Source organism: Hyperolius riggenbachi, chromosome 1, assembly GCF_040937935.1.
Source record: "Hyperolius riggenbachi isolate aHypRig1 chromosome 1, aHypRig1.pri, whole genome shotgun sequence".
NCBI lineage: Eukaryota > Metazoa > Chordata > Amphibia > Anura > Hyperoliidae > Hyperolius > Hyperolius riggenbachi.
The window spans coordinates 594,800,455-594,872,543 of record NC_090646.1 but is presented as its reverse complement, the minus strand read 5'-3'; the positions used below and the strand labels follow the sequence as shown (position 1 = coordinate 594,872,543).

Genomic DNA, 72,089 nt, shown 5'->3' with positions numbered 1-72,089 from the left:
ACCGGGAGTCCCCTAAACAGAAGTGACCATAAAATGTATAGGCTAAACAGTGTCACAGAGTGCAGACTATATATGTTGAAACGCCAAGTTTGCCTCGTCTCCATACCATGTAGGCCCAAGGAGGGTAAGTATTATACATCGATCGTTGTCAATTGAGGTGAGTTGAGTCTTTGATGTACCTCAATTGACAATGATCGATGTATAATACTTACCCTCCTTGGGCACTCTGTGACACTGTTTAGCCTATATATTTTATGGTCACTTCTGTTTAGGGGACTCCCGGTTGGGGTATTGGTGCCCCTTTCAATGAGACTTTATGTCTCTTTTTACTTATTGGTATGTTCCCCTTTAAGAGGTGACCATTCTTCTATTGCGATGCTTAGCTATGCTTTGGATTGACCATCAGCGTCAAATAGTGACAGAGTCTGTTATCCATATATATGTGGTTGCACATATGTGCGTTATGGGGATGCTTTTTAGACTCCCTTTTTTTATGGGGCTGTGAAATACATAGCATTTGGGGACTCCACTATAGCCATAGACGAGGTGTAACATATTTGGTGTGCACCATCAAGGTGTTATTTGCATAGGGAACGCCCCCCACCATTCCCAATTGGCCTGTGTTCAGTGTCATGTCTGATGTAGACTCGTGCGTTCCGGCTTGGTTACATACAAGCCGAGCACTTCCTGGTGCCCAGCCAGCCTTCCTCCAATTGGTTCGCATGGGCGGAAGTCCTCGCCTACAACTTCCGGTTTGCGCTCCAGCGTGGTTACGAGCACACGCTGGACGCATAGTACCGGGCTGGTTGCGTCCTCTGAGGCTGCCAATTGCTATTGGCTGCTTGATTTCCTGTCATGCGCCCTGGTGCTCCAGGGACGCTGAGTAGTTGTATTTAAGTGGCTTAGTCGCCATTACACAGCTGCACTCCTGTCTATAGCTGCCTGGTGATCTTTACACCTGCCATCAGGATTGTAAGTATCTATGCATATATGTATTGGTCTCATATTTTGTAGATCCCTTTCTTTATTATATGCTGGGACTCTTATGTGTATATAGACTTGGTCTATTTTTATAGGAATCAATTTGTTTTGGTGCAGTGACAGGACTATATGTTAGTGATGTTGGGTACTATATGTAGCATCATATCGACTTATGTGTTAGTCATGTGGACCCTTCACTGTTTCTAGTACTGCAACACATTCAACACATTATGGTCAGGCTTTATAGAGACTTTCACCAGTTGCCATCTCATTGTACCTATAATTGATGTAGTTTATGCAATATAGTGATGCTGTTGGTCATATTCATTGTGCAGTGTCTCTGAGTGCGGACTGTTCCTCTATATATATTTATACTCTTTATATCTTTTTTGCCAGGTGTGATATGTGTCTGCTTGGTCAGACCTAGTTTCTGTCATACCCTTTGCTCCTGCCATGTATTGCCTACATGATATATAGGTTGGTGTACATGTATATTATTGATTTCTTTATACTTTTAGGTGCCTTTTTCTTTATATTCATAGGTGCCTCTTTCTCTTTTAGTACAGCAACGGGGGGCAAAATTTACAGGCCCCATGTGGTTGTTGCTATTTTTTATGGTGTGGGCCCCATTTGCTCTTGACTATACTATATACTCTACATTTCATCCTTGACAGTGTGGCTATTGAGCCGATATTTACTGCCTCATGTTGTTCTTGCCACACTGTTCTCTACACCTGAAATGATGTCTTTATATGTCTACCCTTCTATGATCTTCCTTTGGGATTGGACACTATATTTTCTTGGACGTAGTGTGGAGGACCCTGTTTTGGGCCTTGTGTAGAACACACTCCGCCTTCACCTTTTGTTTGGAATCTTTTCTGTAGGGTGTCGGTACTCGTTTATTCAATACATTATATTAATGTTTCTTAATGGGAATTTTTTTATCTCTTTTGTAGAAAGTGCTTATACAGTGGCCTGATGAAGGGCATTATATGCCCGAAACGAGCGTGTCGTTGCCAATTGATTTCTTGCTGAAAGCCTTTTTTACAAATTACTGAAATTTCCTGTGATTATTCATGCAAATGAGGAGCATCCTGCAGAGACCTCCTTTTTAAGAATTTTGTAACTGTGTCAATAAAGATTTTGGATATTTTTGTACCACAAGACCTACAAGATTTTGTGCTTTATGTCTATACCATAGTCCTTTCTACAAATAAAGTGAGTTGTTTTGAAGTGAGGTGGATCACATCAAAAAGGACAAAAGGTTTTTCAGTCTTTCTCCTACAAAAAAAGACATCATCCCAATTATAATATTACAGGTACATTACTTACACAGCCCATTGGGACAACCTGGTGACCGCTGGCAAGCAGGGAGTACGTGGCTGTGCAGCGGACCTAGTGACACCTCCATGGCTTGCAGGCAGGCTTGCTGCCACCTTCTCTCCTCCTGCTGTATCCTCTTCGCTGTCGTCATCCTCCTCCTTCTTGACTGAGTGGCAGTTCAACTCTACTGGTGCTGTGATCTCCTCTCCAGCTACACAGCCCCAGCTCCCCAGGGCCTATGCTGCATGCCAGGTACGACAGTGTCACACCATCTTAGACATGTCTTGCCTCAAAGAGGAGAGTCACACTGGAGCAGCTCTCCTGGCTGCTCTGAACAAACAGGTGGATAAGTGGCTGACCCCGAACCAACTGGAGATCGGCAACGTGGTGTGTGACAACAGCAGCAATCTCATTTCAGTTTTGAATTTGGGAAAGTTGACACATGTACCCAGCATGGCACATGTGCTCAATCTTGTAATTCAGAGATTTGTGTCAAAGTGCCCAGGCTTAAAAGACGTCCTAAAGCAGTCCAGGAAGGTGTGTGGGCATTTCAGGCGGTCTTACATGGCCATGGCATGCTTTGCTGATATGCAGCGGAGAAACAACATGCCGGTGAGACGCTTGATTTGCGACAGCTCGACTCGCTGGAATTCGACCCTCCTGATGTTTGACCGCCTGCTACAACAGGAGAAAGCTGTCAAACAGTATCTGTACAACTACAGTCAAAGGACACAGTCTGGGGAGATGGGGATGTTCTGGCCGAAGTACTGGACACTGATGCGAAATGCCTGCAGGCTCATGCGGCTGTTTGAGGAGGTGACAAACCTGGTGAGTTGCAGTGAAGGTGCCATCAGCCATCAATTGTGGGATCAGTTCTCAGCAGAAGTAGATCATCCTCACAGGGGGGGGGGGGAGGAAGAGTCACGTGGGGAAGAGGAGAAAATGAGTCAGATGATGAGAAAGGTGTTGTGTTGGAGGAGGAGGAGGAGCCGAAAGAACAACCGCAGCAGGTGTTGCAGGGGGCTTGTGCTGCTCAACTTTCCCGTGGTATGGTTCATGGCTGGGGTAGGAGGAGAACTTAGCTGACATCACTGAGGAAGAGCAAGAGGAGATGGATAGTACGTCTGCATCCAACTTTCTGCAGATGGCGTCTTTAATGCTGTCCAACCTGTTGAGGGACCCCCGTATAAAAAACTCAAGGGGAATGAGCTGTACTGGGTGGCCACGCTACTAGACTCTCGGTATAGGCACAAAGTGGCCGAGATGTTTCCAAATCACCAGAAGGCAGAAAGGATGCAGCACTTGCAGAACAAGCTGGCAACTATGCTTTACAATGTGTTTAAGGGTAAAGTCACAGCACAACGGAATAAAGGTACCACTGCCAGTAATCCTCCTCCCATGTCCACGCAGGCAAGGACAGGACGCTCCAGCGATCTCATGGTGATGTCGGACATGCGGACATTCTTTAATCCAACGCCTCGCCTTAGTGCTTCCGGATTCACCCTCCACCAACGCCTGGACCGTCAGGTAGCCGACTACCTGGCCTTAAGTGTGGATGTAGACACTGTGAGCAGCAATGAACCCTTGGACTACTGGGTGCGCAGGCTTGACCTGTGGCCAGAGCTGTCCCAATTTGCCATCCAACTTCTGTCTTGCCCTGCCTCAAGTGTCCTGTCAGAAAAGACCTTCAGCGCAGCTGGAGGCATTGTCACTGAGAAGAGAACTCGCCTAAGTCAAAAAAGTGTTCAGTACCTCACCTTTATCAAAATGAATGAGGCATGGATCCCAGAGGGCTACTGCCCGCCCGAAGACTAAGTCACTCCCCGCACACAGCATCTCTGCCTGCACGCCGTGTGACTGCCTGCCCCATGGCTAAGCCGGTCCCCTCACAGCATCTCTACCTGCAGGCTGCTTGACTGCCTTCTCGGCCACCACCAACAGGGTCCAGGACTCCAGGCGGATTCCCGAATTTTTAAGCAGTGGCCGCTATAGTAATTTTTCTGGTGCGTGTACATGCCTGCCTAATTTTTCTGGCTGCACTGCAGTAGCAACAACAAAACAAAAGGCATGTACATGTGTCAATTCCCCTTCATGATCATTACCTTGCCACGGTGAAGGGGCTTGCGTATCACAATGAAGCAATGACCGACGGCTATATGAGCGTCTCGAAGGGGGGGTCACACCAAAGGTCGTTGCTTCATTGTGGACAGACCAAATTCGATCAGCTGGACAGTCAAAGTTGTTCTGTCATCGAGCTACCTCAGCCTGGCTACCATATGGGCTTGAAAACCGTTATCGCCTGCACTCTTGGCATGGTGCGCACCAGTCCAGCACGGCCATCACAACACAAACAGCTGTTTGCGATGTGTTACACAGTGAGCTTGGTCTGTCAGTGTGAAGCAGTGACAGACCATATAATTACACTCCCTGATTGATGTATACACATGCAAGATGTTTTAAAGCACTTTAAGCCTCCAATTTAGTACACAATGTGATTTCTGCCCTTAAAACGCTGCATTGCGTCAAATCCAGATTTTTCCCCGGGACTTCTGGCGTGTATCCCACTCCCCCATGCAAAAACTCAGATGTTAGACCCTTGAACAGTGGTGCTCAGCAAGATTTCGGATATCCGAGTTACCCAGATAATCCGAACTTTGGGCCCAAATCCGGATAGCAATCTGCGGATAGTTGTCAGGCAATCTGGATATCCGTGGATATCCGCGGATATCCGAGGATATCCGACTATTGAGATACTGTAACTAAGAAGATGACGTCCATGATGTTATTGAGCCAATCAGAGGGCTCCCAGAGGCTCCCAGCAGAAACCCCAGCACCCAATCACAGAAAGGAACCCTGGTCAGGCCCCCCTGTATAATGAGGAGGGGTGCCATGATGAGAAATATCGTCCTTGTTTGTCACTGCTCAATGAGAGACATGCTTCACTGCTGCTGGCCTAGCAAGTGCTTTATACAGTGATAAACCTAAAGCTGTTCAATGATTAACACCTTCACTATCACTACACTATTGTTATATTGTTTATTAGGTAGCTAGCTTGATTTCATTCAGTGACAGTCAGAGTGTGTGCTGCAGGCCTGCAGCAGCTGCTATGTGTCTGTGTGTGCTGTGCACAGACCAGGCCAGCTGCTGGCCTGCTATTAGCCTTAGCTACAGTATAGGTTAGGTTATGGAATGGGATTACTGTGTTATTGTGTAGTTAGTACTGTAGTACTGCAGTCAGTGCTAGTTAGTTGTTAGAGTAGTAGTACTACTGTGTTAGCTTACTACAGAACTGCTGTGCTGCTGAACAGTACCAGTGTGACAGTTAGTGTGAACTAGTGTCTTCTCCTCTGCTGTCTGACTGTCACTCAGCACGTGGCACTTGGCACGTGGCACTTGGCACTTGGCAGGTGGCACTTAGCACGTGGCACGTGACACGTGCCAAGTGCCACGTGCCAGGTTCCAAGTGCCACGTGCCAAGTGCCCATCTCCTCCTGCCGCTCCTCTCCACCGGAGCCCCCCCCCCATACCATGGACCATGTGGGCTGTTATAGCTCAGGGTATGAAGCCTTAGTCGGATGGGACTCCACATTCTGGCTATCCCAGCCTGCATGGGGGACAAGGGGTTAAATACTGTAGTGGCTGGAGCCACCATTAAAGTTTACAGAGGCTTTAGTATCCTATGTTGACAGAGAGCACCCCTCACAATCTCTCTCTCTCTCTCTCTCTCTCTCTCACTCACACACACACACACACACACACACACACACACACACACACACACACACACACACACACACATAAAACACTCTCACACACACAAAATACCCCCCCCACACACACACACACACACACACACACACACACAACCACACGCACACTGTACACACAGACACACACACTGTACACACAGACACAGACACTGTATACACACAGACACACACATTTACACACACCATTAGGAAAAGCACAGGCAGATTAAAAACAAAGCAAAAACCAAAGTAATATATGGTACTCACACACATACACATACACGATGATCCAGGAAGCACCACTCCTTCTGCAGGCAGCCTGTGAGAGCCCTCTGTCTCTGTCTTTCCTCTAAACTCAGGCACAGGCAGGCACGCTGTGATACACTGGTGATCTTCTTCCTTCCCAGGACAGGACCACCTCATGCATGAGGGGGCGGGGGAGTGAATTCAGAAAACACTGCCGAAGGATTGGATGCACGCTGTGTCCTAGTAAGTTACATTTACTGCTGCCCGATTGCATGTTAATCTACACGGGCAGGTGGCCCATCCACCCAGGCACCCCACGTGATCCCCTCCACCCGGGCCCACCTGCCATTGCGCGGACTGCAGGTCCAATTGTTACGCCACTGACCCTACCATAAACAGTGTAAGAATTGCTGCAGTTTACATTGTCCCAATATAATATTTGGGTTTTTGGGCTCTGCCCACTTTTTCTTACATTGGCACACTGTCACTCAGTGGCCAAGTTTGTTTTGGGGTCCTTGTCATTAATAATGTGAGAATGGAAGCAGTTTATCAAGCAAAAAAAAAAAAATACAATTTGCTGTTTTTGGCTCCGCCCCTTCTTTTGTGAATTTGAACCCCAGTCAACTAATGGCTGACTGAGGAGGTTTGAGGCATCTGCCATTAACAGTGTAAAAATGGCAGCTATTTAAATATTCCACTTAAAAATCAATAGGGGAATTTTGATTGGCTTTTGTAGGCCCCATCCACTTTCCTGAATATGAATGCCAGTCACCCAGTAGAGACTGACTGTGCCAAGTTTGAGAACCATGCATTTAAAAGTTTGAGAATGGCTGCCGGTTACAAGTTCCCAGTTAAAGTAAATGGCTGAAATTTGATTTGCTGTTTTATGTTCTGCCTACTTTTCCTGAATTTGTAACCTCGGTCACCAAGTGACCAACTGTGCCAAGTTTGGGGACTTTAGGCTTATTACTGTGAATTACTTTTGCCATTGACGTGAATGGGTGAAATCAGGTTGGCTGTTGTGGTTCCGCCCAGGTGTGCCTAAGGGAATGTAAGACCCCCATAACATACCTTCCCTGGTAGTAAAGGATCGGTATACCAAGTTTCATTGAAATCGGTCAAGGCGTTTTTGAGTGATGGTGGTGGTGCGCACACACACACACACATAAACACACACACACACGTTTACACAGGGGCGTAGCATTAGAGGGGCCCTGTAAGGCCACCCTTCAACCACAGTATTAGCTCTCTATTGGTCCTGTGCTCATAATAGTAACTTCTATAGATGCTTTGAATAGTGGTAATCATTAACAAACTGTTCCCCATCTGTAACGATTGGTGTCAGCAAGAACAGATTTTCTGATTATTGGTGATCTGCAGTATCACCAATAATACAGATGCTATACCTGATTATGTAGTGATCTGCAGAATCACCAATAATGTGAGTATAGCGAGACACAGGACAACCAGATGTAAAGATAGGTGTTTGGTGCAACAGTAATACAGATAGAGATACCAACTTCCCAGAGGAGCTAGTAAAGGGAGATATCTCTATAGAACACAGGGATCAGCATTCCAGCAAGCCGGAGATGCAGATGAACTAGTAATCAGTTCACCCGAGGAGCGGGTGGTGCACAGTAAGACAACGTATACTGATCACCCATGGAGCGGGTGATTCAGACTGCACTGCAGCCGATGATCACCTGAGGGGCAGGAGATCAACACTGTACTGCAGCTCCTAATCGCCTGAGGAGCAGGTGATTAAGACTGTACTGCAGCTACTGGTCACCTGAGGAGCAGGTGACTAAGACTGTACTGCAGCTACTGGTCACCTGAGGAGCAGGTGATTCAAACTGTACTGCAGCTACTGGTCACCTGAGGAGCAGGTGATTAAGCTGTACAGAGAATCCCTCACCAGGGACTAGGCTCACTGGTGAGGGCAGGATAGTCAGACAAGCAGATTCAGCAACAAACGGACAGATACGGTACAAAGACAGAAGGCTAAATCAGAGTAGTGTTCAGGCAAGAGGATCAGATAGGTAGAAGAACAGAATCAGTAGGCAGAAGAGTAGTCAAGGCTAGCAGAAGGTCATAACAAATAATACAATTCAATTAGTACTTTAGCTATCAACAGAATCTGACTACGTGTGGATCCCCAGCTCCTGCTGGTTCTAGAACACTTTGGGATCTGACTAAGGTCTGAGTGCTAACATGTAGCATTTGCAACAGCAGAGGAGGAGCTACTGACAGGCAGGTCCTATATATACTGGGAGCGTCCCACAGTGCCACCCCAGTCACTCAGCCAATCAGGAGCACTGCTGGAGTCAGCTGACCGGCCGATCAGCTGACTCCCCTTCTATTTGCATAAAGGTCCTGTCGCCTGGCGCGTGCGCGCGTAGCCCTCAGTCTATGTGCAACTGAAGGACCAGGCAAAACTCCACCATGTAATTGCGCGGCGGAGACAGCCGCCATGCCGCTCACCGCTGCGGCGGCATCTCCGCTATCTATTACACCATCCCCTTCTTGCACCTCTGACACTCTAGTTGCCATTGGCAGGTTTAGGAGCGCCATATCAATTGTTATGTATAGAGTGCTTGGGGGGCCCCAATGTAAAACTTGCATCAGGGCCCACAGCTCCTTAGCTATGCCACTGTGTTTACACACTGTCTCCTCTCACTCTCCTATGGCTTCACATGGTACACTAATAATTAAGATGTTATTGATAACTTGAGAGGAATATGTAGACACCCATTTGCTATTTTGTATAAATTGCTACTTAGTAAGCTAATAGATCAATTTGCTCAGGGTTGTAACTACAAATTCCGGGGTCCCTGAGAAAAACTTTGATGTGGCCTCCCTCTATTTACCCCTTCCCCACAATATTTACCACAGCCAAACACCAAGATATCCCCAGCCTTCTTTGCCACCTCAGTATTTAATCTTGGAACCATAGTGACAAAGTATGTCTACAGGCAGTACTGAAGGCCACTGTCTCTAAATAGAGATGGGCCAAACGGTTCGCCCGCGAACGGTTCCAGGCGAACTTTTGCGGCAGTTCGGTTCGCCCCCATAATGCTCCATTAGCCCCACCCCCCCTTATAAAAGGCAAGGTTCTCCAGCCGTTTTACTCATTCGTCTGCCTACAGTAATTAGTTAAAGTGAACATCCAGACTAAAAATCTATTCAGCAGAACTGAAAAGCCTTGGTGATTCTTTAACAGTTTCACAGCATCAGAACTTTGTTTTTCTTACCAAAGCATCATTTTTAGCTGCATTTTTACCTAAACTCCACCCATCAAAGAAAAAAAGCCCGGGCTTTTTTCCCCTGATGCTGTGCAGAGCATGATGGGATTTCCTATGTTGTTATTCACATTGCCTAGCAACTGGGAAAAGTTCTCAGGACACAGGACAGTTGGAACTGTGTCTCATGCTCCCTGTCACCTCCTTTCAACCAAAAAGATGGCTGCCATCATGAAATCAAACATTTGCCTGTTCTTTTAAAACAGTGTGGGTAAGAGATTATATTACCTATCTATTTTAATTAACATAACTAATGTAACTTAATGACAGTATGTTTGTTTAGGCTGGAGTTCCTCTTTAAGGGACAGCTGCTGACAGACTCTGCTAGGGAAAGCTTAGTTAGGCTGTTGTAGGCTTATTAGCTTGCTCCTTGTTATTCCCTATATAGCACCCCACAACAGCTCCTCTCTCCCTCTCTCCTGCGGAGGAGGATCTTGTCTTCCAGGGATTTGTAGGATGTCAAAAGCACACTCACATGCATTGGCCACTGGCCAGGAATCAAACCCAGGTAAACTGCTTGGAAGGCAGCTATGCTCCCCACTATACTACCAACACTACAGGCTGAAGCCAGGCTAGTGCATTTGGTTGTTAACCGAAAGGTTGGTGGTTCAAGCCCACCCAGGGATGCCTTTGTGTTTTGTGAAGGGAACTAATGTACCCTTCTTAAACTTGAAGATTGTATACAAATGTAAGCAGATTGCAGAGTTGTGCAGTGGAAGTGTGCTGGGCCCATAACCCAGAGGTTGATGGATTGAAGCCATCTTCTGCTATGCATGATTTCATTTTTGCACCTCGCTTTATTGCATGGGCAATTCGGTTTCCACAGCCCTGTAAGAGAAAGTGTAATAAGGGCCCTGCCTTAACATAGATATTACGGTAGCTAAGACTACTCCTGGGCCTTTCTTGTAGTTGAAGAGATGAGTGAACTGTGACACCACACTTAAAAAAACAAACAAACAAAAAAAACATCAAACAGAGAAGCTTTCCCATATTGGAGCATTGGATTTGGTAAAGGCTTAAGCCAATGTGTTGTAAGACACAAGTAGTAAGCTTTAGGTTAGCAGGAATAGTTGCATGGCCACCTAGCTTTTCATCCTTCCCAGGCCAGCTAGGCTGGCTTCAGCCTGTAGTGTTGGTAGTATAGTGGTGAGCACAGCTGCCCTCCAAGCAGTTGACCTGGGTTCGATTCCTGGCCAAGGTATGTGAGTGTGCTTTTGACATCCTACAAATCCCTGGAAGACAAGATCCTCCTCCGGAGTAAGAAGGTAGGGAGGATTACACTCCCTGATTGATGTATACACATATAGTAGTGTAGGCCTGCAATATAGCATTGAATGGGATTTCTGCCCATAAAACACAGCTTTGTGTGAAAACTAAAATTTAGACACCCTGCTAAGGCCCAAAAGTTGCATCCTACATACATTGTGATGGGAAAGTTTGGGCAACCTTGTAAATCGTCATGATTTTCCTGTATAAATCGTTGATTGTTATGATAAAACATGTCAGTTAAATATATCATATAGGAGACACACACAGTGATATTTGAGAAGTGAAATGAAGTTTATTGGATTAACAAAAAGTGTGCAATAATTGTTTAAACAAAATTAGCAGGTGCATAAATGTGGGCACCACAAAAAAGAAATGAAATTAATATTTAGTAGATCCTCCTTTTGCAGAAATCACAGCCTCTAAATGCTTCCTGTAGGTTCCAATAAAAGTCGGGATTCTGGTCGAAAGTATTTTTGACCATTCCTCTTTACAAAACATTTCTAGTTCATTCAGGTTTGATGGCTTCCAAGCATGGAAAGCTCTCTTTAACTCACACCACAAATTTTCAATTATATTCAGGTCTGGGGACTGAGATGGCCATTCCAGAACGTTGTACTTGTTCCTCAGCATGAATGCCTTAGTGGATTTTGAGCAGTGTTTAGGGTCGTTGTCTTGTTGAAAGATCCAGCCCCGCTGCAGCTTCAGCGTCACTGATTCCTGGACATTGGTCTCCAGAATCTGCTGATATTGAGTGAAATCCATGCGTCCTCAACTTTGACAAGATTCCCAGTTCCTGCACTGGTCACACAGTCCCACAGCATGATGGAAACACCACCATATTTTAATGTAGGTAGCAGGTGTTTTTCTTGGAATGCTGTGTTTATTCCTCCATGCATAACGCCCCTTGTTATGCCCAAATGACTCAATTTTAGTATCCAAAATGAAGCTGGCTTGTCCCAATGTGCTTAGCATACCTCAAGTGGCTCCAATACACTTCATTTCACTTCTCAAATATCACTGTGTGTGTCTCCTATATGATATATTTAACTGACATTTTTATTGAAACAACCAACTGGGAGAACACTTGTCTGCCCGTTTTGTGTGTGCGCTTTTCTGCATGTGTTTTTTACACACCATGTGTGTATATGCGGGAAAAAACAGGCTTTTTTTTTACAGAAGCTACTGAAAATCCCCACTGTGCTTCACTGCTGTCAGGTTTTTTTTTTCTGTACAGGAAAAACACCTTGAAGCGTGCACTGGCCTGCCATTGATTTAAGACAAGACAAATAACATTTACATATATAACACTTTTCTCCTGGCGGACTCAAAGCGCCAGAGCTGCAGCCACTAGGACACGCTCTATAGACAGTAGCAGTGTTAGGGAGACTTGCCTAAGGTCTCCTACTGAATAGATGCTGGCTTACTGAACAGGCAGAGCCGAGATTTGAACTCTGGTCTCCTGTTTCAGAGGCAGAGCCTCTGAAACAGGAGAGAGTTCTGTTCTGAGAGAGTTCTGTTTGTGATGTTCACAATTGGTTCCTGTTATTGCCGAGCTAATTAGCCTTCGTTTTATCACCCGAGTTATACCTGAGCGTGGCCACAGCCATGCTCAGATGTGAATCCTGTTAGTTTGACATGTTCTGGTATTACCCAGCAGCAAAAAAGATGCAATTTGCAAAGTGTGAGCACTGGGGAGTAGATCAGTAAAGTGTCTATTACCTCCCCAGGTTCCCGCGCCGCATCTTTGGTGCAGATTCTCCTCAGTGCTTCTTAGTGTCTGTCCATGGCAACAGCTAGGGGTTCTTATCATGTGACCCACCTTTGAGACACTGGTTTGGAGAGATTTGGATCTGGTTACCTCTACTGAGGGGGGGGGGGGGGGGAATTGTCTGGCTACCAATACTGAGGGAGTATCTGGCTACCAATACTGTGGAAATAGTGGGCTGCCTGGGTTGGGGGACATCTGGCTACCTATACTGGGGGTTGACAGCTGGCTACATATACTTCGGGGGGGGGGGGGGGGGGGCATTTGGCTTTCTATAGTGGGGGGGGGGTCACTTTGCTACCTATACTGGGGGAACATCTGGCCCCGCCTTCCCTCTCAAAGTTTTGCAGGGGGGGGGAGTGATTTCTAGTTACATCCCTGGGTAGTATTCTCAAACTGAGCACAGTTGGTCATGGGTGACTGGGATTAATATTTAGAAAAGTGGGTGGAGCCTACAACAGCCAATCAATATGCATGTATTGATTTACAAGGGGAATATTTAAATTGCTGACATTCTTAATTTCACTGTTAATGGCAGAGTAGAGGCCTCAAACTTGCTACAGTCGGTCATTGGGTTACTGGGGTTCAAAGTCCAAAAAGGGGGGGTGCCACAAACAGCCAATCAGGTTTGTTTATTTTCAATGGGAAAATTTAAATTATTGATGACAAGCGCCCCAAGCCTCATATACTTGGTCATTATACTTGGTTATATATTTTGATATATTAACTGACAAGCGTGTCCTTATCAGTTGCTATGCACTGTAGCTCTTTTTTTTCCTCTCTCTTGCTTTAGAACATCCTGGGTAATCCTGGCATCTCTAAAGATCAGCATGACTCAGGCTAGTTATTATCTCTCATCTGATATACGCCTGAAGTTTCCAGTGAGAGGTGTGAAATAAACAACCATGCAACCAACACATGAACCTTTTTCCACACAAATCGAGATTATTATCTTACATAGCATGTCAAGACGTTTAAAACATTGCAAACATTTAGGTGCCTATTTGTAAAACAGCAAACAGCCTGTTTACGATAAAAAGGACCACATATAATGACAATTTGCAGATTGCTACAGGTATAAAAGTGTTAAAGGCCATCTATGGCAAAAAATTGTGAAATTTAAAATACATACCGTACATATAAAATGTAGATTTCTCCCAGAGCAAAATTCAATATAAATAATTGTCTTCCTATGTTGCTGTCATTTATGCTAGGGACATACAATGCGTTTTTTCGGTCAATTTTCCGTTCAATTGATTTTAAATTTGTTTTTCCGCTCAATTTCCCGCTTGATTCTGTTATCTTTTCTTATCAGTTTCTATTCAGTTCTATGAGAAATCGAACGGTAAAATGATTGAAAGTAATATCGGACATGATGGAAATGACCTATTGAACGCATCTATGAAACGTAAAAACGTATTGTGTGTACCTAGCAGTACAGTAAGTAGTGAACATCTGACAGATCTGTCAAATTTTGGACTAGTACATCTACTCAAGGGAGATTCTCAGGTATTTCTTTATTTACAAATGCACTTACTAAACAACTGTAGCTTAGTCCAAATGCCAGAATAGTGTGCGGGGATTATGGAGGCTGGACGGCATTTTTATATAGATTCTTTCCAGGGAGTGCTTTTGGAAAGAATAACAGTAATACTGAGCAACCCCTATGAGATAGACATCACTTTACACTGCAGCCGCCTGCTGCTATTCAGCTCCAGGTCCTCCGCTCTGTGTGGCCTCATTACTTCAGTATTGGTCCTGTACTGTAACACCATGTAGCGAAACAGATTGACAGATTATTGGGTGGGACTGGGGAAGACCCGGCTGTCATGGTACACATTGGTACCAATTACAAAATTAGTGGGCGATGGAAGGTCCTTAAAAATTATTTTCAGGTACCAGGAGATTAACTTCAAGTGAAGCTCCGGACTAAAAGAAGAACTGAAAAGGCTTGGTGTTTCTTTAACAGTTTCACAGCATCAGAACTTTGTTTTTCTTACCAAAGCATCATTTTAAGCTGCATTTTTATTTTAGCTCCACCTATCAAAGAAAAAAAGCCTGGGCTTTTTTTCCCTGATGCTGTGCAGAGCATGATGGGATTTCCTATGTTGTTGTTCACGTTGCCTAGCAACTGGGAGAGGTGCTCAGGACACAGGACAGTTGGAACTGTGTCTCATGCTCCCTGTCACCTCCTTTCAACTAAAAAGATAGCTGCCATCATGAAATCAAACATTTGCCTGTTCTTTTAAAACAGTGTGGGTAAGAGATTATATTACCTATCTATTTTAATTGACATAACTAAGGTAACTTAATGACAGTATGTTTGTTTAGGCTGGAGTTCTTCTTTAAAGCAAGGGCCTCCAAGGTGGTGTTTTCTAAAATGCTGCCAGTGCCACGCGCTAGTGCTGCTCATCCAGATTCCGGATATCCGGGTTACCCGGATATCCGACCTTTTTTCAGCTATCCGACCAGATTCGGATTCCAGATAGTTGGGCCCAAATCCGGATAGCTATCTGCGGATAGTTGGCCGCATAACCCAGATATCCGCAGATATTTTAGCAGATATTTAGATCCAAAATACTGTAACTAAGGTGATGACATCCTGGAGCCAATCAGAGGGCTCCCAGCAGAAGCTCTAGCAACCAATCATAGAGGGTACCTTGGCCAGCCCCAACTGACCTCATTGAGCCAATCAGAGGGCTCCAAGCCTAAGCCATGGCACCCAATGACAGAAAGGAACACTGGCCAGCCCCCCTGTATAATAAGGATGGCTGCCATGATGAGACATATCGTCCTAGCTTGGGAAATGCTCACTGAGAGACATGCTCCAGTGCTGCAGGGCTAGCAAGGGCTGCAAACAGAAATAAACCTGAAGCTGTTCACTGATTAACCCCTTCACTATCACTACACTATTGTTAAATCGTTAATTAGCTTGATTGATTTCATTGTCTGACAGTCAGCATGTGACAGACAGTCAAAGTGTGTGTTCCAGGGCTGCTGGCCTACCAAGTGTGTACACAGTGATAAGCTGTTCAGTGATTAACCCCTTCACTATCACTACACTATTGTTAAATTGTTAATTACCTTGATTTCATTGTGTGACAGACAGTCAGAGTGTGAGCTCCAGTGCTGCTGCAGCTGCTATGTGTCTGTGTGTGTGTTGTGCACAGACCAGGCTAGCTGCTGCCTGCTGGCCAGCTATTAGCCTTAGCTAGCTACAGGTTAGGTTAGGTTATGGATTAGGGAATAGCATTACTGTGTAATTGTGTAGTTACTAGTTAGTTAGTACTGTTGTACAGCAGTCAGTGCTAGTAGTTGTTAGAGTAATAGTACTACTGTGTCAGCTTACTACAGAACTGCTGTGCTGCTGAGCAGTGCCAGTGTGACAGTTAGTGTCCTCTTCTCTGCTGTCTAACTGTCACTCGGCATGTGGCACTTGCCGAGTGCAAAGTGCCACGTGCCACTTGCAAACACGTGCAAAGTGCAACGCCATGTGCAAACTGCCAAGTGCAGAGTGCAAAGTGCCACGTGCAAACACGTGCAAAGTGCCACGTGCAAACACGTGAAAAGTGCCACGTGCAAACATGTGCAAAGTGCAAAGTGCCACGTGCAAACTGCCACGTGCAAAGTGCAAAGTGCAAAGTGCCACGTCACATGCAAAGTGCAAAGTGCCATGTGCAAAGTGCAAAGTCACGTGCAAAGTGCCACATCACGTGGCACTTTGCACGTGACGTGGCACTTTGCACTTTGCACGTGACTTTGCACTTTGCACTTTGCATGTGGCACTTTGCACTTTGCATGTGACTTTGCACTTTGCATGTGGCATTTTGCACTTTGCACTTTGCACGTGACTTCGCACTTTGCACATGGCACTTTGCACGTGTCACTTTGCACATGACTTTGCACGTGGCACTTTGCACTTTGCACGTGACTTTGCACTTTGCACGTGGCACTTTGCACGTGGCACTTTGCACGTGGCAATTTGCACGTGGCAATTTGCACGTGTCAGGTGTCAGGTGGCACGTGCAAAGTGCCAAATGCAAAGTGCTAAGTGCCAAATGCCAAGTGCCACTTGCCAAGTGTCACATGCCAAGTGCCAAATGCCAAGTGCCACATGCCAAGTGCAATGTGCCAAGTTGCAAATGCCAAGTGCCAAGTGCCACATGCCAAGTGCCACGTGCCAAGTGCCACGTGCCACATGCCAAGTGCCACGTGCCACGTCCGGCATGCTCCTGGCAGATGTTACACCTGCTCCTGCTGCCTTTGCTGCTCCCACCACCAGGGTGCCACAGGCCACTGCTGCTGTGCTGATACCACCTATATTTAACCCAAAACACAATTGCTGCATAATTTTTTGGAGGTGTCTGGGCTGAAAATTGCCATGTCCCAGTTGTGCGGTTGGACTTTGGACACAATGTGGGCTGCACGAACGCTGTCTGGAACCTAGTCCTGATGTTAATTGACGGCCATTTTTTTTTGGGGGGGGGATTTAAAGTCTCCACATCATCAATTAGTGTTTCCCTTTACAAAATAATGATGCTACATGCCTCATTTACCTTAAAAATGGTTTTAAAGCAATTTATAGGGCTCTTCCGGTTTTTCTATCCAGATTTCCGAATCCGGCTGGATACCCCGGATACTGAGGTCGGATATCCGATTCGGATCCAGATTAAAAATTTTGAACTCGGATATCCGACCCGGAACGGATATCTGGGTATCCGGATCCTGATCCAATCCGGATTTTGAAAAGAGGTACCCGAGCAGCACTGCACGCTACATCTGAGAGGCAGAGGGAGATTAGGGAGTTAAAATACTGGCCGAGAAATTGGCACAGGAAGGAGGTGTTTGGGTTCTTGGAGAACTGGGAAGACTTTTCAGTCAGCTACAGTAGGGATGGGCTCCACCTAATTCAGGAGAGTGCAGCCGCATTGAGGGAGAAAATGATTAACCAGTTGGAGGAGATTGTAAACCAGGACCTTGGGGGAGGCAGCATGTTAAAGTCTCAATATGTGATAAAATCTGGATAAATAGAAAGTGGGACACTAGCATTATAGGGGATGAAAATGGGGGTGGGGACAGTCTAAAGATTAAGGAGGGAGTTAAACCTTCATGTAGCCCATTAAATATAACCACATTTGGAAAATGTGGGATACACATGTGTTTAGGAAGGATAGAGCAGGGAGAAAAGGTAGAGGCGTTTGTCTTTGTTAAAAAATATTTTACAGGCCATGAACTTCAAGCTGGATGAAGATTGTAAAGATGTGAAGTCTGTTTGGGTAAATATTCATGGTGTAAATAACTGATGCCAGGCGCCAGTTGCTTATTGGGTATGCTACAGGCTGCCACATACATTATGCTGCAGAATTGCAACTACTACAGCAGATCCAGAAAGCTGCAAGTAAAAGTGAGGTTATAGTTATGGGTGATTTCAATTATCCAGACATTGATTGGGACATTGAAACTTGTTCTGGTAAAAGTGGCAAATTTCTAGCAACACTACAGGACAGTTACTTGACTCAAATGGTAACTGAACCAACACCAACTAGGGGGAATGCTCTACTGGATTTGGTTGTTTCAAATATACCAGATAATGTATAAAATGTGCAGGTTCAAGAACATTTGGGTAATAGTGATCACATGGTAACATTTGATCTGGTGATTTATAGGTTGTGGAGCAGTGGAACAACTAAAACTATGAATTTTAGAAAAACAAGGGTCAGTCAACTCAGGCATGCACTAAGCTCAGGGACTTAAGCCCCATCTACACCATGCAATTCCGCGATCAGTAGTGTGGTTGATTTTGCATTGCATTAACTATGCAAAATCGATCACACTACCGATTGAATCCCGATTGGACATGTCGGATTTAATCGATCCAATTGAATTCAATCCAATCGAGTTTGATCGATCGCACGCAGAATTGCATGGTCTAGAGGGGGCTTTAGATTGTGTACTACAAGGTAAGGACACTGAAGGGAAATGGAAAACTTTTAAAATGATTCTCAATGAATATTGTAGTAAATATATCCCATATGGAAGCAAAACATCTCTATGGATGAATAGAAAGATTAAAGATAAAATGAAGTGAAAAAGGAATGTCTATAAACAGGAGGGGACAGAGGCTGCACTAAGCAGCCAATTATAAGGAGTGCAATAAAAGTTGTAAGAAAAGAAATTAGGTTGGCAAAGATTATAGCTAAAAATCAAATCACCAGGCATATCAAATCTAATCCAAAGAGGTTTTACAAGTATATCAACTCTAGAAAAAAAAAGAAAGGTGGGTTGTATTTGACTGTCTTGGTGTGGAAGGGGATTCAGTGGTGGACGACCAAAGTGGGGCTGAGCTATAGAATGCGTGCTTTGCTCCTGTGTTCGCAAGATAAATATTATTATTGTAAATTACAGATCCAGAAGTGTCCTAATCTTCCAATTTTAATATGAAATACTCAAAGCAGGAAGGCATTAAGACAAGACTAAAATCAAAACTGATAAGGCACCTGACACAGATGGCTTACATCCTTGGGTGCTAAGGGAATTGAGCTCAGTTATAGATAAAACCCTTTATCCTATCTTGTGTGACTCTCTTTCAAGTTGGATAGGACCCAAAGACTGGCGTACAGCCCACATTTCCCCTTTATTTAAGAAGGGCAAAAATCAGATCCTGGAAATTATAGACCTTTAAGTTTAACATTAGTTGTGTGCAAACTATTTGAGGGGTTCTTAGGAGATACTATACAAGACTTCCTAGCAGAGTATAATATTATTTCTTAGCAAAGAGCATGAGTTTACTCAGGACAAGTCTTGATTGATTTAGCTTTTATAAGGCGGTGAATGCTAGTGTGGATATTGGGAATACCGTAGATGTTATATACTTTGCAAAGGCCTTCAACACTGTTCCCCACAACAGTCAGGCAAAAATTGAGGAGTGGAGGATTTCAATATGATCCATTCACCCCAACTTTTTGCTTCCTGTTTATTAGCCAGTTCCCTGTCCATGCACAAAGACCCTTACCCAGTACTGCAAGAACTCGTCAGTGCCAGAATTTGCTTCAAATCTGTAAATGCAGTTCCACATAGATGCCATCAGTGATCACCTCATCCCACTCAAAGTGTCACTCACCAGATTGTGAGACAGCAAAGGTCAGACATAATTTATGTTTTAATCCAAAGCTTTTTTGGTCAATAGTGCCTTAGAGACTTTGCTGTGAAAAGCTGGTGCTCCGTAGAAATCATGCAAAGATATGCTCAAATAGTGCATTAGCCTTAGTGTAAAATACAATTTTTTTGGAGGATGAAAGGGAGTGTTTTATTAAATATTACACAAATAAAAAAAAATACCATGCTAACTTAAATTCATTCTCTCCAGTCTTTAATTAATCAGGAAATATGCAAGCATTGAAAGTCCTCTTTTTATTGACCACCTGGCAGAAAATGTCTTCTTGCTTTATATCTCATTCCCTGCCTTTAAAAAATCAATACAGTTTTACACCGTTTTTAATGCTAACCAGACTGATCATTTATTTATTATTTTTTAATTATTATTATTAATAATAATTAAAACATTATAATTAAAACATTAACATTAAACGTCAACATTTTATGCAGCACTGTACAGAATATATATTGTCTTGTCACTTAACTGCCCCTTAGAGGTTCACATCCTAATCCCTACCATAGTCTTATGTTTGTATCATGTAGTGCATGTATGATAGTCTAGGGCCAATTTAGGGGATAGCTAATTAACTTATCTGTATGTTTTTGGATGTGGGAGGCAACCGGAGTACATGGAAGAAACCCATGCAGACACGGGGAGCACATACAAACTCTGCAGATGTTGACGTGGCTGGGATTTGAACCGAAAACCCAGCAAGGCGAGAGCGCTAACCACAACGCCACGGTGCTGCCCCTGTATGACTCTAAGATCCAGAGTATGTGGCGGGTTGCAAGCATACTGCTTAGTTTCAAACAACTTGCAAACAAATTGAACTTACAAACAACATTACAAATCCTGTTTGATAGTAGGGGGCGGCCAGTATCTGAGGAAAGTGTGTAATGAACTCACCTGTCAGCTGTTCGAGGGCCAGCTCAGATGGCAAGCTTCCTCCTCAGATCCTTCCGCCGGCATCCCCAACACCCCTGTAGCGGTGACTGTGAGTGCACGTCCCCCATGTGTCTCTGGGTGGGTGCGCATGGCCCAGAGCCGCTCTTATACTCTCCGACGTTGACAATAGTAGTGTCAGCTGATAGTTTAGATCAGTTGACATCAGGCAGGGATGGATGATGTGTGCTGACTGGCTCTGTGTGTGTGGCTGGCCACTGATTGGGGGAGTGATGGTATTTAAAACCTCTTGCTGCAGTCTCTCGTTGCCCGTGATAGCAATCAGTTGGGCACTTTGTCACTCTTGTATATTAATACGACTGCCTGAGTGACTTTAGATTTGACCTTAGCTTTACTGACCCCTCTCTAGCCTAGTCCTCTGTACCTCAGCCATCTGATCTTCCGTGTATGACACCAGCCTGTTAAACGACCTAGCCTTTGTCTCAGCCTCTGTACCTCAGCCATCTGATCTTTCGTGTATGACCCTAGCCTGTTAAACGACCTAGCCTTTGTCTCAGTCTTTGTACCTCAGCCATCTGATCTCTCGTGTATGACCCTAGCCTGTTAAATGGCCTAGCCTTTGTCTCAGCCTCTGTACCTCAGCCATCTGATCTTTCGTGTATGACCCTAGCCTGTTAAACGAACTAGCCTTTGTCTCATCCTTGGTACCTCAGTCATCTGATCTCACGTGTATGACCTTAGCTTACGTTTTGACTACGTTCTATTTAGACATCTGTGTATATGTCTAGAACCAAGCGTGATACCTTGTCTGTTTATACATTGTGTAGTGATACACATAGCACTTAGCGTGACAAAGTGCTTGTGTATTTCTTGTTTAGTCGATAACATCAGCAGCACCTCCTGATTAAGAGCAACTGATATGCAGGACCTTCCGTAAGTGTTCATGCTTCTGCTTTTTCAAATGTTTGTTTAACTCTAAAGAAGACCTGAAATGAGGCAAAGAATAAACTAAAAAAAAAATTACAAGGTCCAAATGCAGAGACCAGCACAATCCACTGTATTTAAATATTTTGCACTTTTATTGCTTGAAAACAAACATGTAGCAATCACAGCGACATTTCAAAGCAGGGACGCTTATTTTTCAAGCTAAGCAACATGTATAACGTAGACTGTTCTATGTTATACATGAAGCTTAGCCTAACCACACTGCGACTGCCTAATGCAGGATGGTAGCCGCAGAGTGGCTTCCTCTTTCCCCGATCACCCACCAGTGTGCTATCTTGCGATACGCGAGACTTGGCAGGAGCTTGCGCTCGCTCTAGCGCGAGCTTCTGTAAATAAACACAGCGGAGCTCCATGAACTACCTGCCAGCCACGATCTAGGCTGGCAGGCTGTTAGAAATAAAGAAAAAACAGTGTTTTAATTTGTACAGCGCTGCGCTAGATCGCTCCATTACTTAGCTGTTCCCAGGAGAGGCTCACAATCTTATCTCTCTCATAGGCTTGATGCCTATGAGAGGTGATGCTACTGGTGGTGGATCTCGGGGGGAGGGAGGGAAAATAAAAAATAGACATCTTTATTGAAAAAAAATAAATTGATTTAAAAAAAAGACATTACAGCAGCAATCAGATCCCACCAACAGAAATCTCTGTTGGTGGGAAGAAAAGGAGGTAAGATTAATTTGGGTGGTAAGTTGTATGGCCATGCAATTAACCGTTAAAGCTGCTCAGTGCTAAATTGTAAAAAAATCGCCAGGTCACTAGGGGGGTGTAAGCCTGTGGTCCTCAAGAGGTTAAAAAAGAAGCGTTCTTACTTCAAAACATAGCTGTGATTGCTTCCTGTTTATTTTCAGGCAATAAAAGAGCAAAATATTTGAAAACAGTGAATTGTAACGGTCTCTACCTTGTACTGCTTTCTTGATCTAGTGTGCTGCCAGACCGACCAGGCACATCCCATCAGGAGGACAGAGAGGAGAGTTTCACCATATCTTTGCAGGGGGCAAATGCAGAGACATGCTTAAAGGAACTGCAAGTGATGGTGGTTATAACACACACTGTTTTGGTAAACTGAAAACTTAAAGGAGTACTGTACGGGGGGTCGGGGGTAAATGAGTTGAACTTACCCGGGGCTTCTAATGGTCCCCCACAGACATCCTGTGCCCACGCAGCCACTCACCGATGCTCTGGCCCGCCTCCGGTTAACTTCTGGAATTTCAGACTTTAAAGTCTGAAAACCACTGCGCCTGCGTTGCTGTGTCCTCACTGCTGTGTCCTCAACGCTGATGTCACCAGCAGCGTACTGAGCAGGCCCAGTATGGTCTGTGCCAGCGCAGTGCGCTCCTGGTGACTAGGGATGTCCGGAATGAGCAAATTCTGTTCCGCCGGAAATCACGGATTCCGTCAGTGTTAAATTCCGTCACTATGAAAATTCCGCCAAATTTGTACGAAATTCCGCGGACTTCCGGATTCCGTCGGAAAAATTTAAATGATCACTAAAGTATCCTTGTTTATCCTATATGGTGGCCCATAGACCCTATTTCATCCCTTCCTCCCTTTCTCCCTATTCCCTCCTCCCAGAGGGAGGAGGGTCTCATCTTCCAGGGAATTGTAGTATTTCAAAAGCCAGCTTACATACCGTGGCTGGGAATTGAACCCAGTGTAGTGCTGGTGGTATAGTGGTATGAGTTACCTACCACACGCTGAGACCTGGGTTCAATTCCCAGCCCCGCCTGGGTTCAATTCCCAGCCAATGTGAGTTGGCTTTTGACATGCTACAAATCCTTAAGCAACCTAATTTTTCTCTTGGATTGATCATAATGGTACATGCTAGGCTGGCTTCAGCATGTAGTGTTGGTTGTATAGTGGTTAAGTGAGTTACCTACCACACACTGAGACCTTGGTTCAATTCCCCTGGGTTCAGCCTGGGTTCAATTCCCAGCCAATGTGAGTTGGCTTTTGACATGCTACAAATCCTTAAGCAACCTAATTTTTCTCTTGGATTAATCATAATGGTATATGCTAGGCTGGCTTCAGCATGTAGGCCTAGTGCACACCAGAGCGGTTTGGCAGTGTTTCTCGATCCGCTTGCGGATGTGGAAACGCTTGGGTAATGTATTTCAATGGGCTGGTGCACACCAGAGCGGGAGGCGTTTTGCAGAAACGCATACTCCCGGGCTGCTGCAGATTTTGGATTGCGGAGGCGTTTCTGCCTCCAATGTAAAGTATAGGAAAAACAAACCGCTCTGAAAAACAGCAGCTCAGAGCGGTTTTGCAGGCGTTTTTGTTACAGAAGCTGTTTAGTAACAGCTTTACTAAAACAATATCTGAAATCTACTACACCAAAAACGCTTCCCAACACCGCAAAATGCTAGCTGAAACACTACAGAAAAATAAGAAAAAGCGTTTCAAAATCTGCTAGCATTTTGCGGATCTGCTAGCGGTGGTATAGTGATTAAGTGAGTTACCTACCACACACTGAGAACTAGGTTCAATGCCCAGCCTGGGTTCAATTCCCAGCCACGGTATGTAAGCTGGCTTTTGAAATACTACAATTCCCTGGAAGATGAGACCCTCCTCCCTCCGGGAGGAGGGAGAGAGGGAGGAGGGGAGAAAATAGATAGGTGAGGAAATAAATTTGAATTCCGTAAAATTCCGTGGAATTAAAAAAATTTCCGCGGAATTCCATTTTACAGCTATAGCAATTCCGTTCCGACCGCCGGAACAGCGACCATCCCTTCTGGTGACATCAGCTGGAGCGAGGACACGGCAATGCAGGCGCAGTGGTTTTCAGACTTTAAAGTCTGAAATTCCAGAAGTGAACCGGAGGCGGGGCCGGAGCATCGGTGAGTGGCTGCGCGGCCACAGGATGTCTGCGGGGGACCATTAGAAGCCCCGGGTAAGTTCAACTCATTTTCCCCCAACCCCCCTACAGTATTCCTTTAAAGGACTTCCGAGGCCAAAATCCGGGCCCAAAACATAAAAAAAGTTAGCTACCTTCATGGCTTTGTAAGGCACGGAGGACGCCGTCCGTGCCCTCCGTGCCGTTCCGCCTGGTCCCCTCTGGTGAATAGCCCCCCGAAAGGCTGCGACCCCACGGTCCGGGTCGGCATCTTCTGCCCCTATAAAGATGGCCGCCGGAGCTGGCCACGGCTGCGCAGTCCGCATAGCCGCTACTGCGGCTGCGCAGCTCTAGGGCCAACCCTCCGATCCACGCTGCCTGTTACGTGATCGGAGGGTTGGCCCTAGAGCTGCGCAGCCGCAGTAGCGGCTATGCGGACTGCGCAGCCGTGGCCAGTTCCGGCGGCCATCTTTATAGGGGCAGAAGATGCCGACCCGGACCGTGGGGTCGCAGCCTTTCGGGGGGCTATTCACCAGAGGGGACCAGGCGGAACGGCACGGAGGGCACGGACGGCGTCCTCCGTGCCTTACAAAGCCATGAAGGTAGCTAACTTTTTTTATGTTTTGGGCCCGGATTTTGGCCTCGGAAGTCCTTTAAGGCAAATAACACATTTCTATAAAGAACTTCTAAGTGGTCATAAAAATATTTAAAGAGGAACTGAATTAAAAAAGTAAAAAGTAAAGCAAAAGTGTTTTTTTTTAAATTTTTTATTTTTTTACAATATTCATTTATTAATTATTTACACAGTGCTTGCCCATTCTAAAATGTTTCCTCTCTGATTTACATTCTGATGTGAACAAAGTAGCAATTCATGGCTGTGATGCAATAAATGGTTGGCTTTTTTTATGAACGGTCTGGTCTGTTCTGTGCTGTTCTCAGGGCCGGGAACCACCATAGAGGCAAAAGGGGCAATTGCCCCAGGGACCCAGAGCCTGTAGGGGCCCCCAGGGTCTTTTCCTCACCTTAACTGTTGCTCCCCAGGGCCTCTGCAGAGTCTTTGGTGCTATGCTGGCAGGCTTACTCCTCAGTCTGTGGCTCCGTGCACTCCAATCCTCATCCAATCCTGGCTGTATCTTCTCTGTGATGTGGCATTTTATTGCATAATGACATGCGCTGGGTCAGGGAGGAGAGGCGCCCCACAAGGAAGAAATCGGGGAGTACATGAAGCCATAGACTGACAGAGGAGTGTTTCCATCATCACAGATGAGATGCTACTTTGCCAAAGATGCTGCTGCAGGCGCCCCAGGGAGCTCAGCTAAGTTAGGAGGTGATTGGGGGGGGGGAGGGGTTCAGTAGCCAGCTCAACGGCCCTGGGGGACATTTGGCTGCAACAAAGGGTGCCTAATTCCGCTTTTTAGTGTGTGTGTGTGTGTGTGGGGGGGGTGTTTGATGGGGGGCCCCGTATTCATTTTGCCCGTTGTTACTAGAACCGGGTTTGGCCCTGGACGTGGACCTGGTTGTGGCCATGGCCGTGGCTGGATAGTGTAATGGTCAGGAGCATTGATAGTCCCAAAGATCAGTGGCACGTGCCCCGGATCTATTCTGGGGTGCCCCGGATGTCCCCCAGGTGACATTGCCTAGTTATGTTTAAAGTGGACCCAAATTAAAAACACAAGATTTCAGAAATAAAATAGATTTTCTAAATTATAATAAGAAATAGCAGCCTTTTTTTAGCTGCATGATGACAAATATAAAATATTTTACATTTATTAAAAAAAAACCCTCCCTTCCTTTCATATTGCCGGGACAGAATGCGGCAAACTGGTGGAGTATATGTTGTCCGGCAAAGGAAGAATTGCTAATGTATGGATCCATGGATCCACCTGCAGGGGAGGACTGGGACCTTTTGGCCTGGAGGGAAAACACAAACTAGAGGCCCAGTTGCATGGCAGCCCCAGCCCTAATTACATCACACGTGCCCCACATGCTATATACCGGTAGTCATGTGGTCGCCAATGCAGAAAAACATCAAGGATACTGGAGGGACAGCATGACAGGTGAAGTATAAATGCACAGGCAACATGGGGCACATAATACATTTTGAGGGACAATGGCCATGGTTTCCATCGCGTTCATAGTTTGTTATTATCGCACATCACGACCACATCGGGCTGAGATTTCCCTTGTTCTCAGATTGAACTACTTTCCACCCAAATAAGTCAAATTGTTGATTAAGCATCCTTGTGGCGGCACATATTTTCATCCGATTGGATAATAACGATTCAAGCGGTTGGTGGATCGGCCAGCCCTAAATCATTAAATGAGAGGCAGCCTGGGGGGAAATCTCCCCCCTTCCCCCCTGGCCAGTCCTCCCCTGTCCACCTGTATGGATCCATCTGAAAATGGCGCCTATTTAACGTTAAAGTCTCATCGTTATTTAGCATTAAAGCCTCATCGTTATTTAGCATTAACACAAAAACCCTCTCTGTACCTATCCCTAACCCCTAAACCCCCCCTGGTGGTACCTAACCCTAAGACCCCTGGTGGTGCCTAACCCTAAGACCCCCTGGTGGTGCCTAACCCTAACCACCCCCCCTGGTGGTGCCTAACCCTAACCACCCCCCTGGTGGTGCCTAACCCTAATTACCCCCCTGGTGGTGCCTAACCCTAAGACCCCCCTGGTTGTGCCTAACCCTAACCACCCCCCCCTGGTGGTGCCTAACCCTAATTACCCCCCTGGTGGTGCCTAACCCTAAGACCCCCCTGGTGGTGCCTAACCCTAAGACCCCCCCTGGTGGTGCCTAACCCTAACCACCCCCCTGGAGGTGCCTAACCCTAAGCACCACCTGGTGGTGCCTAACCCTAAGATCTCCCTGGTGGTGCCTAACCCCAAATCTCCCCTGGTGGTGCCTAACCCTAACCTTGACAGTGTTACATTAAATCCATTCACTTTTTTGCAGTTAAATAACTTCTGCTGTTTGGCATATGAACGGCGCTATTGATAAATAACGTTACTGTGTGCCGTTTTTCTTCTTTTTTCCCTTTACGCCATTATCATGCAGTACTAACGATAAATAGCGATAAGCGTATCTTTTTAATGCAGCACCATTTTTATGCATAGGCAGTAGGCACTGTGCGCCATTATTCACTGATCCGACCTGTGTAACCCTAGTTATAAAAAGAGAATGGTGAAAAGCATGCACTGAAATGCTCATAGGCTTAAAGGAGTGTTTATTTATCTTTGTATGTGTCAGAGTGGTGCAACTAAATATTTTGAATTAAAAAAATGTTTGGTTTGGGTCCGCTTTAAGTGATTTAAGTGATATGCTGCATTTTTTTTTTTGTATTAATAGAGACGGGGATTCATTCAACATTTTGCTGGGCAGGCCTACTTAGACTGCTGTTAATTTCTTGTAAATATGGTTCCACCCATGGCCACACCCACATTCTGGTACGTGGCCACACCCATTTTCCAACTGGAGTACCCAAAAGTGCCCCGAATCTCTTAGGAGCCTAGCAACACCCCTGGTAATGGTTAAGTGCTCTGCCTCTGACACAGGTGACCTGAGCTCAAATCTCGGCTCTTCCTGTTCAGTAAGCTGATTTTCATAGTAATAATCCAGGTAAACCAGGGGCTGAGTGTTCGGTGACTACTCCTCGGGGAGGGGGGGGGGGGGGTGTAATGTAATGAACTCACCTGTCAGCGGTTCCAGCGCCGGCGGCTCAGATGGTGGAGAGCGGCCGCGAGCTCTCCTCCAATCCATCCGGCGGTATCCCCAACACCCCTGTGGCGATGACTGTGAGTGGATGTCCCCCATGTGTCTCTGGGCGGGCGTGCATGGCCCAGAGCCGCTCTTATACTCTCCGACGTTGGCAATAGTAGTGTCAGCTGATAGTTTAGATCAGTTGACATCAGGCAGGGATGGATGATGTGTGCTGATTGACTCTGTGTGTGTGGCTGGCCACTGATCAGGGGAGTTATGGTATTTAAAACCTCTTGCTGCAGTCTCTCATTGCCCATGATAGCAATCAGTACGCTGGTCTGCTGGGCACTTTGTCACTTTGTGATAATATTGTTATTGTATTTCAATACGACTTGTTACTCAATTATTGTATATTAATACGACTGCCTGAGTGACTTTAGATTTGACCTTAGCTTTACTGACCACTCTCTATCCTAGTCCTCTGTACCTCAGCCATCTGATCTTCCGTGTATGACGCTAGCCTGTTAAATGACCTAGCCTTTGTCTCATCCTTGGTACCTCATTCATCTGATCTCACGTGTATGACCTTAGCTTAAGTTTTGACTACGTTCTATTTAGACATCTGTGTATATGTCTAGAACCAAGCGTGATACCTTGTCTGTTTATACATTGTGTAGTGATACACATAGCACTTAGCGTGACAAAGTGCTTGTGTGTTTCTTGTGTAGTCGATAACATCAGCTGCACCTCCTGATGAAGAGCAACTGATATGCAGGACCTTCCATAAGTGTTCACGCTTCTGCTTTTTCAAATGTTTGTTTAACTCTAAAAAAGACCTGAAATGAGGCAAAGAATAAAGTAAAACAAAAATTACTGGGTCCAAATGCAGAGACCAGCTCAATCCACTGTATTTAAATATTTAGCTTTTTTTATTGCTTGAAAACAAACATGTAGCAATCACAGCGACATTTCAAAGCAGGAACGCTTATTTTTCAAGCCAAGCAACATGTATAACATAGACTGTCTATGTTATACATGAAGCTTAGCCTAACCACACTGCGACTGCCTAATGCAGGATGGCAGCTGCAGAGTGGCTTCCTCTTTATTCGATCACCCACCAGTGTGCTATCTCGCGATATGTGAGATTTGGCAGGAGCTCGAGCTCGTTCTAGAGCGAGCTTCCGTAAATAAACACAGCAGAGCGCCATGAACTACCTGCCAGCCGCGATCTAGGCTGGCAGGCTGTTAGAAATAAAGAAAAAACGGTGTTTTAATTTGTACAGCACTGCGCTAGATCGCTCCATCACTTAGTTGTTCTCAGGAGAGGCTCACAATCTTATCCCTCTCATAGGCTTGATGCCTATGAGAGATGATGCTACTGGTGGATCTTGGGGGGGAGGGAGGTCCTAGGGAAAATAAAAACATATTTATTATTAAATTATTAAAAAAAATTATTAAAACAATTATTAAAAAAATATAAAATTGATAAAAAAAAAAAAAAGACATCACAGCAGCAATCAGATCCCACCAACAGAAAGCTCTGTTGGTGGGTAGAAAAGGAGGTAAGATTCATTCGGGTGGTAAGCTGTATGGCCACGCAATTAACCGTTAAAGCTCCTCGGTGCTAAATTGTAAAAAATCGCCTGGTCACTAGTGGGGTGTAAGCCTGTGGTCCTCAAGAGGTTAAAAAAGAAGCGTTCTTACTTCAAAACATGGCTGTGATTGCTTCCTGTTTATTTTCAAGCAATAAAAAAGCAAAATATTTAAAAACAGTGAATTGTGACGGTCTCTACCTTGTACTGCTTTCTTGATCTAGTGTGCTGCTAGACCGACCAGGCACATCCCATCAGGAGGACAGAGAGGATAGCTTCACCATATCTTTGCAAGGGGGCAAATGCAGAGACATGCCTAAAGGAACTGCAAGTGATAGTGGTTATAACACACACTGTTTTGGTAAACTGAAAACTTAAAGGAGTACCATAGGGGGGGTCGGGGGTAAATGAGTTGAACTTACCCGGGGCTTCTAATGGCCCCCCACAGACATCCTGTGCCCACGCAGTCACTCACTGATGCTCTGGCCCCGCCTCTGGTTAACTTCTGGAACTTCAGACTTTAAAGTCTGAAAATCACTGCGCCTGCGTTGCTGTGTCCTCACTGCCATGTCCTCAACGCTGATGTCACCAGGAGCGTACTGAGCAGGCCCAGTATGGTCTGTGCCTGGTGACTAGGGATGATTGGAATGAGCAAATTCAGTTCTGCCGGAAATCACGGATTCCGTCTGAAAAAATTGAAAAGATCACTAAAGTATCCTTGTTTATCCTATATGGTGGCCCATAGACCCTATTTCATCCCTTCTTCCCTATTCCCTCCTCCTGGAGGGAGGAGGGTCTCATTTTCCAGGGAACTGTAGTATTTCAAAAGGAATGGAACCCAGGCTGGGCTGGGAATTGAACCCAGGTCTCAGTGTGTGGTAGGTAACTCACTTAACCACTATACCACCACCAACACTACATGCTGAAGCCAGCCTAGCATTTACCATTATGATCAACCCAAGAGAAAAATTAGGTTGCTTAAAGGAGTTTTCCGGGAAATTTGAATAAAATAAACGCTACTTACCGGGGGGCTTCCTCCAGCCCCAAGCTCCCAGGACCTCCCTCAGGGCATGCATTGCCGTGTCCTCGCTCCAGCTGATGTCACCAGTAGGGATGGTTGCTGTTCCGGCGGTCGGAACAGAATTGTTACAGCTGTAAAACGGAGTTCCGCAGAAAATTTTTTAAATTCCACGGAATTCAAATGTATTTCCTCACCAATCTATTTTCTCCCCTCCTCATCTTACAGGGAATTGTAGTTGTGGGAAAAGAGTTGTGGTCAATGGATCGTACTCAAAATGGGAGACTGTTAGCAGTGGGGTCCCACAGGGGGTCTGTACTGGGTCCAGTGCTCTTCAATTTATTTATTAATGACCTAGTAGATGCAGTAGTGAGCAATGTTGCTATTTTTGCAGATGATACAAAATTGTGCAGAATTATCAACTCTCAGGAAGATAGTGTCATATTGCAATGTTATGACTTTTGACTTTTTGCCTGCCTGACTATCCTCCTGAATTCTGATCTTGTACCTTGCCATTCTGACACTCTGTTGCCGAACCCCGGCTCGTCCTTAGACTCTGCTTCTGCCTCCTGATCTTGTACCTCGATATTTCTGATACCCTGTTGCCGAACCCTGCCTGTACCTAGACTCCGCCTCTGCCTTCTGAATCTGTACTTTTTCTGTCCGTGTGTTTACGACCTGGCTTGTCCGTCCTCGAGAACCGACCTTACTATTGGAGGCGGTTTCCCGTCCTGTTAGTGACACTTCCTTCTGAGTGTCACTTTCAGACAATCCTTCCTACTCTCGACCTGACTCCTCCCGCCTTGGAGAGTTCAGGTCTTCGGAGGGAATCCGTGCAGTACTCCTTACTGCGCTCTAGGCCTAGTCCTCTAAGTGTTATTGTTGCACCTAACACTACACTCTACTCAGGTGAACAGAGGTTAGCTGGTATATCGGATTATCGGTGATACTGCAGATCACTTATAATCTGGTATATATCTGTATTCCCAGTGATACTCCAGATCACCGGTAATCAGATCCTCTCTGTGCTTCACCGATCGTTACAAAAAAGTAAAAAGTAAAGCAAAAGTGCTTTTTTTTTTTTTTTTTTTTTACAATATTTATTTATAAATTATTTACACAGTGCTTGCCCATTCTAAAATGTTTCCTCTCTGATTTACATTCTGATGTGAACAAAGTGGCAATCCATGGCTGTGATGCAATAAATTGGTCTGTTCTGTGCTGTTCTCAGGGCCAGGACCACCATAGAGGCAAAAGGGGCAATTTCCCCAGGGCCCCAGAGCCTTTAGGGCCCCCCAGGGTCTTTTTCTCACCTTAATTGTTGCTCCCCAGGGCCTCTGCAGTCTTTGGTGCTATGCTGGCAGGGTTGCTCCTCAGTCTGTGGCTCCGTGCACTCCAATCCTCATCCAATCCTGTCTGTATCTTCTCTGTGACGTGGCATGTTATTGCATAATGGCATGCGCTGGGTCAGGGAGGAGAGGCGCCCCCACAAGGAAGAAATCAGGGAGTACATGAAGCCATAGACTGACAGAGGAGTGTTGCCGTCATCACAGATGAGATGCTACTTTGCCAAAGATGCTGCTGCAGGCGCCCCAGGGAGCTCAGCTAAGTTAGGAGGTGATGGGGGGGGGGGGGTTCAGTAGCCAGCTCAACGGCCCTGGGGGACATTTGGCTGCAACAAAGGGTGCCTAATTCCACTTTTTAGTGTGTGTGTGTGTGTGGGTGGGTGGGGGGGTTTGTTGGGGGGCCCCGTATTAATTTTGCCTGTTGTTACTTGAACCGGGTCTGGCCCTGGACGTGGACCTGGTTGTGGCCCTGGCTGTGGCTGGATAGTGTAATGGTCAGGGGCGTTGCAAGCCCCAAAGATCAGTGGCACGTTCCCCGGATCTATTCTGGGGTGCCCCGGGTGTCCCCCAGGTGACACTGCCTAGTTATGTTTAAAGTGGACCCAAGTTAAAAATACAAGATTTCAGAAATAAAATCTATTTTCTAAGTTATAATAATAAATAGCAGCCTTTTTTTAGCTGCATGATGACAAATATAAAATGTTTTACATTTATTGGAGAACCCCCTCCCTTCCTTTCATATTTCCGGGACAGAATCCGGCAAACTGGTGGAGTAGATGGTGTCCGGCAAAGGAGGAATTGCTAATGGCTGCCACCTGTATAACCCTAGTTATGAAAAAGAGAAGGGTGAAAAGCATGCGCTGAAATGCTCATAGGCTTGAAGGAGTGTTTATTTATCTTTGTATGTGTCAGAGTAGTGCAACTAAATATTTTGAATTAAAAAAATGTTTGGTTTGGGTCCGCTTTAAGTGATTTATGTGATATGCTGCATTTTTTTTTTTGTATTAATAGAGACAGGGATTCATTCAACATTTTGCTGGGCAGGCCTGCTTAGACTGCTGTTAATTTCATGTAAATATGGTTCCACCCATGACCACACCCACATTCTAGTACGTAGCCACACCCATTTTCCAACTGGAGTACCCAAAAGTGCCCTGGATCTCTTAGGAGCCTAGCAACACCCCTGGTAATGGTTAAGTGCTCTGCCTCTGACACAGGTGACCTGAGCTCAAATCTCGGCTCTTCCTGTTCAGTAAGCCACTGCCAGCACGCCAGTAAGTAGTCATTGGGCAGGACTCCCTAACACTTCTACTGCCTAGTGGCTGCAGCTCTGGTGCTTTGAGTCCACCAGGAGAAAAGCACAATATAATTGTTATTTGTCTTGTTCGGCACAGGCGACCAACAGCTCCATTGGCAAAGACGAATTTACAGTTCACCCCCTTTCTAAAGATCCTGACTAGGTTTCTCTTTGTGGGTAAGTCACTAATAAGGCTCTGGTCATCACCACATACAGTGGGTTGCAAAAGTATTCAGCCCCCTTGAAGTTTTCCACATTTTGTCATATTACTGCCACAAACATGAATTAATTTTATTGGAATTCCACATGAAAGACCAACACAAAGTGGTGTACACATGAGAAGTGGAATGAAAATCATACATGATTCCAAACATTTTTTACAAATAAATAACTGCAAAGTGGTGTGTGCATAATTATTCGGCCCCCTTTGATCTGAGTTCAGTCAGTTGCCTATAGACATTGTCTGATGAGTGCTAATGACTAAATAGAGTGCACCTGTGTGTAATCTAATGTCAGTACAAGTACAGCTGCTCTGTGAGGGCCTCAGAGGTTGTCTAAGAGAATATTGGGAGCAACAACACCGTGAAGTCCAAAGAACACACAAGACAGGTCAGGGATCAAGTTATTAGGAAATTTAAAGCAGACTTAGGCTACAAAAAGATTTCCAAAGCCTTGAACATCCCATGGAGCAATGTTCAAGCGATCATTCAGAAATGGAAGGAGTATGGCACAAATGTAAACCTACCAATACAAGGCCATCCACCTAAACTCACAGGCCGAACAAGGAGAGCGCTGATCAGAAATGCAGTCAAGAGGCCCATGGTGACTCTGGACGAGCTTCAGAGATCTACAGCTCAGGTGGGAGACTCTGTCCATAGGACAACTATTAATCATGCACTGTACAAAGTCGGCCTTTATGGAAGAGTGGCAAGAAGAAAGGCATTGTTAACAGAAAGCATAAGAAGTCCCATTTGCAGTTTGCCACAAGCCATGTGGGGGACACAGCAACCATGTGGAAGAAGGTGCTCTGGTCAGATGAGACCAAAATAGAACTTTTTGGCCAAAATGCAAAACTCTATATGTGGCAGAAAACTAACACTGCACATCACTCTGAACACACCATCCCCACGGTCAAATATGGTGGTGGCAGCATCATGCTCGGGGGGTGCATCTCTTCAGCAGGGACAGGGAAGCTGGTCAGAGTTGATGGGAAGATGGATGGAGCCAAATACAGGGCAAACTTGGAAGAAAACCTCTTGGAGACAGCAAAAGACTTGAGACTGGGGCGGAGGTTCACCTTCCAGCAGGAAAATGACCCTAAACATAAAGCCAGGGCAACAATGGAATGGTTTAACCACTTGAGGACCACAGTCTTTCTACCCCTTAAGGACCAGAGCCTTTTTTTCCATTCAGACCACTGCAGATTTAATGGTTTATTGCTCGGTTATACAACCTACTATCTAAATGAATGTTCCCTCCTTTTCTTGTCACTAATACAGCTTTCTTTTGGTGCTATTTGATTGCTGCTGCGATTTTTAGTTTTTATTATATTCATCAAAAAAGACATGAATTTTGTCAAAAAAATGTTTTTTTTTAACTTTCTGTGATAAAATTTGTCAAATAAAGTAAAATGTCTGTATACATTTTGTCCAAATTTATTGTGCTACATGTCTTTGATAAAAAAAAAAAAACATTCAGTGTATATTTATTGGTTTGGGTAAAAGTTATAGCGTTTACAAACTATGGTGCCAAAAATGAATTTTCCCATTTTGAAGCATCTCCGACTTTTCTGAGCACCTGTCATGTTTCATGAGGTGCTAAAATTCCAGAATAGTATAAATACCCCCCAAATGACCCCATTTTAGAAAGAAGACATCCCAAAGTATTGACTGAGAGGCATGGTGAGTTCATAGAAGATTTTATTTTTTGTCACAAGTTAGCGGAAAATGACACCTTGAAACAAAAATAAAACAAAAAAAAAGTTTCTATTTCTGCTAACTTGTGACAAAAAAAAAAAGAAATCTGACACGGACTCACCATGCCCCTCTCTGAATACCTTGAAGAGTCTACTTTCCAAAATGGTGTCATTTGTGGGGTGTGTTTACTGTCCTGGCATTTTGGGGGTGCTAAATTGTAAGCACCCCTGTAAAGCCTAAAGGTGCTCATTGGACTTTGGGCCCCTTAGCGCAGTTAGGGTGCAAAAAAGTGCCACACATGTGGTACCGCCGTACTCGGGAGAAGTAATATAATGTGTTTTGTGGTGTATTTTTACATATACCCATGCTGGGTGAGAGAAATATCTCTGTAAATGACAATTTTTTGATTTTTTTACACACAATTGTCTATTTACAGAGATATTTCTCCCACCTAGCATGGGTATGTGTAAAAATACACCCCAAAACACATTATACTACTTCTCCTGAGTATGGCGATACCACATGTGTGGTACTTTTTTGCACCCTAACTGCGCTAAGGGGCCCAAAGTCCAATGAGTACCTTTAGGATTTCACAGGTCATTTTGAGACATTTGGTTTCGAGACTACTCCTCACGGTTGAGGGCCCCTAAAATGCCAGGACAGTATAGGAACCCCACAAATGACCCCATTTTAGAAAGAAGACACCCCAAGGTATTCAGTTAGGAGTATGGTGAGTTCATAGAAGATTTTATTTTTTGTCACAAGTTAGCGGAAATTGATTTTTTTTTTTCACAAAGTGTCATTTTCCACTAACTTGTGACAAAAAAATAAAAACTTCTATGAACTCACCATACTACTAACGGAATACCTTGGGGTGTCTTCTTTCTGAAATGGAGTCACTTGTGGGGTTCCTACACTGCCCTGGCATTTTAGGGGCCCTAAACGTGAGGAGTAGTCTGGAATGCCGCAAAATGACCTGTGAGCAGGACGTTGGGCCCCTTAGCGCACGTAGACTGCAAAAAAGTGCCACACATGTGGTATTGCCGTACTCAGGAGAAGTAGTATAATGTGTTTTGGAGTGTATTTTTACACATACCCATGCTAGGTGGGAGAAATATCTCTGTAAATGGACAATTGTGTGTAAAAAAAAATCAAAAAATTGTCATATTTCTCCCACCCAGCATGGGTATGTGTAAAAATACACCCCAAAACACATTATACTACTTCTCCTGAGTACGGCAATACCACATGTGTGACACTTTTTTGCAGCCTAGGTGCGCTAAGGGGCCCAACGTCCTATTCACAGGTCATTTTGAAGCATTTGCTTTCCAGACTACTCCTCAAGGTTTAGGGCCCCTAAAATGCCAGGGCAGTGTAGGAACCCCACAAGTGACCCCATTTTAGAAAGAAGACACCCAAAGGTATTCCTTTAGTAGTATGGTGAGTTCATAGAAGTTTTTATTTTTTTGTCACAAGTTAGTGGAAAATGACACTTTGTGAAAAAAAAAAATCAATTCCGCTAACTTGTGACAAAAAATAAAATCTTCTATGAACTCGTCATACACCTAACGGAATACCTTGGGGTGTCTTTTTTTCTAAAATGGGGTCACTTGTGGGGTTCCTATACTGCCCTGGCATTTTGGGGGCCCAAAACCGTGAGGAGTAGTCTGGAAACCAAATGCCTCAAAATGACTGTTCAGGGGTAGAGTTGGGCCGAACGGTTCGCCTGCAAACGGTTCCATGCGAACTTCAGTGGTTCGCGTTCGCGTCCCGCAGGCGAACCTTTGCGGAAGTTCGGTTCGCCCCATAATGCCCATGGAGGGTCAACTTTGACCCTCTACATCACAGTCAGCAGGCCCAGTGTAGCCAATTAGGCTACACTAGCCCCTGGAGCCCCACACCCCTTATATAAGGCAGGCAGCGGCGGCCATTACGGTCACTCGTGTGCCTGCATTAGTGAGAGTAGGGCGAGCTGCTGCAGACTGTCTCTCATAGGGAAAGATTAGTTAGGCTTAGCTTGTTCCTGGCTGCATACCTGTTCTGTGAACCCACCACTGCATACCTGTACTGTGAACCCACCACTGCATACCTGTTCAGTGAACCCAACACTGCATACCTGTTCTGTGAACCCACCACTGCATACCTGTTCTATGAACCCACCACTGCATACCTGTTCTGTGAACCCACCACTGCATACCTGTTGTGTTCAGTGAACCTGCCACTGCATACCTGTTCTGTTCAGTGGACCCGCCACTGTATACCTGTTCAGTGAACACGCCACTGCATACCTGTTGTGTTCAGTGAACCTGCCACTGCATACCTGTTCTGTTCAGTGGACCCGCCACTGTATACCTGTTCTGTTCAGTGAACACGCCACTGTATACCTGTTCAGTGAACCCGCCACTGCATACCTGTTCTGTTCAGTGAACCTGCCACTGCATACCTGTTCTGTGAACCCGCCACTGTATACCTGTACTGTTCAGTGAACCCGCCACTGCATACCTGTTCTGTTCAGTGGACCCGCTACTGTATACCTGTTCTGTTCAGTGAACCCGCCACTGTATACCTGTACTGCTCAGTGAACCCGCCACTGCATACCTGTTCTGTTCAGTGAACCCGCCACTGCATACCTGTTGTGTTCAGTGAACCCGCCACTGTATACCTGTACTGTTCAGTGAACCCGCCACTGCATACATGTACTGTTCTGTGAACCCGCCACTGCATACCTGTTGTGTTCAGTGAACCCGCCACTGCATACCTGTTCTGTTCAGTGAACCTGCCACTGCATACCTGTTCTGTGAACCCCCCACTGTATATCTGTACTGTTCAGTGAACCCGCCACTGCATACCTGTTCTGTTCAGTGGACCCGCTACTGTATACCTGTTCTGTTCAGTGAACCCGCCACTGTATACCTGTACTGTTCAGTGAACCCGCCACTGCATACCTGTTCTGTTCAGTGGAGCCGCTACTGTATACCGGTTCTGTTCAGTGAACCCGCCACTGCATACCTGTTGTGTTCAGTGAACCCGCCACTGCATACCTGTTCTGTTCAGTGGACCCGCCACTGTATACCTGTTCTGTTCAGTGAACACGCCACTGTATACCTGTTCAGTGAACCCGCCACTGCATACCTGTTCTGTTCAGTGTCCCTGCCACTGCATACCTGTTCTGTGAAGCACTTTAGGCCTGTCATTTAGCATTCAATGTGATTTCTGCCCTTAAAACGCTGCTTTGCGTCAAATCCAGATTTTTCCCGGGGACTTTTGGCGTGTATCCCACTCCGCCATGCCCCCCTCCAGGTGTTAGACCCCTTGAAACATCTTTTCCATCACTTTTGTGGCCAGCATAATTTTTTTTTTTTCAAAGTTCGCATCCCCATTGAAGTCTATTGCGGTTCGCGAACTTTAACGCGAACCGAACCTTCCGCGGAAGTTCGCGAACCCGGTTCGCGAACCTAAAATCGGAGGTTCGGCCCAACTCAGGGGTATAAGCATCTGCAAATTTTGATGACAGGTGGTCTATGAGGGGGCAAATTTTGTGGAACTGGTCATAAGCAGGGTGGCCTCTTAGATGACAGGTTGTATTGGGCCTGATCTGATGGATAGGAGTGCTAGGGGGGTGACAGGAGTTGATTGATGGGTATCTCAGGGGGTGATTAGAGGAGAAAATAGATGCAATCAATGCACTGGGGAGGTGATCGAAAGGGGGTCTGAGGGGGATCTGAGGGTTTGGCCGAGTGATCATGAGCCCACACGGGGCACATTAGGGCCTGATCTGATGAGTAGGTGTGCTAGGGGGTGACAGCTGGTGACAGGAGGTGATTGATGGGTGTCTCAAGGTGTGATTAGAGGGGGGAATAGATGCAAGCAATGCACTGGCGAGGTGATCAGGGCTGGGGTCTGAGGGCATTATGAGGGTGTGGGCGGGTGATTGGGTGCCCTAGGGGAAGATAGGGGTCTGATATGATGGGTAGCAGTGACAGGTGGTGACAGGGGGTGATTGATGGGTGATTGATGGGTAATTAGTGGGTGTTTAGAGGAGAGAACAGATGTAAACAATGCACTTGGGAGGTGATCTGACGGCGGATTTGCGGGCGATCTGATGGTGTGGGTGGGTGATCAGATTGCCCGCAAGGGGCAGGTTAGGAGCTGATTGATGGGTGGCAGTGACGGGGGTGATTGATGGGTGGCAGTGACAGGGGTGATTGATGGGTGATAGGTGATTGACAGGTGATCAGTGGGTTATTACAGGGAAGAACAGATGTAAATAATGCACTGGCGAATTGATTAGGGGGGGGGGGGGTCTGAGGGCAATCTGAGTGTGTGGGCGGGTGATTGGGTGCCCGCAAGGGGCAGCTTAGGGTATGATCTGATAGGTAACAGTGACAGGTGGTGATAGGGGGTGATTGATGGGTGATTGATGGGTAATTAGTGGGTGTTTAGAGGAGAGAACAGATGTAAACAATGCACTTGGGAGGTGATCTGACGGCGGGTTTGCGGGCGATCTGATGGTGTGGGTGGGTGATCAGATTGCCCGCAAGGGGCAGGTTAGGGGCTGATTGATGGGTGGCAGTGACAGGGGGTGACAGGGGATAATTGATGGGTGATTGACAGATGATCAGTGGGTTATTACAGGGAAGAACAGATGTAAATAATGCACTGGTGAATTGATAAGGGGGGGTCTGAGGGCAATCTGAGCGTGTGGGCAGTTGATTGGGTGCCCGCAAGGGGCAGATTAGGGTCTAATCTGATGGGTAACAGTGACAGGTGGTGATAGGGGGTGATTGTTGGGTAATTAGTGGGTGTTTAGAGGAGAGAACAGATGTAAACAATGCACTTGGGAGGTGATCTGACGGCGGGTTTGCGGGCGATCTGATGGTGTGGGTGGGTGATCAGATTGCCCGCAAGGGGCAGGTTAGGGGCTGATTGATGTGTGGAAGTGACAGGGGGTGATTGATGGGTGATTGACAGGTCACTTACAAGCAGTGCTGCTCGGATACCCCTTTTCAAAATCCGGATCCGATTCGGATCCAGATACCCCGCTATCCGATCCGGGTCGGATATCCGAATTCAAAATTTTCCGATCCGAATCCGATTCGGATATCCGACCCTAGTATCCGATCGGATTCGGATATCCGTGTTTAATCCCGGAAGTGGCCTTTAAATTGCTTTAAAAAGGTTTTTTAGGGTATATGAGGCATGTAGCATCATAATTTTGAAAATGGAAACACTGATGATGTGGGGAGTGGACTTAAAATCCCCCCCCCCCTAAAAAAAATGGCTGTCAATCAACATCAGAGTGGTATCAGGAAGCAGTCGTACTGACGCAGTTGGGGCCTCCCCACAACTCGGACAGCAGACACCTCCAAAAAAAATTACACAGCTATTGTGTTTAGATAGTTGACCATGGCACTGTTGTAGGTACCACGGCACAGTAAAAAATTAGGAGAGGTTCCAGGAAGCGGTCGGTCGTACTGCCGCAGTTGGGGCCCCACAACTCAGACAGCACAGACACCTCCAAAAAAATTACACAGCTATTGTGTTTACATAGTTGACCATGGCACTGTTGTAGGTACCACGGCACAGTAAAAAATTAGGAGAGGTTCCAGGAAGCGGTCGGTCGTACTGCCGCAGTTGGGGCCCCACAACTCGGACAGCACAGACACCTCCAAAAAAATTACACAGCTATTGTGTTTACATAGTTGACCATGGCACTGTTGTAGGTACCACGGCACAGTAAAAAATTAGGAGAGGTTCCAGGAAGCGGTCGTACTGACGCAGTTGGGGCCTCCCCACAACTCGCACAGCACAGACACCTCCAAAAAAATTACACAGCTATTGTGTTTACATAGTTGACCATGGCAGGTACCACGGCACAGTTCAAAAAATAAGAACCTGGCTTCATGAAGATGGAGTCAGGAGGTTGTGGTGGTAAAGGGTGGTTAAGCAGCAAGCAGGCATAGTGATAACCACTCAGCCACTTCATTTCCCCCTCTTGCCAACAACAGGGGCCAGGAACTCACCAATTGCCCAAGCCTCGTTCATCTTTAAAAAAGTCAGTCTGTCCACAGACTGGCCTGACAGACAAGAGCGCTTCTCAGTGACCACGCCACCGGCCGCACTGAAGCACCTTTCCGACATAACGCTGGAAGGCGGGCAGGACAGCACTTCCAGGGCGTATTGCGCCAGCTCGCCCCAGATATCCAGGTGCTTCACCCAGTACTCCAAGGGGTCCACAGGGGTGTCGGTGTCAAGCCCGCTATAGGACCCCATATAGTCGGCCACCATCCGGGTCAGGTGCTGGTTCTGGCTTTGAGAGCCGGATGCTGCTGCAGGCACCTCCTCTGTAGGCAGCGGTACTGGTGTGGCATAGAGCGCCTTTGTCAGAGACAGCAGGTTTGTTGGGCGCCTGCTGATGCTGGATGCAGGCACCTGCTGCTGTGCTGGCTGGACTGAGACAGCAGGGGGGGTGGGAGTCCGGGGGAAGGCTTCCTCCAAGCGCCGAACCAGAATCCGCTGCAAGTCCCTGATTCGGCGCACAGGGTCTCCTCCTACAGGCAGGAACTGAGCCAGCTTCCCCTTCAGCCGTGGGTCCAGCATCAGGGTGATCCAGATGTCCTCCCGAGCACTCATCTCCTTCACCCTTGGGTCTTTGCGCAGGCACTGCAGCATGTGCACTGCCATGGGGAAGAGGGCTGCCATCTCTGCTGACCTATCATCTTCTGCACCGCTGACAGTGCTGTCGTCCTCCTCTGATTCCGGAGCCTCATCTTGCTCTCTCCACCCCCGCACTACTGCAGCTGCACTCCGCTGTGCCCCCTCCTCTTCAAGGTCAGGGACCTCCAACTCCTCCAAGTCCTCCTCCAACTCCTCCGAATCCTCCTCCTGCTGCACAGAGGTGGACTGTGAAGTGTGCTGCTGCTGCTCCTGCTGCTGGATCAAGGCTTCCTCTCCCACTTCCAGCAGAGCATCGAGGGCCTTGTCCAGCATGCACACAATGGTCAACCACTCACACAGCGACGCATGGTCCCGGCTGACCATGTTGGTGGCCTCCAGGAAGGGTGCCAGCACAAAGCACACCAGCTGCATTTTTCCCCACTCAGCAGGGCGGATGATGTCTGGGAGGTGGGTGGTGCCGGTCCCCAACAAGTTGGCATCCATGGTGGCTCTGGCCAGGTACAGGTTGACAGCCCGCCTCTGTTCAACCAGACGTTCCAACATCGCCAGGGTGGAATTCCAGCGTGTTGGAACGTCTATAATGAGGCGGTGCTGTGGGAGGTTCAGCTCCATCTGCACGGCTGTAAGGGTCGCTGTGGCACCACCCGAGCGGCGAAAATGACCCACCGTTTTCCTTGCCGCTCCCAAAAGAGTGTCCATCCCCTGGTAGGTGTGCAGGAATTTCTGCACCACTAGGTTCAGGACGTGGGCCAGACAGGGGATGTGGGTGAGGTTTCCCCGCTGGATGGCGGCAACCAAGTTTGCACCATTGTCGGCCACCACCTCTCCGACTCTGAGGCCTCTGGGGGTCAGCCAACTCCTCTCTTGCTCTCGGAGCTTGGCCAAGACGTGGTCTGCCGTCAGCTTGTTCTTGCCCACCGTGACCATCTGCAGCAGCGCTTGGCAGTGGTGGGCCTTCACGCTGCTGCTGAGGCGGGGTTGTTTGGCGGCGGATGGAACCGGATCAGAGCTGGAAGCTGCTGCACTTCCCCTGACCCTGCTGCGGGGTGGCACCACCCACCGTGGTGATGATGCTGCTGTCTCCTCTTCACCCCCTTCCACCAAACTGACCCAGTGCGCGGTGAAGGACAAATAGCGGCCTGTCCCGAACCGGCTGCTCCATGAGTCCATTGTCACATGGACGCGCGCACCAAGCGCATGATCCAGCCCACGCTCCACGTTGGCCTTTACAAAGCAGTGCAGTGCTGGGATGGCCTTGCGTGCGAAGTAGTGCCGGCTGGGGATTGGCCAATCCGGCGCTGCGCACTGCAGGAGCGCACGCATCCGGCTCCCCTCCTGCACAAACGAGTACGGGAGGAGCTGGGAGGACATGGCCCGTGTAAGCAAGCCGTTCAGCTGGCGTATGCGACGGCTGCCGGGAGGCTGAGCCCTGACCACAAAAGAGTCACTCAGCAGGGTCTGGTGGTGGGGGCGTTTTAGGCTTGCACGGGAAGCTGAGGAGGGAACAGAGGAGACCACTGAGGAGGACTGGCTGCCTGAACAGGCCTCAGTGTCAGCAGGAGTGGCAAAGCTGGTTATAGTGCTCTGACCTCTGCAAGGGCCAGCGCCAGCTTCCTTCAGCAGCTTGAATTCCTGATGCTCAGGTTTGTGCTTATTGCCCAGATGGTTGATGAAGCTGGAGGTGCCATAACTGGAGGGGTGAGACCCTCTGCTCAGCTTCACATGGCATAATTTGCACGTTACAAATTTGCTATCCAGTGAGGGCAGATGGAAAAACTGCCATATTGGGGATTGGAGTTTTCCCTTACGTGGCTCAGAACGGGATGCTGCTGTGGATTTTCTCCCGGTGGTGGTTGGGGCCTGGGGTTGAGTGGTGCGGCTGGTGGTAGTCGTGCCACTGACAGATGGAGCAGCAGCCTGCGGGTCACGTACTCCATGCCCACTGCTGCTCCTGCCAATCCCTGCAATGCTCAACCTGCGTGCCATACACACTGACTCCTCCTCCTCAGAGTCAGAGCTGACATGCCCCTCCGGTCGCTGGTAGTCCGGGTCCTTCACCTCATCATCAAACTCCCCTTCGTAAAACTGCTGGGATGATGAGCCCGCCTCAAACTCCTCTTCTGCTGGCACATCATGGACGGGCTCCCCCCCAACAATTACTGTCAGCATCTCAGACTCTTCTGTAAAGCCAATTTTGCTGAGAATATTTTCTCTAGGGCTAGGGCTGGTGGTGGTGGCCTCACTGTCACTGGCTTGCTCCTCGTCATGCGCCATCTGCTGCATCACAGACGCGGCGTCCTTCTCCTCCAATCTGCGCCGCTGACCCTGCTTGAAAATTGACGCAACACGCTGCTGCGTCTCTGCAGCGTGACTGCCAGTGGGTAGCGGCGGAATGACTGATGCGGCAGAACTGCTGCCAGAGGCCGCAATGTTGCTCACTCTCCTTCTGGCCTTGCCCCTCCCCCGTCTCACACTGCCAGTGCCAGACATAGTACAAGACTCACTGTCACTGATGAGTCGACGTCACAGATGATGTGTGTGGGGTACTTGGTGCACTTTTATTATTGGCGGCGGGCTTGGAAATGATCAGCAGATTGACAGACAGGAGTACAACAACTAAACACACTGACACTGCTCACTCAGCAGCAGCACAGCAGCAATAATCTGTAGTACTAGCACTGTCTGCAACTACACAATATAAAACCACAGTAGCAGTAGTAATAGCAGCCCAGCCAGCAGCAAGGAGCCTGGAGTGTGTGCACACAGACACAGCACACACAAAGACACAGGACCTAGTAGCAGTAGTAATAGCAGCCCAGCCAGCAGCAAGGAGCCTGGAGTGTGTGCACACAGACACAGCACACACAAAGACACAGGACCTAGTAGCAGGCACAGGCAGCTGCTGCAGCTGAAAGACTGACTGACAAGACTGACTGACACTAACAAATTACACAGACTAGCTAAGCTAACTACAACACAGTAAAACAGTAAAACCAGAAGGTGTTTTAGTGTTAAAACGCTGGGTTATCACTGGGATAATGTACTTGCTTCAGCCAAACACACTGGACAAACTATCTCAGTGGCAGTCACAAAGCAAGGACGAGATTCTTAACATGCCCCCCTCCTTATATACAGGAGGGACTGGCCAAGGTTCCCCTCTGTGATTGGGTGCTTGGGCTTAGGCTGGGAGCGCTCTGATTGGCTGAATGACGTCATGGACATCATGTCCATGGTTACAGTACCCGGATTCGGATATCCGATCGGTATCCGCGGATATCCGGGTTATGCGACCAACTATCCGCATAGAGCTATCCGGATTTCCGTCCAGCTATCCGGAATCCGGATCCGATCGGATAGGCCTAAAAAGTTCGGATATCCGAGTCTATTCGGATATCCGGTATCCTGATGAGCAGCACTGCTTACAGGTGATTTACAGGTGATCAGGGGGGATAGATGCATACAGTACACAGGGGGGGGGGGGGGTCTGTGGAGAATCTGAGGGGTAGGGGGGTGATCAGATTCAGGAGTCCCCAGGGGGCAGTTTAGGGAATTTAAAAAAAATAGCGTTGACAGATAGTGACAGTGAGTGATTGATGGGTGATTAGGGGGGTGATTGGGTGCAAACAGTGGTCTGGGGGTGGGCAGGGGGGGGGGTCTGAGGGGTGCTGTGGGCGATCAGGGGGCAAGGGGGGGGGGCAGATCAGTGTGTTTGGGTGCAGACTAGGGTGGCTGCAGCCTGCCCTGGTGGTCTCTTGGACACTGGGACCACCAGGGCAGGAGGTAAATGGGATAAATGGGATAAATGGGATACAGTTGGTGACATCAAACTTGGAGAAGGACTTAGGAGTACTCATCGACAACAAGTTAAATAATCGTACTCAATGCCAAGCCGCTGCAGCTAAAGCGAACAAAATTTTGGGATGCATTAAAAGGGAAATAAAAACTCGAGATGCTAGCATAATATATTGCCCCTGTTTAACTCTCTAGTAAGTATCGCAACTTAGTGGGCAGCACCAGTACTTATAAATAAGCTCATTAATATATCAATAATGACCTATTATGTGTGCAGAAAGGATTCAAAGTAATAGATAACTATAGCAACAACGGAAATGAATCCTACAAAGACCGCACCACTAGAGATGAGCGTAATGACGTAATTACGATTTCGCGAAATTTCGCGTTATTAGTGTAATTACGATTATGGCCGTAAGTACATAATCGTAATGAAGAAGGATTTCGCGAAATTTCGCGTAAGCGTAATTTTCGCATAATTTTCGCATTACAATGGGTATTTGTTCATGCCGTAATTTCGCATTAAACGCTACCGTAATTTCGCGTTAAACCGTAACGCTCCGTATAATATAAAAAAGCCGTACTACTAGGCAACTTAAAACAAGGATAGGAGAACATATAGGGAATATAAGAAGGAGCCATATGGGACATAGTGTCTCGGACCACTATAGAACACACCACAACTCGGACCCAAGTTCTTTAAAATTCTGTGGGTTAGAAAAAGCAGAATATTCCTGGAGGGGATGTAACAAAACAAGAGATATCTCCAAGAGAGAAACTAAATGGATCTTTAATATGGGAACTTTACAACCGAATGGACATAATATTGAATTAGATCTAAATTGCTTTATAGCAAACAACTAGAGCAAATGAGAACTTACAAATTGAAACTGTTTATAAAGAGGACCTTTGTGCAATTAACCCATAGGGTAATGTGTACTTTTAATATACATTTGTGTAATTGACCCATAGGGCAATTTTTAAGTAGACAATAAGAACTAGACATGAATATAGGGGAGTAGAATTGGATATGAAAAATAAATACCCTGATTTGGAATATGTGATGTTTTACCAACTTTCCCCACAAGATGGCATAGTGGGATTTAAAACTGAAATTTGCCACATTTTAACATGTTATATTTATATCACATGGATTTTTTTCCAGTAAAGTAAACTAAGTGTTTTACTAACGATAATGGAAAACTGAGACTGAAATGTTTTTAGTAGAAATGTAACTTTTTAACAAATGTGGTAATGTACAACGGACTCTCAGCCCATTGCCCGTAACCACGGTGGAGCGCACAGTCTGCACTTCCGCCCCACGCCGGAGCGCACAGCTTGGTCTTTCGCCTCATTATGGAGGCGGACTCCCGCCCCACGACGCAACACAGAGCGCACCTCGCAGTGGAACGCACAATCTACACTTCCGGCTTATGCCGGAGCGCATAGCCTGGCCTCTTCCGCCTCACTATGGAGGCGGACCTCTGCCCCACGACGTAACACAGAGCGCACCTCGTAGTGACGCACAGACGCCACCTTGGAGCACGCGCACCTCACGGCTACGGATACACGCCGGAGGAGGGATAGTACGACGGAGCTCCTACACCTATAAAGCATCCTGGCATCCTGTGGCAAACCACGCCCCTGATGAGTCACGCGGTGTGACGAAACGCGTCGGGTGGAGCCACAGGACACACCAGGAACTTGCTACCAACACGGGAACACGGGAACGGACGGCGGAATCTGAGTGGAGCGGTGCACCTTCATAGGCCTTACCCGGGAGGCACGGGGGAGAGCCCGTTATATACTCTAAACGCCTGTACCTACCCAAGTTTGTGAGTACGATTTTAAAGAATAAAACCTTTATGAATTTTTACGGAGTTATGCTATGATCTATTCATTCCCTCTGTGAGGTATACTGGAGCACTACATCCTCTATGAGGAGTATCTGGTCTATAGGAACCATCTGTCTGCCCAGGACCACCACCCTACGTGGACATTACAGCGCACTGAGGACGGATCGGGTGCCAAAGAGGAACATCCTGTTTGAGCTCAACTGACCAGTCTAACAGTGGTCCACCGTAAGGGGTGAGTGCGGTCCCAAAGGGGACACGTTATCTTCAGTCATCTATTTACTTTGAAGTGGAGCGCCTTCTACACACACGATTTAATATAAAAAAGCCGCCAACTTTAAGGGTTAATAGCAAAGCCCCCTTAAATGCTAAGAGCCTCAAATTTGGAGAATATATTAAGGAGATCAGAAGGAATAAGAGGAAAAAATATTTTTTCACAAAGACCTTATAGTTTTTGAGAAAATCGATGTTAAAGTTTCAAAGTAAAAATGTATACATTTAAAAACCCGCCGACTTTAACGGTTAATAGCAAAGCCTGCTTAAAGTTTAGGAACACCAAATTCCTAGGGTATATTAAGGGGATCAGTGGGAATAAGAGGAACATTTTTTTTTTCAAAAAGACCTTATAGTTTTTGAGAAAATCGATTTTTAAGTTTCAAGTGCTCCGCATTCTGGCTATCCCAGCCTGCATGGGGGACAAGGGGTTAAAGAGGTCTGGGAGGGGGGACCCCACGTCGTTTTTTTTTTATATTTCCCACACTCAGAACGAAGTAAGTAAAACTCTTCCCACTTGGGGGAATCTATGAAAATAATACACTATTGTTACCTGTGTTTTTTACCTCGTCTAGTTCTACACTATTGTTACCTCTGCAAAAAAAACTGACATTTTCCGCATTTAAAAGACATTTTTGCCCTTGAAACTTAAAAATCGATTTTCTCAAAAACTATAAGGTCTTTTTGAAAAAAAATTTTTTCCTCTTATTCCCACTGATCCCCTTAATATACCCTGGGAATTTGGTGTTCCTAAACTTTAAGCAGGCTTTGCTATTAACCGTTAAAGTCGGCGGGTTTTTAAATGTTTAAATTTTTCCTTTGAAACTTTAACATCGATTTTCTCAAAAACTATAAGGCCTTTTTGAAAAAAAAATCTTTCCTCTTATTCCTTCTGATCTCCTTAATATATTCTCCAAATTTGAGGCTCTTGGCATTTAAGGGGGCTTTGCTATTAACCCTTAAAGTCGGCGGCTTTTTTATATTATACGGAGCGTTACGGTTTAACGCGAAATTACGGTAGCGTTTAATGCGAAATTACGGCATGAACGAAATGCGAAATTACGCTTTGAAAATTACGCTTACAGTATTTTCAATTACGATTTTAATGGCAATTACGCTACCGTAATTTCGCATCGTAATCGCAAATTTCGCATGCGTAATTATAGTAATGAGAAATTACGAAAATTTCGGCTCAACTCTACGCACCACATCAAAATAATCAAGTATAAAGAGCTTTATTGTATACATAATTGCACAAAAAATATATTAAAAACAATTAAAACCACGATCTCCAGGTTGACACAAATAAATAAAGCCAAATGGCTATCAGATTTGAGTAACAATAATTACAATTGAATAATAATAAGGCCCAGCCCTTCACTCAACCACAATAATCCATATGTAAAGAACATGGATGAGAAAAGTGACAAGTGCAAAGTGGATAGAAGCCACTCCTGAACAAATGATGAGTCAGGAGTGGTAATAAAGTGCATACAGTGTAAAAGGAGCAAATAGCAAATAGCAGCACTGAGGACAGTGAAACCACCCAATGTAACAAAATTGGAAGTGTGAAAAGAAAAAACAGCAACAAGAATAGAAGTGATCCGTGGACCCAACAACAAGTGCACAAGCGAAGACTCACCAAGTAGCGGGACTGGAGGAGGAAGGGCTGTGTCAGCCTGAGAGATCAGCCTTCGCGATTCGCCGCCTATAGCGGCTTCTACCGGGCATGCTGAACGCCAGAGCGTCTACCGTATAAGTAGGAAGTGCGTCACCGGAAGGGGCGGGTCCGGCAGGTCAAAGTGTACGTGGCCACGTACACTGAGACGCAAAGGTCGCGCTCGCCTGGAACGCACCTTCCGTCTCATAACAACGCAGTCAAGTCAAGGGGGTGGGGCGTAGTCATGACAACTATGTACAACATGAGGATCTAAAAAGCGCAGGTGCGCTAAATAGCATAGATGAGAGAAGAAGACCGAGCAGATAGAGAAGAGCTGGCCTAATAGAGCACAATAGTACTAAATATAAAAAAAATTACATGAAAAATCACGCAAATACATAAACATATACCTCTTAATCACAAAATACATCAATAAATGATGAGATCACAACAGACCACTGGTAATGAGCATATACCCATCAAACTCTAAGGCTAGTATACTGAGGACCTCTGGTGGTCCAATATATGTAAAACAAATCAAATGGTTAAAGATACAACTTTTACACCTGGAAATACATTCTCAAAGTAAATATGTGATCCAATCCATAAGGACACACTTCAACATGTGAATGTTGTAGGATGGAGTAGTCCAACAAGTCCATGGTTTGAGTCCAGATGATTCTTAGGGAGATCCTACCCAATACTTCTCAACCCAGGAATCCAAGTGTAATATTACTTGAAAAAATAGAAAGAGAGAGGCATATAAACAAAGGAGGACAATTTTGCCCCTAGGGCCAATGCTAACACCCTGGCCCTATACATCGTCATTTAACTAACTCACTCAATAGTGTATTATTCAACTCGTGACAAAAAATGCCAATCAGAGATGTCCAGTATGCACTTTAAATCACACATATATTGCTGAGGGGGGTCAAAATACCAAATTCCCCCCTACAGCACTAATGATCATCATGATAATAAATATCATATCACAAAAGTGTATACACACACGTAAACACAGATGTGCCTACTCACAAAGCACATCCATATGATAAGAGCATGCTTAAATCCCAATAAATATAAAGGGTAAGGGCACACCATAAAGGAAACTACGATGAAAGAATCCACCAAAAGCCAGTGACAGAGGATCAAGATAAACCACACATGCATCCCATATTAGTGAAGATATCCCAAAAATGTAAAGTCATCATTTAGACCCACCGGTACTCTGGTATTTAGTTCATAGATCCACCGGGTTTCCTGTCGAAGTAGTGCCTGGGTAATATCTCCACCCCTAGAAGATAAAGAGACATGGGTTAATCCACAGACCCTCCAGCCATCTGTTGTTCCCCCGTGTGCCCTCAGAGCATGCTCTGCCACCGTGGTAAGAACCTTACCATCAGTAGCATCTCTTTGTGCTAAACGAATGGTCGACATATGTTTTTGTATTCTAGTTTTTAGGGCATTCCTGGTCTGTCCCACATACCATTTCTCACAAGGACACCTCAGCAGATACACCACCCCCGTGGTTTAACAATTGATGTAGTCCTTGATGTGGTGTTTGAATCCATTCCGTGGACTAACTATAAATTTCGTTGGTTGCATCATCTTGCAGATATTACAACGTCCGCACGGGTAGCTCCCACAGACAACAGGTCGTTTACCACCAATTCTTTGAAAGTGACTCCTACACAAACGGTCCTTAAGATTTGTTGCCCGTTTAGCAGTAATTGAAGGCCTGGGAGTCAAATAATTTTTTAGGATAGGGTCTGTTTTTAATACCGCCCAATGCTTAGACAAAATAGAACGCAAACCCTGCCAATTATTGTTGTATAGAGTGCAGAATCTTACCACCTCCTGTTGTGCTTTAGTCCTCTTCCCATATAATAGACTTTCTCTGTTTGAGTGCAGGGCTCTATTGTAGGCCCTCCGTATAGTTCTTTGGGGATATCCTCTCTGTGTAAACCTTTCTTTTAGATCATTTGCTTGTATTCAAAAATCTCTTTCGTCTGAGCAGTTTCTTCTTAAACGCAGAAACTGTCTGACTGTCTTTAATAACTCTTCTGAGCTGTTTCTACAGTTATCACTATGGTGATGGGGTAGTTGGGGTAGTGCGGTATTTCCACAGATATCCGATTTCTGAGCGAAATTGCCGATTTCTGATTGGAAATGCAGAAATTTCTTTTCCACGGAATCTGAATGAGTATCCCTATCCTACAGAAATCTGTTGTTTGTCTCATCCACTTCTTCCCTTCACACTCCTCCGATGCTGCCTATCTTTGCCAATATCTTCCTTGGCCGGTAATTACCCAGAAGCTCCAGTTCAAACTGCTCATCCCATACAAAGCTCTCCATAAGTTGTCTTCTTCATACATTTCCTCACTAATTTACACGTACCAACCCACCTGTTTTGACACCATGTATAAACGATGTATTTCCATAGTGCTGCTATGCTATTTGTTTGGCTAACACGGGTCAGAAACATTTTCTCTACTATCACTACTATCACAGTGCTGCTAAATTTTCCAACTGCATTATGTATAAACCATGAATGTGGTCCTCACTCTAATAATAATAATAATAATAATAAGGTTGTGCTCTAGCATTCAGTCACAGTGAGAATGATTTCATACTAGCACCTGGAATGCCCAATATGTTACACAACAGGATGTTTTAGAAGTGTTTGATGGAAGATAGCGGGCAGAGCTCAGGATGTATCCTGCCCCAGTGACCAGACCAACACTCCACCAATCAGTCTACTACAGATTTAATCTATATTGATATGCGACTAAAATATAAAAGCTGCTCGGACTTCTGACCTTACTGTGCAGCAACCATACAAGTGACAACACGCTACAGTCACCATGAGGCTCTTCCTTTCACTATTTGCTGCAACATTCATCTTACTCATGCATACATGTAAGTATATTTTTATATGCATGATTTTTTATATTAAGGGTAAGTTTAGCAAGGAGTTGCTAAATGAGGGGAAAAAACTCAGAAAAACTGATTTATGATTTTTGCATGCATTATAATTAAAAAGGAAGGCTGGGACCATGCAGGGCCTGTTCTGTCTTGAAGCAAGGTGAAAAAATTGCATCAGGCACAGAGATTACAGGGGCAGCATTTTTGTACTGTTAGCGAGGTGAAGAAGTCATTATTGAGGAAAAGCAGCTTGTTGTGCTGTGTGAGGAGTCTGAGAGTGAGTGAGGAGAGGGGAGGCAGGAGAGCAGCAGTGTTTCATTTGAATTAGAGTTAATTGTCGGATGCTGTGCAATCATTCCAAATCGGGAAGGGTGGGCGCAGCCTTACAAGCTTGCTTCAGGCAGCAAAAAGTCTAGGACCAGCCCTGGGACCATGAAATCTGGCTGATGCTGTATTCTAACCATACAGTGTGTGCCTCAGCAGTAAGTGATGCATCAAATCAGGCTACTATTTGCTAATCTGCAGTTGTACAGTTTTGGTAAGCCTGTGGTTTATTCTTAAATGCTTTTCTGCTCACCATGTATTTTCTCAACTCTAGACAACTCTGTTTTTCCTGGGAATGCCAGGAGATCAGCTGTTACTGAAATGCTCACACCAGCTTTTCTGGCACCAACAATCATACTAATGCTGGGTACACACTATGAGAATTTCTGGTCGATTTACTGTCAGATCGATTATTTCCAACATGTTCGATTTGCTTTTCGATTGATTTCCGAGCATTTTCCGATCTATTTCCTATTAAAGTGAAAGGAAATTGATCGGAAAATGCTCGGAAATCGATCGAAAAGCAAATTGGACATGTTGGAAATAATCAATCTGACAGTAGATCGACCAGAAAATCTCATAGTGTGTACCCAGCATTAAACAGCCAAGAAACAGTGAACGCCCTATCACACCAGAGAATGTTTTTCAGGTCATTTTAATATTTTTTTTAAACGCTTCCATTGACTTGCATTAAAATCATGGAAAATCACAGCAAAATAGCCACAATTTCTATTTTTCACAAAAAAATGCAAATGTGACAATTTTGCCATGATTTTACTGCAATTTTAATGCAAGTCAATGGAAGCGTTTTCTTTTAAAAATGAAAACAACCCAAAAAACGCTCTCTGGTGTGTTTCCAGCCTGAGAAACAGGTTGAGCAGGGGAGTAATTAGAAATCACTGGGACCCCCTGCAAAAATTTGAATGCCCCCCCCCCCCCCCCAGGCCTGCTCAGGGCCGTTTTGGGGGGCAGGAAGGGTCACAGCATGAGGGGAGAGCATTGGCCCCCACACCGGCGGGGAGGGGGGGCCACTCCTTCCTTCCTCACCTTTGGCTCTCCCCTCAGCGTGCTCCCTTCCTACATTAAATAGGTGTCAGCAGCGGTGGGCAGCAACACATGCATACCTCTGTATTCCACCGCTGAGGTCCGATCTCTAAGTGCTACATGCTACTTCCACGTTACAATGCGATGCTAATGCCGCACTGTGAAATAGGATTAGCATTGCAGTGCAGTAAGCTGGGTTAACTTATAAGACTTTATAATGCAGCTCTGCATCATCCCACTGTGAATGTAGCCTGAAGCTTCTATCCAAACAAATGTAGTACTTTTGGGGAGTCAAATTGGGCTTTTCTTTCTGGTACTAATTGTATAAAAGCTGGGATGTTCCTGTGCTTAAGTGTTCTTTCTCATGAATGACAGCAGTGCACTAACTGCTTGTCTGTCACTCCAGTTTATTTGCTGGGCGCTTTTTAGCTGTGTGCCAGCGTCCTGTGCTGGTCTCATGCATGTACATTTGAGCTGGTGGCAGTCTCCCTCTGGATGGGGCATGAGGCTTTTTTTTCCAGACAGTGGGCCTGATGCACTAAAGTTGTGTGCTCCTTGCGCACTATGGTAATGCACAGCCACTAATGGGTTAATGGTCGTTGCTATCCCTGCTCTAGCAATTGTAAAATTGATGTGCGTTTCTTGCGCACGGCAACTTTATCATACTTTAGTGCATCAGACCCAGTAACGGTTGAAGCATGTCTAGATACAAACTCTCCCATTTGGTTTCATTATTTGGCAAATGGAAGGTGCTTAATATTGGCAATGGGGCTGCTTAACAGGTACCATTTTGCCTTCCTTTTTAAAGAGGACTTGAAGTGGGTCCAAACACATACATTAGAATGTATATAAATCTTCACCCCCCTTCAATAATTAATAATTGAACATTTAGAAGCATGTACCTGATTGACCCTACAGCCCCTTAAGATGCCCATACATTACTCAATCTTCTCAGTAGATTAGATCATTATCTTCTACAGATCAAAGCTGCAACATATCTGCTCAATCGTGATTTCCAGGCAAAATTCCCGGGAGGTACACATTGAAATGGGGGAGACCTGGAGGTGATGGTGGCTCCACAGATTTTCAACAGATTTCAAGCAGAAATGTATTAAAAATCTGTGTGCAGAATTTGCCACCTAATAGATGCCTCTATGATCAGATTTGATCTAGGAAGTATCTTTCTGATGGACTAATCAATTAGCCATCTATAGGTGTATGGCTACCTTTAGTGACGGAAGCCGTGTAGGAGGAAGATCACACCAACAATGGATACTACTGTTAACTATTCAACACAAAATTAAGATCAGCTAAAGTACACTCAGTCCTATTCCACAGAGTATTTCTGCAGAGGTCCTACCTCTGATCCTATGTTCCACAAGTAGGTTAATTACAAGTATCAATTGCTTTTGTGTTAAGATTAGGATGTCTCATGATCCTTAATTGGATAGCAGTACTTGTTTTACTACCCACAATAAGTGAATTATTTTATCTTTCAGGCCTCAAGAATAATTTAAAACAACCAGGAAGAGTGTTATTTGCGGCATAAGAACATTCTGGTATCCTAAAATAAATGTAGTCTTCCACTTACAAATCACTCAAGTTGTAGCATTTCAGAGATAGAAACAAAGATGTCTTCAAGTACATTTTCAACACTGTGTTTTTTTTTTCATACTTAAAGTCTTTATTGAGGACAATAAAAAAATCCAGTAGACATTAATAGCTCAAGAAAACAGTGTAAATTGCTACTGCGCATGCACAGATCTCTCCTGGCAACAGGAGCACAATCAGGGTGCACGCGGTTCAGGGCCGTACACAGGGCCGGTTCTAGACTTTTTGCTGCCTGAGAAAAACGTGTGAGGATGACCCCCTCCCCCCAAATTGGAATGATCGCATAGCACCTGGAAATTTGCACGGCACGTTATAGATGCTGCCCCCCAAAAAACCCTCACTACAGGTAGGTAGCTTGGTATAGGTGCCCCCAGTGTTGGTAGCTACGTGCAATTGCCCCCAATATAGGTGGTTAGCCAGGTACAGTTGCCCTCAGTATTGGTTGGCCAGGCATTTAATGTTTCTGCCTTGTGCTGCCCCCAGACTTCTGCCTCCTGAGGAAATCACCTCACTTGGCATCATGGGGGGACCGGGCCTGGCCGTGCATTGCACGTAGCCTCTGACTGGCCATGACCAGTCAGCTTTCAGGGGTCACCGCCTCACTGCTGCTTGCTGGAGAATTGTGGAAGGACAGCGTGGGCACAGGATGTCTCCAGGGGGCTCCAAGAAGCCTCAGGAAAGTTAAACTTATTTTTTTTTTAACGTAAGTAACCCTTTAAGAGTAATTGGAGTATGATCTGACCATGTTATCGTGTGAATATCAGTCTTACTAAACAGAGGTAAGACAGATTTAGTACAAAAAATAAAAATAAATAAATATAACCCAGTCTTGTATAAACAGAATGAGGGGCAGAATAAAAGGTGCATGTCCTTTCAGTGGGATGGGAAATCTGGGATGGGAGAGCTAAACGATGATATTCCCTTAACAAATGTGTAAAGAATCTAGAACGGGTGTCAGTTCTTGTCTGAATCAACACACCTTCCACAGAAGACCAATCTAAAGCTGTGGACAACACCATATTATAGTCACGCCCAAGAACCAATGATTTGCTGAAAAAGTTGCAGCTGTAGCCTGTAGCAAGCACCTTCTGTAGAAATCAATCTGATTTTGATTAGGAGCATCTAAATTCCCCCAGACCAAGTTCTCTCCCAGAATTCTTACCAATACTAATATAAAATGTCATTTTGAGTATATCACTGATTTAAGAACTTACAGTAAGTAGAGGCATTGGTCCATATGCAATTAACTTTTTCACCTGTTTTTTCTCTTAGGAGATGATTTTCATTTCCAATTTAGAATAACTTTTAAACATTTTGCAATTTAAAAAGTACAAGAAAGTAGTTGAAAAAGTACTAGGTACTAGGCGGAGGTAGGGAAGAGTGAATAGGAGAATTAGATTAGGGAAGTGATAGAATATTGATAAATGTACCTGTATTCTGCTAATGGTAAAAGTGGATAGTAGAGTATTGATAAACTTACTGATTTTCTACTAACCACATCCATTTTAGTTCACAGCTTTTTTAAATGTATATAAAAAATGTTGGGCCAACTCTATAATATATGGAACAAAGAGCCATTTTCTTGACTATGCTCTTTTCTTTTAATTGTTTTCTATGCAGCCATGTTTTAAAACTTGCAGAATATTTATTGTTAGGGTCAATGCACCATAAAAAGACTTAAAGTTTGACTTTTTAGAGAACACAAGTGACCACTCTGCTGTTTTCCAAAGTATAAAACTTTATTTCCGACCCATTATAACAGTAAACATCAAGCCACAATGATACTAGGGCCTGAGTCCACTAACGCAGTTGAACGCAGTTGTACGCAGTTGTGTCCGCTTTCCAGCATCTGTAACATTGATGTGTTTCTGAAAATCAGACACAACTGCGCACAACTGCGTTAGTGGGCTCAGGCCCTTAGTACACACAGGGCTGGATTTACCATAAGGCACTGTAGGCACGTGCCTACAGGCGGCTGATGATGGAAAGGCATTCCCTTCCCCAGTGCCTCTTTCCCTATACATAGTCCTGAGAAGAGTGTAAATGGCAGATTACTCACCCAGCTCTCTGCATTCCACTGAGCAGATCTGATTTCAGCCTGGGGCATCTCTAGCTACCTAAAACTTGAGGATACCTCAAGCTAACATTGAGGGTACTTCTTGTTACCTAATACAAAGTGGCACTTATAGCTACCTATGCCGGACAGGGGAAGCAGGGGAAGGTGATAGCTGGGCCAGCCAGCAACCTTGAGGTGTGGTTCGGCGGGGTTCATGGAGGTCGAAGTCTAGGTGAAATCTGTGCCTATAGGCTCCTGTGATGTAAATCCGGGCCTGAGTATACGAAACCTCCTAAGGTATCCATCCTTGGGTGTATAGGATATTTTGGTCACTTTTTTTTTTTTATTTGATGGAAAGAATGACAAAAATAAATAAATAAATACATACATAAAATACATACTGATACACCATATTTTTCTTCTACTTCTTAGTTAGGGCATGGAGAACTGTAACCACCCCCCTCCCACCAAGAAAAAAAAGAAAGGAAAAAAAAAGAAGTTACTTCCTCCGAATAAAAAGATACTCCATTTGTGTGACTAGCTTTTTCAGAGTACAATACTACTTTTTTGTACTATATGCCACTTTTGCCAAAGCATTGACATTTTGAAAAAGTAAAACAAATTGTGCCAAAATGACACCACTCTGTAAACTTACAACCCCTGAAGTATCTATGCAATGGGGGCTTTGGTTATTTTGATTGCATTGATTTTTATAACCTTTGATGAAAATTAAAAATTAAACTTTTTCAGATAAGTGTTTGTTTTTTAGTTGTGACATAGAGTATTGCAGAAATTCGCCCCAAAAAGAATTTGGTTATTTCTTCTAAATAAACCGATACTTTAGTCTTGGAATCCTTGGTGGAATATACTATTAGCAACGTCTGAAGCTGCATATTCACCAGAGATGCATATTCCTTTCATTCAATTCTATGTTTTAGATGTGTGTATGGAAATCATCGGCGGAAGGGAGGCCACACCTCATTCCAGGCCATACATGGCATTTATAACAACTGGAGATATAGCGTGTGACGGGACTTTGATTGACTGGAGCTGGGTGCTGACTGCAGCTCATTGTCCTATGTGAGTACCTATAATGTTTCCATTTCATTCCAAGGGCTGATTTATAAAAGTGCACAGAGTTACAAGTTGTCACTGTCCTTTCCTGCTGAATCTCACATTTTCAAAGGAATACGGTTGCCTAGTTTATAAAATACCATCATTCTTTTCATTCTTGTTATTTCACTTCTCCAAATCTACTGCAATGTAGGTGGAATAATTGCTGTTCAACAGAAGATTCAATGTGAAGAGGCACCCCCCCCCCACTAGTGGCCAACTGCAGTATTGCAGCTATTACCCGCAGCTGTGTACAGTGAATATAACAACCCTGTAATATTTCCATGCACATTAATCCACAATTATAACCTAAAATAGAAATCTTTATGGGCAGATTCTACAAAGAGACAAATTTATCTCTAATCGAATCTGATTAGAGATTCATTTCTGTAGTAGTTATATACAGTATATGTACATGTACAGTATTTATGGCATTTGAAATGTAACTTTTTTTTGCAATAGTTCTTTACTATCGTAAGTATCCTCTAGATGGTGCCATGGCCAAGCTACTGATGTAAATGCAAACAGCAGAAAACAAAGGAAATGCTTGCTAAAGAAATGTCAACACTTCGTGGCAAATAAGATGTGTTATCCTACAAGAGTCAAAAATATAGAGTATTGTTAGGGGCCTGTGTGGCCTTTATAGATATGTTCAGTTTGGCATAATGCATGCATCAAATGCAATAGCTAATTGGCTTCATATATCAAGCACAACATAATGCATAAGGTTTCTCTGACAAATAATGCAGCCATAGTTAAATTATCTATTTATTTAAAGATGAACTGTAAGGACATACAGTAGAATGTAATATATTATTCTGGGAACCCATCTTTACCTGTATTATACTGGCTTTAATGTCATAAACTCTTCTTATATCTATATAATGTTTTATGTTGGCATGTAACCCTGCAGCCCAAGTGATGTTTAATTTAGGCTACGATATAATGGAGCCTTCTCCTATACCATGGGAGTTCAGGTAATGCTCCTACTCACTTTACAATGAGTCTCCCCACCCAAAAAAAAAATAAAAACATTCCACAGCAATTCACCTTGCCAGCAGTAAAGATGCCAGTATCTCTGGTAAATGTAAAAAAGTAAACATATTTTACAAGGGGCAAACATTGACTACATCATTTATTACTGAATATTGTAACAATAAACACATTTATTCACTTATGTACAGTAAAGTAAAACTGGTTATTACTGGATTTTGTTTTACATCTGGAGAGCTCTTATAAAGGCATTCATTTACATTAATTTACTTTTCAGTGATCATTCCACAACAATCAAATTAGGGGTCCACTCGCTGAGCACAGAAGATCCTTATGAACAGAATTTCAAGGTTTTAAAGTGGTATACACATTGCTTCAATGCGAAAACATTGGATAATGACATCCAGCTTGTACAGGTACGTACACTTAAAATATACTGCCGGACAGATTTTAAATTGAACTGACAAAGAAAAATGCAGCCATACTCTTCAAATGATTTCCTGAAGCTGGCAGCTGGCTTTTCTTGGAGTGAGCAAAGGTATCATCATTTTCCTAGAAATCTGAAAGCAGGCATGAAGGTAACACACATTTCAGGCTGAGCAATCTCAGGGTTGGAGACTATCCGATCAACAGAATCGCACACCAGCTGGTAAGTGGTTGCTGGTCCTGGACCCCCATAGCAGGAAAATCCAAACAATCAAGAAGTGGGATCCTAACAGGCTTGCTGAAGAACAATTTTGGTTTTATTGTTCCGGCACACACATATACAACGTCTGACTGTCTCAGCCGACAATCGTTTTGAGGCCTATCCGGTTCTTATAAACATATACCTATACCTTGATAAAGGGGACCGGATAGTCCCTGAAACGATCATCGGCTAAGACAGTCAGATGTTGTATATGTGGCCAGAAACAATAAATGCAACATTGTTCCTCAACAAGCCTGTGTGAGGATCCCTCTTCTTGATTGCTTCAATTTCAGTTACCTGATTTTCTGATGCTGGACAAACCTCTGCTGGGAATGAAATCCACATGGTGGCTGGTTGCTGGCATAGGCTCTCCTGTGTTCCATAGAAATGAATGGAGTAGCTAAGGTTCTATATCAACATCTGACAGCAATGACTGGAAAACTACAGGGTCTGCACTCAGGGTTTGATCTCAGTGCAGAGAGTGGGTTTATCATGGCAGTGAACCGATGCAGTGTCAATTTGTCTAATATTGTCATCCCCCCTCTGCCCCCCCCCCCCCCCCCTTCAATCACACACATCTTTTTTTTCCTCCTTAAGAATTAAGCAGTTCCCTGGTTCACCCACCATTTATAAACTGCCAGGTACCCACAATCCTTCCTGTTGTCACCTTCAAGGGCCTTTATCTTGCAGATCATGTTACAACTCAATCCAGTTTGCCAGTTCATGGAAAATAATTCCCGCCAAGCCTTTGGCTTCAATCATTGGCATATCAACTTTTCTCTTCCATCTCACATGATACTCAGCATTGCTTCCTAGGAATTCCATTTTGCTGTCACATTGACAACCCACAATCAGCACTTTGCCACCTCCTATCCCCCCAGATCTTTATATATTGGGGGTGATCTGTGGCTGTATCAGCTAGAAATAGTGAAGCACTTAGAGAAAGGGAAAGCCCTAACACAGGGACATTTCAGTGCAATTGTGACTATAAGGGGGTTTGGTGAGAAAGGGAGAAGCTCCTAGACCTGGCAGTTTCCATAATTTGGTTACTGGTGTTTCTTACTTCTTTAACCACGTGAGCCTCATGTCCTCGGCAGGTGCTGCTCCAGCAGCAGCAGGGAAGTGAGGCCCACGTCTGTGCAGTCTGCGGGGCTGTGCATGTGATCATGCAGGCGGAAGCCCGTGATCACGATGGTCCTGGCTTCAGGGGAAAGGGTGGCAGGGGACAAAAGTCCCCTAAGCCAATCCGTGCATGTCCGCTGAGAATGATCACTGTTGTTGTTCAAAAACAGTGATTATTCTCAATTGGTGCTGCCGCACTGCCTCTCGCTCGCTCGTTTCCGCTGCTCCCACTACCCATCAGACTAATGAATTTATCTCCCCTCAGGTCCACATGACCGCAGGTATCTCATTAATGCCACTTCCGAAGTAGCACAGGCACGCATTACTTCTTATTAAGCGTAGTTATTGTACGCTTATAGGAAGTAATGCACGAGGACATCTTGTGGCCAAATAGTAAGATTAAACCTACATATATTAGGGACACCATTTTTTATATGCATGTCAAGAGGGTATATTATTATTAAATTATGGGCATGTGATTAGTGATGGATGTACAACTGAAAAAATGCACCTTTATTTCCAAATAAAATATTGTCATCCCCATACATTGTATTAGGGATATCATTTAAATGTTGCAATAAATGGGACAAATCGAATGCGTGGCTTTTATCCATAGTAGAACGTTTTATTTTAAAACTATTATGGCCGAAAACTTGGAAATAATGACATTTTTCCATTTTTTTTCTTATTATTCCCATTAAAATGCATTTAGAATTAGAATAAAATAATTCTTAGCATAATGTACCACCCAAAGAAAGCCTAATTGGTGGTGGAAAAAAACAGGTTGTGATAAGTAGTGAAAAGTAGTGATAAAGTTAGTGGGGAATTAATGGGAGAAGCGCTGAAATGTTAAAATTCCTGTCGTCCATAAGGTGAAAACTACCCGTGGGCTGAAATGGTTAATGTGCAATGTTTATTGTTAAATATTGCTATTTGTGAAACTTTAATAAATTTTAACTTTTTAAAAAAATTACTTAGGAGCTGTTATAAAATAATTTGAATTTGGAGTGCCACAAAATAGGACTAAACTTAATACATGCTACCAAGACCCCCATGTTTAGGCATGCAGCAGTAAAACTCCTCTTGGTGGTATAAAAGTCACCTCTTGGTGGTATAAAACTCCATTAAGATTACATAAGATATTTCCCAGTGTTTCACCCTTGTGCTTCAGAGGCTTCCAAGCAGATGGCTTCCTCCTTCACATTTTCTGGGAATACAAAGAGGGAAGAGGCACCCAATGGGTATTAAAACTGTGTTAAAGAAAATCTGTAACGAAAAAACCTCCCTTGGGGGGTACTCACCTTGTGTGGGGGAAGCCTCCGGATCCTATTGAGGCTTCCCCCATCCTCCTCAGTCCCACGGCGGCGGTGAAAATCCTCCTGGAACAGCGGCGATGTAAATATTTACCTCCTTGGCTCCAGCGCAGGCGCAGTATCCACTCTCTGAGCGGAGATAGGCAAAAAATAGCCGATCTCCGTCGGGCAGTAGAGCGGACCCGACGGAGATCGGCTATTTTCGCCTATCTCCGTGGGAAGAGCCGCAACAGCTGGAGCGAGAAAAGGTAAATATTGCACAGCCTGACAAAATGTCAGCTGTGCTCTCCGTGGGCTGCAGCGAGACCGCCGTGGGACACAGGAGGATGGGAGAAGCCTCAACAGGGTCCAGAGGATTTCCCCTACTAAGGTGAGTAACCACCATGGGAACTTTTTTTTCAGTATAGATTTTCTTTAAAAACAGCTAACAATAGAAAAAATGAGGTGGCTTACCTCAAATGACGACAAATTTGTATACTATAGATAACACATTTTTAATAAGCACTTGGGAGGGGTGTTTTATTTAGTTAGGTGTTTACCACCCCTACCAACATCTGGAATATTTTTACCTAGAGAGCGACCAAGTCCAGTCCATCTTGACAACTGAGTGGAGTCGGGGTTGTTCATCCCCACCTGCCTTCAAAGGACGGTTGTCCATTTGCCACCCTCCTTTGTGAGTGCCACGATCTTACTACACCATTGTGGTTCCTGTTTTCTCTGTGTTCTTTTTCCACTCCGGGGTGTTCTTTGATCACCCTACACATCCGCAATTTGCAGTTGCTTACAAAACTTTATGGAAAAGTTGAAAGAGTGCTTCCGTACTCTGTTCTCTGCTACAGTCGAGATTGATACGCAACAGGCCTTGCCGTTAACGCCTAATTCTAGTATCTCAAAACAATATAGAAGGGTGTATTATATTTTTGGGCTATGGCTCGGAACTGGAAGCAAGGTATTTTTTCGTTTGATCAAATTTTGAGTAGGGTGGAAGAGGAGAGGTTGATGTATTTTCTCCACTGTACCATGCAGAACACTATACTCAAGTTTCATGCTAACTGGTCCAAAGTTCACATGTTTGCTGCTCAAGAAACTAGACAGATTGGCCTGGAAAGGAAATAGCTGTAGTATGCCTTTAATATTCCCTATGGAAGTTGTTGCAAGTTTTGGTTCTGGTTTAATTTACTCTCTTTTTGCCCTTTACATTCCATTTAGGTACTGAATACAGATGCCATTTAGGTACTAACTCTTGTAAGCTGTGCAAATTGAGCTGATGCTGCAGGTCATGTGTTACTTTATGATGATGATTGTTGTGTTCTATGACCTGCTGTCTTTTTCTTTAAAAAAAAAAAAAACACAGTTAAAGAAAATAATTTGTATTCTTTCAAACCTGAGCAGATTTTCAGACCTTTCCATTACTGTAATGTTCAAAAGGATAGATTGAGAGTTCAGAATGATTTGACTTATTGCCTGAAATCTTTAAAATTTCAAACCATCTTCTTACAGCTCTCTCATAAAGCAAGGTTAAGCAAAACTGTGAACCCCTTGCAATTGCCAACAACATTCTGGGATGTGAAACCTGGGACCATTTGTGAAGTAGCAGGGTGGGGCAGAACCTCTAATGATGATGTCTACCACCCATCAGACAAGCTAATGGAAGTTTTTCTGCCTGCTATAAGTAGAGAGAAATGTGCTGCAATCACAAAAACTTTAAAGGTTATCACCAAAAATATGATGTGCACTCTGGATGCCACTGGAGGAAAAGGTCCTTGCAGTGTAAGTATACAATACCTTTTCAGTTTCTCTTGGAAGATCTCTAAAACAACAGCAGCTAGGCTTGGATCACACATAAAAAGGTGTCCCGTCATGTCACTTTTTGACAGTCGGCATCCGTAGAGATGGCCCGCTTTAGCTTATGTTATTTTTCACTCCTGTGTGTCCATTGAACACCTTAGCTTTTGGAGACAGGTCTGCTGGTAGTGCACTGACCATAACCCAATAACCCTTCACCACCATTACAGGCATCTAGTATTCACTACTTCCCCCTGTGCAAGGCCTCAGTGCAGAATCAGTGTTTTTTTTGGTCACTTAACTGTCATTGAACTACCTCAGTCTGACCGTAGGGGCTGGAAAACCGCAATTGCCTGCACTCCCACTACACACCACCCCACAAAGACTGCCACCCGAGAGAACTAACATTTATGTCGTGGAGGTGTCAACTAGTAAAAACAATGATTTGCTCACCTGACTTTATCGCTGAAGCTCTTTGCGGTTGTTTGCGGTGCATTAAACGTATCGATTCGTCTGTCAGTGTGAACCGGGCATAACCCTTACACTACCTTAACTCCGTGTGCACACTCCTGATGTTTTAAAGCACTTAATTCTACAAATTTAGAAATTTACTGTGATTTCTGCCCTTTAGCAATTAAACCACAACTCTGCATCAACTACATAATTTTTGGTGGGACTTTTGCTATGGATGTCCCTTCGGCATGCCATGGTCCAGGTGTTAGGCCCCTTGAAACAACTTTTCCATCACTTTTAGGAACAGTCCCTATAGGTTTTAAAATTTGCCTGCCCATTAAAGTCTGTGGTGGTTCGCCAGATTTGCCTGTTCGCAAAGTTTTGCGGACCATACAGTACTGGACTGGACCGGAAATGTGCAGATTTATATGTGAAACTGGCTTTACACAGTATCAAGGCAGAGGGAGCAAGGTATGGTCTGCTGTTACTCATGGAGCTTATTAGCAGACATTAAACCAACAAATGTTGATTCAGTATGTTGTTTTCTTGCAAGCTTTTGAAATAAGTTTCTGCTTCTTTTTAACATATAAGTCTAGTGTGCTCTCCACGGGTGCCTCTAGCCATTTTGTCACTCCAGGTGAGAAAACCTGTGGCAACCCCCCCCGGACACCGCCAACCCATGAAAATAATGATAATGCAACAGCGTTTCAACAGAAAATAATCATAATGCGGCAGTGCTTCACCAGAAAATACTTATCATGGCATAATTTCACCAGAAAATACGTAATGCGGGCAGCATTTCACTAGAAAATACGTAATGCGTATTTGGGTAGAGTTTCACCAGAAAACATACTTAACGCGGGAAGCGTTTCACCAGAAATCACACTTGATGCTGGCAGCGTTTCACCAGAAATCACACTTAATGCGGGCAGCATTTCACCAGAAATCACACTTAATGCGTGCAGCATTTCACCAGAAAATACACTTAATGCGGGCAGAGTTTCACCAGAAATCATACTTAATGCATGCAGCATTTTACCAGAAATCACACTTAATGCAGGCAGTGTTTCACCAGAACTCACTCTTAATGCGGGCAGAGTATCACCAGAAATCACACTTAATGCGGACATTGTTTCACCAGAAATCACTATTAAAGCGGGCAGTGTTTTACCAGAAATCCCACTTAATGTGGGCAGAGTTTCACCAGAAATCACACTTAATGCTGGCAGCGTTTCACCAGAAATCACATTTAATGCGGCAGAGTTTCACCAGAAATCACACTTAATGCAGGCAGCATTTCAGCAGAAAGAGAGCATTTACTCACCTGCATAAGACTCCTCTTCTCCAGGCCTCCGGCATGCAGCTCCCTGATGATCTTCGTTTCTGCAGCCAATGTGGGAGTTTTGTGCAGCCAGTGCGGCTGCACAAAACTTCCGCGCTGACAGGAAGAACAGGGCTACGGGAAGATGCCGCCCGAAGCCCTGCACTGGAGTCACAAATAGTCTCCAATGCAGGGATTCTGGCACCATCTTCCAATAGCCCTGCTCTGCTTGCCAGAACCGTCAGAGGTGAGCTTGGGGGAGGCGGTGCCGGCAGGTGAACTGGCGCAGAGTCTATTAGACGCCACAAACCAGTTCACAACCTGGAGAGGCACCATCTGGTGGAGGGGTGGCCTCCATCTCCCCCACACGGCGCTCCAGGCGGCTGCCTTGTCGGCCTGGTGCACCAGGTGCCCCTGGTGCTCTCTGTCACCATAAGTCATCCAGAAGCAGTCTCAATGTTGTCAGGGGATTCCCCAACTTGCCCCTGGCTTACATAGTGATACACCTCAAATAAAAACGCCAATAGGCGAGCGGGGACACAGCAGGCGGTCCTGGAGTGTATAACTTTCTGTGCGCTGAGGTGGTACATGATTAACCTTATCACAATATATTAGTGTTTTTATTTGAGGTGTATCACCATACAAGCTGGAGGCACATTGATGTCAAAGAACATTGAGACTGCTCCTGAACAACATATGGTAAAAGAGACAGCACTAGATGTTATATATTAAAATTAGTTCAAGTGTTGGACAGAGTGTGTGAGACCCGCCTCTTGAATGAGACCCGCCTCTGAATACACAAACTTTTCCACTTCAACATTTGTAGATTTCAGCAGTACAGTATCATAGTAAAGTCTGTCTTTATATGGTTCTGGCAAACATAACAAAATCAAGAGGCATAGCAATAAGGGATTCAAGTTAGCATTAGCAACTGCAGCCCACCTTCAACTCCTGTGCTATCGCTTTATTGATGATCTTATGCTGTTAATGGTCACCTTTGTATATGTTTTCAGTTGTGTGGTAAACATTAATAAACTGCTCTCCCCTGCTTACACCTCTCTGCAGGGCCAGATTTGTGATCTTTACCACCCTAAGCCACCATCAGCAGCTGCCCCTCTTCAGTATAGGTAGCTAGATGACCACCTTCCCTCCAGTATAGGTAGCACGTTGACCCTTCACTCTACTATGGGCAGCCAGATGACCCTTCCCCCCATCTCCAGTATAGGTAGCACATTGACCCTTCACTCTACTATGGGCAGCCAGATGACCCTTCCCCCCATCTCCAGTATAGGTAGCACATTGACCCTTCACTCTACTATGGGCAGCCAGATGACCCTTCCCCCCACCTCCAGTATAGGTAGCCAGATAACCCTCCCCACTTCAGTTTAGATGATGACCCCCTCTTCCCTCCAGTATAGTTATCCTGATGCCCCCCCCCCCATTTTCCCTCTAGTATAAGAAGCCAGATGACCCTCCCCACCTTCTTCTGTACAGGTAGCCTGATGACTCTCCCCCCCCCCAGTATAGCTTGTTTCCCGCCCGTCCTAAATTCTGTGTTACCCTAGGCCATTGCCTATGTGGCCTTGGCTTGAATCCGGCCCTGCCTCTCTGACACTACAGCTGTTATTGGCAGGTTTTAATGTCCGTCTCAGTTGTTATGAATGAAATGCAGGGCGGGCCCAAAATTTACACTGGGGCTCATAGCTCCTTAGGTACACCATTGAAAAAATTGCCTCTAATACCATTAAAGATTTGGAACAAACCAAATGTAATATTCATTTTAAATCAATAAGAAAAACATGATCTTTAACCCCTTGCGTACCAGCAGTCTCTGGCCTCTTAAGGACCAGATACTGCTGGTACTGCAAAACGGCACTTCCCGATCAATTGCCACACATGCCTGCGGCTCCTGCCAGTCACGCCATTCTCCCATCCCCTCTCTCTGCCGTCTCTATGATGGCAGAGCGCTGTGTGCCGGTCAGGAGCCGCTTTTATTGGCTCCTGACCCTTTCAATCAATGTAAGCCAACGAGATTGGCTCACAGTGATCATGCTCAGTCAGGAGCCAATGAAAGCAGCTCTTGACCTGCTCACAGAGCTCTTCCGTCATATTGATGGTAGAGTGAGTGAAATTGGGGAGGTGGGGAAAGAGAGGCACGATCGTCGGGAGCGGCGGCGATGTTGAAATCTACATCATGTCAGACCCGCTCAGGACGTAGATTTCAACCGTGTTGGTCCGGAAGCAGCGCGGCTGAGATGGCCAGTCAGAGGTGAGCTCTAGTGTGCATGTGCAGTTCTTTTACGCATGCACACAAGCAACAGCTGACCAATACATTCTGTGTCTAGGAAGAAGGGATGTTAACTATTCTATTTACATGTAAACGTTTGGTTGTGGAGGCCTTGTACCCCATTACAGTAATTTAGTCCTACAACCTTCCATTAGTATTATAGATGGGAACCTTTTATTTGACAAACTCTGTATTCATTACTGTTTGACCAACAAATGGCCCAAAATAGTAGCAATCAGAAATATAGATTTGTTTGTTTGTTTTTGCCTCAGGGTGACTCTGGAGGACCTCTGATATGCCAGGGGGAGATCCGAGGAGTTGTTTCTGCTGGCCCAAGATATTGTGGAGATCGTTACCTACCAAATATTTATGCGCTCCTCACTAAATATCATCTCAAGTGGATTAAAAGACAAATTAAAAAGAAATCAGAATGAGGAGCTTTTGCCATTTGTTTGCTTTTCTTGCTTGTTCATTTAATTGCTACCAATAATACAATGTTTTATGGTAAGTGGAGGAGGAAAAGAACAGATTGCAGTAATAATAATTCAAAAAAATAAAAAAAAAATGAATGAAGACCTCCAATTAGGTGACAAGGGGCCAGATGCAGTAAAGTGTACCTTTACTACCACCGGTGGAGAATTGTCAGTAACCCTTTAGTGACACACACGTACCGCAATTAAATCTATGGCTCTGACGGGTTAACAAATGGTGCTCCACCAGCAGTAGTAACAGTAACATTGCTGTGCGCACCCTGCGCCACCCATATATGCAGTTTGCTGCATCTGGCCCAATAAGTCAATTTTTTCCACCATCTTTATTTTTTTTAATACACCTGCAATTTTTTTGCCTTGCTTTTACTAACATTACGTTAAATGGAATTGTCTTTCTTTCATTTTAGTCACCTTGTGCTTGTAATTGTTTTTTTATTTTTCCTACAGGAAAATAACTTAAAGGGGCACTATGGCGAAAAATTGTAAAATTTAAAATATATTCAAACATACACAAATAAGAAGTATATTCTTTCCAGCCAGAGTAAAATGAGCCATAAATTACTTTTATCCTATGTTGCTGTCACTTACAGTAGGTAGTAGAAATCTGACAGAAGCGACAGGTTTTAGACTAGTCCATCTCTTCATGGGGGATTCTCAGGGATTTATATATTTTCAAAAGCAGTTAGTGAATGTCAGTTGCTTTTTTCTAACTGCCCAAAAACTGTGTAGCGGGTAGGGAAGCTGGCCAGCATCATTGTTTAAATCCTTTCTAGGGAATATCTTATTCTTTATAAGGAATAAAAGCCTTGCTGAGAATCCCCTATGAAGAGATGGACTAGTCCAAAACCTGTCGCTTCTGTCAGATTTCTACTACCTACTGTAAGTGACAGCAACATAGAAGACAAGTAATTTATGGCTCATTTTACTCTGGGAAAAACGTACTTCTTATTTGTCTATGTTTGCACATATTAACATTTTTCATTTTTTTACCATGGGGCCCCTTTAATCTTTCAGTAAGCAAATTATTTATGAGGCCAGTAATCCACATCAAGCAAAGAGCATCCATTTCTTTCAGCTTTGGCCAGTGAAACCAAAATAGGCAGGGGTATAGAGGAAAATAGGGGAATTGCAATACATTCCAGACCTTGGCCACATTGTTATTTACTATTTAGGTAGTCATACCTTCCAATAGGACCCACTCCAGTAGGTCCAGACATTAGCAAAGCATTGGGGATGTGGGCCCCCATGCTGCACAAATGGATTGGTTTGCAGTGGGAATGATGTAAAGTAGGATGCATGCACTTGTTATATAGGGGGAGTGTCATGGGGACATTTATACCTGGGAATAAAATGGTGGAACTTGTTATACAGGGGTAAATAACAGTGACACTTATTGCACAGAGCTCTGTTACCTGTACCAACAGATCTCTTGCTTAACCCAATCCACTTATACAACGATGCCAACAAAGTGGCAGTAAAAGCTAGAGTTCACCATAGCATAGATCTCTGCTTGTATATTTCCTGTGAAGCTGATAAGCTTAAAGGACATTTGTCTTTCCCCTCGTGTTTCTCATCTCTGCGCTACTTATTCTATCAGCTGAGAATGCACCTATTCTACTGCTAAGGGTTTTTTGACCATGCATTTTTGTAATTGCATTACTGATTTTACTGTTATCACACATAAACGATGAATGTATTTATGGTCCTAACTATTATAAAAATAAAGCAATCTTCCAGCATTAAGTCACTGTGGTCATTATTTCAAACCAGCAGCTGGAAAGGCCAGGTAGGTGATACACAACAGGATGGCCATGAGAAGTGTGTGATGGAAGATGGAGGTGTGGGCTGCTACAGTGACCAGACCAGCACTGTACCAATCAGACTTCTACAGATTTAATCTATGTAGACATGCTATAACAAAATAAAAGCTCCTTTGAAAGCTCACTGTACTGTACAGTGACCACACAAGTCCCCGTGAGTTCCCCCGTGACTACTCTGCAGTCCCCATGAGGCTGGGTGCACACATAGCATAAACGCTAGCGTAACGGAAAACGCTGCGTTTTATGCAGCAATGTTAGTCTATGGGACACAGAAGAAGCTGCTTTTCACTGCGTTTGTACAGTATATGTTTCACAAACACTGGTAGTGTGTTGCATGATATGCAGGCTGGCTGCCAAAACGCACATAATGAAAGTCTATGGTAACACATATGCATTGCGTTTTTTCATGCACTTTTAATTAAAAAGTAAAGATCTGACATGTGTTTCCACTTCCTGTTGTCTTCCTAGTGATTTGCATAAATAAACAAAATGCATACAAAACGCATATGCGTTTTACATTAGCCAACCGCAAACGCATTAAAAACGCACGCAAAACGCATGAAAAATGCATCTGCGTGGAAAGACGCAAAAAACAAACAAACAAAAAAAAACACTATAAAAACGCAATAAAAAATTGCTAACTCACCATCCTAAAACGCTACTTTTTCACGCTACGTCATATGTGAACCCAGCTTGAGGGTCTTCTTGACACTATTTGCTGTACCTTTAATCTGAGATTTATAAATTTTGCATAGGGCTGCGCCGCCTTTACACCATACAGTAATGCACCTCCAGATCTTATGAGACTAAGCCACAATTTTCGTATCAGACCTTACTGCAGTCCACAGACAATGTCCCAGAAGACCTTACTGTAACCAACCAATTAAATCCTATATATATGCAGTGCAACCAAATCAACCAGTATTGTTCATGGGGCTCCCATGATGAGTCTGATTGGACAAAACACGTAGGGCGGAGCTACGTCCAGCGCGTCTGACATCACTGCTTGCGAACAACCAGCCGGTGTACACCAACGAGCGGATGCAGGACGCCGTATTTCCTCCAGCTGATGCCAGGATAGACCC

At 44.9% G+C, this 72,089-nt stretch overlaps 1 protein-coding gene across 5 annotated transcripts; it reads left to right on the top strand.

Annotated features, from left to right (window-relative positions):
- The first annotated feature begins 14,785 nt into the window (after window positions 1-14,785).
- Window positions 14,786-69,644, top strand: LOC137558594 (granzyme A-like). 5 transcript variants are annotated; one of them, XM_068271755.1, is made up of 6 exons: window positions 14,786-14,891; window positions 33,584-33,663; window positions 58,557-58,698; window positions 60,002-60,140; window positions 64,348-64,617; window positions 68,966-69,644. In XM_068271755.1, the coding sequence occupies exons 3-6, from the start codon at window positions 58,565-58,567 to the stop codon at window positions 69,125-69,127; spliced, it is 705 nt and encodes a 234-aa protein (XP_068127856.1). In that variant the 5' UTR covers window positions 14,786-14,891; window positions 33,584-33,663; window positions 58,557-58,564; the 3' UTR covers window positions 69,128-69,644. The 5 variants fall into 5 exon arrangements, with proteins under 5 accessions (XP_068127856.1, XP_068127858.1, XP_068127855.1 ...); XM_068271756.1 differs by lacking the exons at window positions 14,786-14,891; window positions 33,584-33,663 and adding exons at window positions 52,544-52,577; window positions 55,451-55,510; XM_068271757.1 differs by lacking the exon at window positions 33,584-33,663 and having other exon boundaries at window positions 14,786-14,887.
- The last annotated feature ends 2,445 nt before the right edge of the window (window positions 69,645-72,089 follow it).

Bases quoted from the DNA above. Each gene is read 5' to 3' on its own strand.
- LOC137558594 (XM_068271753.1), top strand. From the start codon at position 52,523: ATGAGGCTCTTCCTTTCACTATTTGCTGCAACATTCATCTTACTCATG. The intron at 52,578-58,556 runs GTAAGTATATTT...TCTATGTTTTAG, and splicing joins CATCTTACTCATGCATACAT to ATGTGTGTATGGAAATCATC. The intron at 58,699-60,001 runs GTGAGTACCTAT...TTTACTTTTCAG, and splicing joins ACTGCAGCTCATTGTCCTAT to TGATCATTCCACAACAATCA.